The 72,089-nt window shown below is 38.0% G+C and overlaps 1 protein-coding gene and 1 long non-coding RNA gene across 2 annotated transcripts; one reads left to right on the forward strand and one right to left on the reverse strand.

The window, feature by feature from the left end:
- Positions 1-9,505: 9,505 nt before the first annotated feature.
- Positions 9,506-20,656, forward strand: LOC139147111 (dehydrogenase/reductase SDR family member 4-like). The gene is made up of 9 exons (XM_070718014.1): positions 9,506-9,822; positions 14,733-14,910; positions 15,694-15,771; positions 16,898-16,921; positions 17,029-17,099; positions 17,386-17,437; positions 17,954-18,088; positions 18,461-18,516; positions 19,947-20,656. The coding sequence occupies exons 1-9, from the start codon at positions 9,644-9,646 to the stop codon at positions 20,059-20,061; spliced, it is 888 nt and encodes a 295-aa protein (XP_070574115.1). The 5' UTR covers positions 9,506-9,643; the 3' UTR covers positions 20,062-20,656.
- A 5,970-nt stretch (positions 20,657-26,626) lies between these two features.
- Positions 26,627-31,632, reverse strand: LOC139147113 (uncharacterized). Its single transcript, XR_011555647.1, has 3 exons — positions 31,497-31,632; positions 27,066-27,115; positions 26,627-26,764 (listed from the first exon to the last, which is right to left on the reverse strand). It is a non-coding gene; the product is annotated as an uncharacterized lncRNA (long non-coding RNA).
- Positions 31,633-72,089: the final 40,457 nt, after the last annotated feature.

Below are 72,089 nucleotides of genomic sequence, written 5' to 3' on the forward strand. Positions count from 1 at the left end.
TACATGGAAACGATTCGGCTTTACTGCAGTAGTCAGGGTATATAAATGTACAGTTCAGTGTGTATATTCCATTGCACAGATGCAATATCTTGAACAGATAGGTGATATAACACAAAGAATAGTACAGCAGAACAGAGTATGAACATGCTAGACAAAAATGCTACTTATAAAAGCCACAACACATAACAAATTAATAACGAAAATACACAGCATTTAAAAGCCTTGTTGCGCTGATAATAAACTACTGGTTGCATTGGACTGCAAGCTTGAGGCGTTAAAACGTAAGACTGAAAGAAAGCAAATGAAACTGAAAATAAAACAAGGAAATTACATCATAAAACTGAGCAAGGTTTTGTTAGCACATATAAAATATACATCAACTGTCTTGCAGTGTATTTTGGAGTGTCATCCTGTTATTTTCTGTTTTTATCAGATACGTTGGACTTCAACAAAGAAGAGAAAGAGTTAAAAACATGACAAGTTCTTGCTACCTTTCCTAAACGGGTAAAGTTTTCTCAAAAGTAAATGCGTTGATCGAACTAATTCCACCTAGCTGGGAAATCGCACAGGTTTCCGGATATCGGTCCCCGAGGCGTCCCCGAGGCGAATCCTACCTTAATATACATTCTAACCATTTGATTTGTTTCATTTGTAACCCTTCATCATTGTCTCAGTATTATAAACGCCCCGTTTTCGTTACGCTAAAATGCCAATGGTGATGGCTCTTTAATCTGAATATGCATATTTTTAATATCCACCCGACTGGCCTACTGTTAATTTAAATCTTTAAACGCCCTAAGTATACACCATCTTCCGTTCTAGGTCTTTTCAGGCATAACACAAGGTGTCCTGTATACCTTGACCTGCCACGGTCGTAATTTACTTCAACGGACTGACAGATAATCAATGAAAAATCCTAATGTGGAAAAAAAACATTCCAGGTTAAATACCCTACGCTACTTACAAGTATATGATTAATTGGTGCTTTGGTCAACAAATGACAAACAGATTAAACTGTGGGATCAAATTCCACAGCAACCTCGCAATCTTGCTATGTTTTGCCGGTGGATACGTATGAGCCTCCATTATAGTCCCGACTCTATGCCAAAAAGTTTCTTCTAGATGAAATAGGCGGCATGCCATGAGGTCACCATTAGTTTTCTTGATAGCTCGCTCCCAGTGACACAAACCCCAACTGGTCTCATCACTGTATTTCGACCTTTCTTAACACGGCCTAGGAAATTGCCAAGAATGTCGAACATCAATATACTGTTACCATGGTAACTGCACACATAAAGAATGCCATCTCGATCGATGGTAACCCCTGTCGGATCAAAGCGTCCACCATCTTTGTTGTTGGTCAAACCAAAACTATACAGAAATTCACCACTTTCGGTAAACACCACGACGCGATTTTTTCCCCTGTCAGTCACAGCTACTTTACCAGTCTCACCATCAACGCACACGCACCAAGGGAAGTTCAGCTGGTCGCTTCCGAATGAATCGATGATGCTCCCGTCTGTATTGTAAATACGGACGCAGTGTGATCCATTGTCGACGACATACACCTTTCCATTAAATGGATTTAAGGCAATGCCGATGGGGTTCACGAATTTACCCTCCCCAAAACATCTAATGATTGTGCCACCTGCATCACATACAACAACTTGTTTGTTACCACAATCGGTTGTGAAAATATCACCGTCGTGAGCCACCACTGAAAACTTCGGGCGGAATCCTGTCTTGAAGCCGGAAATTTTGAACACTCGTCGTTGTTCGCCTCTCAGGTTGAAGGTTCTCAGGCAATCTTTACTGTTGTAGTCATTGACAAGAATATCGCCTCTTGTGGTCATGGCAACACCATACAAAACATACTTCAATTTTCCAAAGACGGAACTTCTTTCACCGAACAAATAAATATTCGGTGTATCAGAGGTTTTGGTAAAATTGTTGGACCTGTGTAACGGTACGGTTGACAACGTGGCGGTCTCCGGTTGAAGCGGTGTTTCGTGTTCAATGGCGGAGGGCAAATCTGGCGTTACGGGAAGGTGTGACGAGTCGGCCGCTGATGATACGATTGGCGATGTCAACTTTGACGCCGAGGATACTTCCCAGTTGGATGACGGCGACGTGTCTCGAGATTCTGTCGGCAAACGGAGACTTCGTTCCTCCCCTTTCGGTTTACGTGCCAGGCGTTCTCTCGGACTAGTAGTCGCCATTGGAGCTAGTGCTGTACACTGAGGTGTGTGGCGAAGATAAATTACTCTGAATAGGTCACAGGTAAAATCCCTGAGTGGATCTGCACTTACTTTGAGCAAAACCGTATACTTTCACGTTTACGCTCGCCGTAAGTTGCTTGAGAAACTTGATGACGAGGCTCTTCGAACTGTTTTCAAAAACAGGGTTTCATTAGTCATTGACATGTGCCCTGTACTTTTATTGATCAACGTCAGAAAACGTTTCGTGATCTTCAAATTTTGACCCCCTATCTATACACATAAATAACACGAATCGGGAATAGGGTCAACATCTTAGCATGCCGAATTTATTACACATTCTTGATGTTAAAGGGAGGCGGTCGTCGTAACTGTGTTCAATGAGGTCGTATGGGACCCATACGGACCAATGTAAACACTGTATCTTATATAGTTACGTAGCGATTTATGAAAGTGAAAACAGGTTTGTCGTTATGTAAATCATGAAATTTAAATGTTGCGATGTTGCAGCTAAATTGATGTGATATATTGCTTGTGAAACGAGAAAATCGTAAAGGCGCAGTTCCGACGACAACCCTACTCCCCTCATCCCTCGAATCGGTTGATTGGTCAAGTGAAGGCAAGTAAATTTCATGGAGTACCTTTCCGTTTGAATGCTGGAGGTGAACTGATTGGTTAAGGAGTCATAAAGAAAAACTAACGCGGGTAGTAATGACGGAGTAGAACCTCATGCCGTTAGACGTACATTTAGGAAATTCATTTCCGCAACAGCGTGAACTCAATAATTTCTTTTCTTTGAGAATACTGTGCCGTCGTGAGCTATGTCGTTTTCTGTGCGTGATCTTAGAATGATGACAAATCATGGTATCATTCATTTTCCATACAGACATTGTACTTTCGAAAATTAAGTTTGATATTTGTTATCCCTGTAGAGTAAACAGTGAGCTGTAACCAATTTTTTATGTATTGCATAATGTATTTGGCACTTTCACTGATGTGACCAGAAAGATGCAACGGATCGGGGTGTACAATCTGCAGTAAATTTACACCAACCAATAAACCAACATGCTCTTTCGAAAGAGAAATTTGAAACAGGGCCAATTTTACGGTTATGAGCCGAGTGCCTGGAGTATTTCGCTTCTACGTCCATCAGATATGCATGCCATTCGGAGTGCATGTCACATTTATGCACACAAGTTGTTCATTTTATAACCTTCATTTTCCATATTTTATCATACTGTAAGAAATGTAGAGGAAGTTATGAAAATGGAAATTGGTAGTGAGTTAGTGCCAACGGTATATCACTACTGACTCTTCGGTCGTCTTACGAGCAGGATACCAGAGAGCAACCAGAGTAGTGGCTTGTGGATAACAAATAAGAATCTTTATTTCTTGATGAAGATTCTTACAGAAGAGCCCGCTGGTGATAAAAGGCTGTTATGCCAAACCTGCTATCTGATTTTGTACTTTCTTAATTTAATTATATTGCATATGCTATCCGACCCGTTACAATAATTCACGGTAAACCTTAGTCATACAAACTCTAAAACTATTTAAAACAATTAGCGGGCAGTATTTTACGTATATTAAATTTAGCGGGTATTAAAAGACAGAATTCAATAATTTGCTCTTCCGGAGAAACTCTGGTAAATTAATTAACCACTAGCGAAAACAACAGATATTATTAGAAATGTCTACCCTCAAACTTCCAGCTTGTTCATGCCAATATCAGCTGACATGCTGACACCAGCTCGATGACTTTGTGGATGTTTAGCTGGTACTTGTTGTTAATCAATAATCACCTTTGTCTTGTTTGTCACTGTTTTCATTTAACATATAACTTAACCATTAACTTTTTATTGTTTGTCATGACGGTCCGAATTCTTAAAGTCGGCTTACGTATAATTCATGACCATTTACGTATTTTTTGTACTTTGTACCATTTTTAGCAAAAGTATTTTGAGGAGCAAATTACCTGCGTGACAGGTATATAAGAGCATATATCATTCGCATACAACTTCAAAAAAAGAGATTCAAAAACAACTCTCAAGTGATTTCATCATCTTGATATGATCTATCTTCAAATTGCCGCCTATCTGCCTTCAGCACCCGACCGCTAATATTCCAGCGAACCTCCTCATCCTAAACAACCTCGCACCAAACCTATACTTAGCTCACGGAATCCCCTTGCTCCAATACTGGTTCCACCACACCCCACAATCCCATTCCACTTCATCCTGAACTCTGTTGAAAATCCATCTATATGATAAAAATAAGATGTGATTGGCTCACGTATAACTGGTGGGACAGAGAAACTGTGACCCGCACAGTTTGTTTTGTTTGTATTTCATGTATAATAGTCTTCTCTATAAAAATACTTGCATCTAAATCTCATTCCCTAAGATATTGTTAATGTAATTAGCCAAGCAGCTGGTATGGATAACCTCTTTTGACAATCCTGCACATCATACCTTCTTCCTGTTTTATTTTGTTGTTTTTATTTTACGTGGGAATGTGTGGATTTTTTAAGAGTCGACAAAAACCGCCATAGAAATCATTCATTTAAATCTCCCGCGTTCGAAGGCTGCTGTGCCGGAATAACCGAGAACCATTTCGTTTTCTGGGTTGGAGTGAAGGATTTTTGGAGAAAAATTGACGACAGGAGAAGGGGAAAATAATTTGATCTTATAATGGCTTAAGAAAAACATTTTCTCAATAGACAGGAGTGGGAAAAATTGTCGCCAGTGTGCTGAAATAAGTAAACCGAGATACCTGAGTATCAAATATTCTCCGGGGGCGTACGTGCGACCCAAGGTGGCGCTAATTAAGTACGTTCAGACTGACGACTTTGCGTCGGCCCAGGTCCCGACCAGGGCCGGGGCCGACGTAAAAAACCAATGTGGACACGCTGAGTCGGCCCTGGGCCGACTCAGTTTGGTCCCGGTTAGAAGGGGGGGGGGGGGGGGGTTCAGGGCCGACTCAGGGCCGACGCAAAATTTGGTCCGACGCAAATCGCCAGTGTGGACACGTTACGTCGGCCCTGGTCCCAGTTGACCAGGCCTCCGCTATGGATCGAAGTTGAACTAGTCACACTATTCGCACAAAACAACCGACGTTGAAACTAAAGTTTACACCTATCGAAAGTTTTCAATCCAGTCTTTACATTTTAATATCATCCCATGTACGCTGAACTTCCCACCAACCTTTGTTCCGCAAACGAGACCATGTCATTCGATTCCACAGTGCACGTAATACTAGACTAGAGAGGCATGTCAAAAATGCCGCGCACTGGTTATTTCTCCACCGCGGTCTTATATATACCATATGCTCATCCAATAAATGTTGAAGATCTCTCCGATGATTAAAAGGGTGAGTGGTAGTCATATTTGCCCTTCTTGTGCGTAAAAACACAGGAAAATCATGAACAGTAGAAACAGCGTGCCATATTCAAATGCGCCATTTTGAACTTTGACAGGTCAGAGGTCACAAAGGAAGGTAAAGTTACGTCGGCCCTAATTCTGGTACGATAAGTGTGGACACGGACCAAATTTAATCCCAAAAGGACAATTATTTTGCGTCGGCCCAAATTTCATTGGGTTGCCAATGTGAACAAGATAAATATTTCCAATATTTGTACACAATTCTCATGTTTTGCCGGTATTTACGACAAATAAATTTGACTTGCTCTTAAGATAATTAAAATTTTAAAACACTTGACAAAGCAATATAATATATCAGACATATATATCAGAGATACCTGGATGTTGCATATTAGAAGTCTATTTTGCAAAGCCTAATAATCCAGCCACAAATTGCATCATTAAGTCACAGTTTTCGACATACCCTTTTCGCGCGCATAACTGAGATATATATCCCAGATATCTGAATGTTTGCAAATGGAAAGTCTGTTTTGCAAAGTGTGCCATTATGAAACTGCAGTCCATATGAAAAGCATGACAAATTCCTGATCCTTTTCTATTTTTTCTATGAGACTTCAGTATAAGAAAGCAACATGCACTAATATTTCACAATCCATTTTATACAGTGACGAATTTTCGAAAGAGAAAAATTACAAGACACTTTTCGTTCTTATTATGCAACCATTTTCCTTCATGTCACAGATTTTCAAGCAAAAGTTTTTTTGCATGAGTAAAATGCTAGTTAACAAAAGGCAGTTTTTGTCATTATTAGCTGTTCCTTTATGGTTTTAACGTTCAAAGAAAAGGTCCTCTCAGACAATGTGCACATCAGATTTGGTTACAACTTGTAACAATTGCTCTCTTTGGCTTTTCAGGAGATGTAATTGGATAACTGGCAAGAGTCGAATTACCAACTGAAGTTTTTGCAAAAGTGTTAGTTAAAATATTAACCAGTGCACTAGTGAAATGATTCAAATGTTATGAAAATTTCGTGACCAAAGGGAGCACCGAAAATGAAAGATGTTATGAAAATAAGACGCCCGACCCAGAATGATATTATAAAAATGGTGTGCCTTTTGAGCACACTGAAAATTAAAGATGTTAAAAAATGGGGACCCAGGGTGCACGCTAAAATTTTAAGTAAGGGATGGACCATTAGACCTTGGGAGGGGGGTGGTCACAATGAAATTGTGAAAAATTTTTTTTTACTATTGTAAATTTCTGAAATTTTTTTTCCAATTGAGATTAGCTGTGCAATTTTTTTTTTCAGAGTAAATTTTCAGATTTATATTTTTTTTAGTTCGTCGCTGTCTGAAGATAAAGAGGGCAAAGATGTGGTGCCAAGCACCACAGGCGGCCACGCAAGCGGTCACGGGGGGGGGGGGGGAAGTCAGGAGAGGGGTGTCCCCTGCTGCTGTTGGAGCTTTTGAAAAATAGAGATAAAATGGTGTTGTTTAGTGGCACCTGGGGAGTATTTTTGCTGGGGGTGGTCAGGAGGGGGTGTCCCCCTCCTGCCGTTGGAGCTTTTGAAAAATAGAGATTAAAATGGTGTTATTTGGTGGCACTTGGGGAGTATTTTTGCAGGGGGAGGTCAGGAGGGGGTGTCCCCCTCCTGCCGTTGGAGCTTTTGAAAAATAGAGATAAAAATGGTGTTATTTGGTGGCACTTTGGGAGCATTTTTTTCGGATTACACATCTTCCTCTGAAACATGGTCTTCTTGCTTCTCAGTAGCTTCCTATAGTTTTGAAAATTGATCTTTTTGGTTTCCTGGCTTCCCTTTCTACTGCGTGGTGAAATGCCTACATTCACCCCACCAAACATCATGCATATCTCATGATTTACAATTGATTTTGACAAGCTGAGAAGCTAAAATAAGCTAAATAATATAGTTAAATTTGCATATTTGTGTTTTTAGAGCAATTGTTGCCCTTTTTTGATCAAAACATCTATTTCTCTGTAGCAGCATGTCCAAATGATTGAATGTGTATAGATGTGTTGAAATTTCAATATTTGTCTTTTTAGGGCAATTTATGCCATTCATGGTCAAAAAATCTGTATTCTCTGAAAGGGCTTGTCCAATTTCTTTGAAATTTGCTACACAAAAACGATTAGTCATGCAGATTTATTCAGTATTTGCGATCGAGAAACTTTCAAAGTTCAACCCTTTTGTGTGTTTTTGTGTTGGGATTTGTTGGATAGATGGCATTCTACGTAGTGTATTGTTGAATGTTAAAACATGTGTTGCTGTTGTTTTTTGAGGCTGTTTTTTGAGAAAAAAGAATTGAAAATGCCTTTTTAAAAGCAAAATAATACATAATGACTTGATATGTTGTTTTATCATTATATGTTTCTACTTGTTCACCCATTCTTGTATTCATCATTGCAATAAAATGCTGTGAGAAAAATGAAACTGATGTGGCCTGCATCTGTTTACCTTGATCTTAAAAGGCAAATACAATTTTCTGTCTTGACAACCATACCATAGTTTCAATGTTTTACCTAGTGTACCGCTTGGTTTGTACGCAGGAAACAAGTAGAAAACAGGCTCTATAATTTCATAATTTTCAAGTGATCAGAATACAAAAGTCCTGAAAAGGTAAGATAATCACAACTTCCAGTATAAGGGATACAGTCACTCTAAATGTATAAATTAAAATTAAAAATGTGCCGGGAGGATGTACTAAAAAATACAGAAAGCTGCTTTCTGTCGGTAAAATCTAAAAGAAATTCAAAATTTTAAAGACTTTTGCAGATTTTTTTTTACGCCTTTGTCTTCTTATTTATTTATTTTTTTATTTTACAAACTAGTTTGAAGATTTTTTTTTTCCTAACTTTCTGCTCTGAAATTTTTTTTTTTTCTGTTTTTGACCACCCCCAAGATCTAATGGTCCGTCCCTAAGGAGCCGTTACTATTACGGCCTGAGGGGCCGGAGGAATTTCATCTGAAACTCCGAAATTTCGACTGTTTCGAGTACCCCCTCCCTCCACCAACCATAATGAATTGAGTAACCCCCCTTTCTAACACAAAAATTTTGCCTATTCCCCCTCACTTAGAAAAGTATACATGTATTTGTAAAATTAACAAAAATACAGCAACAGTAAAGATCTTTCAAATCCCGGTGTACCCTGCTAGGTTTAATCATCGGTTATCTCATGACGGTTCAAAAAAGGTGAACCCAACAAAATGAAATTCAAAGTCACAACAAAATATAAATATAAAGCTCACCGTAACCACTATCCAACCATATGGTATCGTTTAATTTGGATTGGTATCAGGACAGGGTTTTCACTAGAGTACAAGCACACGCGAGAGGCTGCGGGGGAAAGTGGCAGAGTGGTGTCCCCACTCTTACACGGGAAATTTTGAGAAATTGATGTGTGCAATGGTGCAGTCTGGTGCAATCTGAGAGATGTTTTTCAATATTTTACAAGGCAAAACTGTTAGAACACCATAAAGGCGGAGAGCACGAAAGGGGTGCCCCCTCTCGCACTGAAGAATTTTGAGAAATTAGGCCCCTAATGTGTTCAATGGTGCAATCTGAGAGGTGTTTCAAGTTATTTTGCACCAAAAATTGAGTAACCCCTCTTCTTTCTCGCCACATTTTGAGCAACCCACTTGTAGCTTTCAAATTTTGAGTGACGCCGGGGGCCGGGAGTGACCCACCCTCAGATTCCTCCAACCCCCGGCCGTAAATAATGACGGTTCCCTGAAGACTTAGTAACTGTCCATGCATTATTATTACATATCTGCTGCCAGTCTCTTTTATTTTCCTGCCATCCAACGGAAACCTCTCGGAATATTTTTCCCTATATCTTCTCAGCCCTCCTCCCAGGATATCAAATGGTCCACCCCTTAACCTTTGAACTTTGCCCCGGTCAAAAGAGATGCGATCACTAGAAGGTGTGTTCATACACATAAAGGCTGCGATCTTTATTGAAGGACAACTTTTGAACATAAACCTATTGATGTGACCGATCAGCTTGAGTACTACAACTTTGAAGTACAAGATGGTACATTTGCGTCGGACTGGACTTCTCCTTCTGAACTCGTTCTGCAGAAACAGGTCATTCTTCTCAAGTTTTGAACATGGTAACTCTACACAGACTACAGTAAGGATGGTTTCGACGTCGGTTGGAGCAACAAAGTTTGACGGGAAGGTTGCAGTGGTTACGGCATCAACGGACGGGTAAGGGTGATCTTTATTTTCCGTGAGGTGTTAAGATCGACGTGGATAGTCTAGAGATACGGTGACCAGCTGCGGATCCATAGCCCTTCCACTCAAACAGTCAGGAAGTGTGGCACGTCGGCTACGGATCCGCAGCAAGGTGACCGGCCCTTTAGTGTACAGTACGGGATCCTCGGCCCCGGCCGATGCCCAAGAAAAAGTCAAAAGTTATTCTTAGCAATGTAAACGCGGTATTAAAGAGGGAAGTTAACTGTTCATCTCGTGCACAAGAGCTCGTACAGTCAGTGAAGAGCAACACTATAAATCTGGCCCACATCCCTGATTGTCACGAGCTCCTGTGATGGGTCGTCTTGATCATCGTGGTCAGTTTGAACCCTGAACTACAGTACTTATCAGTTGGCTCATGGAGCTACCGATGGTAGCTCCATTGTTGGCTGCAATCATTTGGAACCTATGCCAATATTTTTTGGCAAACAATGACAGTTTTTGTAGCATGGATGAAACACATGATGTCGAGTGCCTGGTGTACACTACAGTGTTTTATTTGCCTTATTTTGTCGAAATTGATTTTTCCATAAATATACAAGCTAGGTAGGAAAGCATTGCAGTTTTGCAGTTTTTCTTTGACTTTCTCTATTTGTCTAAATACGGTAGGCCTAGTTGGTGATCTAAGGGACTGTTCAGTTTTTACGGCCGGGGGGGGGGGGATCATAATTTTGGAATCCACGAAGGGGGGGGGGGGTCACCACTTTTTCACTTGTAGGAAAGGGGGGGGGGTCACCACATTTTCAAAACCATAATACCTACAATAAAGTTCACTTTATGCCATGGCCATGATTGACCCTCTTTACCGGCTGGCCGCCTTCGGAAATGAAGTTAAAAATTGCCTGACAGTCGTCCTAATTAACAGACGTTTGCATGGATGTGGCTGAAAAGTTTGTGCACTGGCATCTCTGCTACACGAACAAAGTGCGCCGCATACCGGAGTTCAAATCCAAACCGTGCGGGTAAATTTGACATATGGGTTTTGGTTATTTTTTGGGGGGGGGGGGGGGGGGGGGGGGGGGGGGCGGTCATCAAAATTTTTTCATCTGACAAAGAGGGGGGTCATCTTTTTTCAGGAAAAAATGCAGGGGGGGGGGGTCTATATTTTTTTGAACACCGGTGACAATATTTTGCCGGCCCCCAGGCCGTAAAAACGGAACGGTCCCTAAGTTTTTGCTACGGTACACTTTACTCGTTGGAAACAAAATGGGCAGTATTTTTTTCCACCCCAAGCTTCCGAGTCCTTGCAGGATCAGAGAAATGAATAATTATTTGTTGAATTGCTATTTAAAGGCCAGTATAATGCTAACTGTCTATGAGTTTCAACTGTTTTTTATTTAAATGCTAACCGTAAACTCAGCCTGTACATGTGTAACTGCGTTGTTATTGTTGACAAGTGAATTCTGGTCCAGACTCGAATTCAAATGTCAACAATAAGGCCAAGAAAAATAAAAAGTTTTTCTCATCCTAGACACCAAAAATGATGCAGTGACGCGGCTTTTTTTTCTCTCAAATTTTTTTTTATCTTTCAATCAACAAGAACACGGAAAAACATGAAAACAGCATAAGAATGCACTCAGAGATAAATGCACAACAGTGTTGCTTTATTATTTTTGTACAGCAACAGTTCTGTGGTTTGACTTTTAGTGCAGGAATGCACAGTTATGACAGCTATGACAGTTATATACAGTTCTGAATGGAATGTTTGTGTCAATTATTTTGTTTACGCGGTTCTGTTTTATACAGCACTGTGTTGTGCACTATCGTCGCGTATTTTTGCATTTATTTTTTTAAAATTTTATTTCCTCATGAGCAGAAAAAAAGGTTGACATGGTGGGTCTGAATTGACGCTCGCAAGGATGAGAAACAAACTTTTTATTTTTCTTGGCCTAACAATGCATTTTACGCATATAGACATTGTGCAGCTGTACACTCAGTCAGTGTGACACTTTTCGGACGACCTCATTTTTCAGACATTTAATGACATGCTGTTCGTTGTACTCGCTTCGCTCCGTATTGATAGCATTTTACAAGTCATGCTACTGCATATTAAGTCAGGTGACGCTGCTGTCCCGTTTTGGATAGTGTTTTTTTTTGGTAGAAGCTATTTTGGGCGCTACAAACTTGGCGAAGTTAGCCACACCGTACGATGCAAGGTGTTGAAAGCAACACACAGAGGCAGCCCGTGTCTGATATCTAAGCACTATACACGTCGAAATATAGTTGCGTCGTCCATGAATTGAACGTAACTAATTATCACGAAATATTTCCATATAGTTTTGTTAACCCATTGAAATGAAAATCGGGGTTCAAAGTTTCAAAATATATCAGTAAAAATTAATAAAACAGTTTCTCAAAATCATATATTTTATCCACACAACAATATCAAATCAGTAAGTACTGCAGTTCTCAAGATATTTGAGTGGACGGACGCCTCACAAACGGACATACAAACACACATACATACAGACAACATACATACAGACTGACGGTGCACGCCGGACAGATACCCATCCCATAGCTTCTATAGACTATATTAGTCTATAGTAGCTATAAACGAGAGTTAATTACATTCTAATTAAAGTAAACAAGACTTGCTTAAATCAAGATTTACGTCATAAAAAAACAGCATATCTGTCAGGTTATAAGAATCTTAAGCTGGTTAACCTTTATCAGTATTTCATTTTAACTTTAAATCAACATTAACATTGTAAGTAAGTTCTGTTGAATAAGTTGAGACTGTAAGTACTCAGAGAAAGCACACTGAAGAGACAAATGTTTGAAACTTAAGAAGTTCAAGGTCATCAAAAGCATTATAAGGAATCATGTAACACTTTCATTGCACTGTTACACAGATTGCATAATTGCTATAAATAGCACATGAGGAATCTTACAGCCCAGCTTTACCATAAAAACCCTATCACTTTGACCACTCTTTTAATTGACCACTCTATTTTTTCCTCAAAAAGTAATTTTTTTATCCTTACCAAGTCAACCATAAATGGAAATTAGAACTTTCTCTATCTCTATTTATTTGACCACCCTATCATGACAAACTATTATGAGCAATTTCTTTAGATAACATACAGGGCACAATAAATGACGGTTCAGAATATGTCAAAGTTGGGATTCAGGAAAGTTGCCTTTACATGTTTTAATCCTCCAAGATGGTAAGCATTTCACTATGAACTGTCAAAAAAAGTTGAACTTTCTGATAATTCTACACTAAAATTATTTTGGCTTTGATGATTTCCTAGTTAACTCAATCATATTAATTTTTTTTTCTGGGTGAATTGATAGGGTTTATACAGTACAAGCATTACATACAATGTAAGTCAAATTTTGACCAAAAATGACAAATAAATTGCTTAAAAATACACATTTGCATATTTCATCACAATTTGAACAAATCTAAGTTGGGTTACCCCTAGGGACCTGTATACCAAATAACAAAGCTGTCTGGCCAGCGGTATGAAGAAGATTTTTTTACCAAAAACGCCTTTTTTTGGCATTAATTTGCCTATTTTCAACAATATTCAAAAATTAAAACTGTTATGTAGGTCATTTTCCTCTCCCCAACACTCATCATGACCTGAGTTCAGTAGTCTAGAACATTCTCAAGGTCACTGCCCTTATGACCTCACAACCTTGAATTTTAATAGTCATGTTCAGAATGTCTGGAAATTTAATAGTTGTGTAAGAGAGATAATTTTAGAACAGTAATTAGCATGTCAATAAAAGTTCTAGATTGTTCTTATATGCCTTATGTAAGCACATGGGTATAAAAGGGACGAGCACAGCTTCCAGTCAGACTTTTGGGATCGTGTCTCTTGTGTGTTACTAAACTCCAGCAGTAGTCATTCTCAAGACTTTTCAAGACCTCACTGCCAACGCTGCAATTATACTGTGGACTTTGTGCAGCTTCAAGCCTGCAGGCCAAAGGATGTTCATTCATCCGACTGACTGTTACAACTCTGAGACTGGAGCTTTGCCGTCCCAGCTGAGATAAGTAGTCTGTACACTTTTTAAAGCTTGTACTCTATCCCTGACTTAGCAATTAGTTTTATTTATAATATAATTTTGTTAAACGTTAACTGCTGAGTTTCCCTTTTGTGGTTTTTTCTGACCATAACAAAACAAATAGTTTCTCAAAATCTTTTTTCATCTACACAAGAAATATCAAATCAGTAAGTACTGCGGTTCTCAAGATATTTGATATGGACAGACGCTCACAAACAGAACATACATTACATACATACATACATACATACAGAATGACGCCGGACGCCGGACGGATGCCCATCCCAATAGTTCTTAGATATAGTTTTATAGTTTAGTGTTTTCCTTTTGATGCTACCGAAAATGAATTGTTCTCTATTGCCATCTTTAAATCTCATCAAGGAACCATACAACAGGTTGGGATTGACTGTTACCGTGTATCTTCGGATAACTGTTTTTCTAAAAAGTTAACATCAGCAAGGAGGGGGATTGCCAATGGTGTAATTTTCTTCAGTATCCCTCCCTGAAATCACTAGCTCTGCATGGCAGGGCTGTGTGTTGCTGGCGTTATACGGCCTGGTGGGAGGCTGTATAATGCCGGTAACACACAGCCCTGCCATGCAGAGCTAACTTAGTGCTTGCATGTATGTATGTGTAATTATATGAACAGCTGATCGATTTGGCTTCATTTTTTATTTTCAGGTGCTGTGTATCAATGAGGTCTATAATTATCTATGACATAAATTTCATGTTTGTTCACCATCACCACTGTATCAGTATCATACTGTATCAGTATCACACTGTATCAGTATCACACTGTATCAGTATCATACATCAGCCATGAAAGTTGTACACTTTGATTTCAGGATAGGGTTTGCCATTGCCAAAAAACTGGCTAGAGATGGAGCTCGTGTGATGATTAGTAGCCGCAAACAAGCAAATGTGGATAAAGCTCTTGAGAAACTGAAATCTGAAAATCTGGATGTTTCCGGAATGGTTTGCCATGTTGGAAAGGCTGAAGATAGGACCAAGTTATTCCGAACAGTAAGACTCATTATGAACCACAACTTACCTAAATCAAATGACATGATGTAACTGTTAAGAAATTCAGTTCATCTTCTTCAATAAAAAAATATGCTAAGTTCCATATTCTGCGTCCAAAAGTTGTTGAAAGATATAGCATCAACTTTGCAAACCCAATGTGTCATCTACAAGATGAAATGTTATCCTTGGCAAGTTAATTACAGAGGGCATCTTCCAGACTCTCAAATTTCAAAATGCAAATTTTACTTTAACACCCTGAAGACATACACAGCTTTGTTTGATCAACACATCAATAAATTTATCTTTTATGAGAAGTCTAATCCAGCAATTTTTTAACTCCCATGAAATAATTCCTAACAAATGATCATGTGATAAATAACAGGTATTTTCTTAAATACCATAACATTTTCATTTCAATAATCAGGGGCCACTGTGCAAACTATGGTACTAGAGAAAAAATTGCCTACCACTTACCCAGATTTGAAATTCAAAGTGGCCACTGTCCACTGTTACTCTATGGGGAAATGTTAATTTTTCACTTTTCTGAAAACTAAGATGGTGAAAATTTTTGTAACTCCATAAGCTTTAAAATTAGCTCCAATGAATGGTAGATTAGGAAAGATTTTTAAACATTTGAGATTCTGAATATCTGTCCTTGAGGTGCGTTCTGTAACCTTAAGAAGCCAGTAGGCATTCTGCTGATAATCATCATGATTCTAATACAAGGCTCAAACCAGGCACAATTAACTTCTAAAATGAATCTTTCTTTTCCTTTTATTTTAGACTGCTGAACACTATGGTGGAATAGATATGTTAGTATCAAATGCTGCTGTTAATCCTCAGTATGGATCAATCTTTGAGGTACATCCAGTCTCTATCAATGGTGTAATACAGATGTACTGTGACAACTCTTATCTATTCTACTTTGATATTCTCATCTACAAATTTTGCTACAATCGTGTTGTTTTACAAAAGCAATTAAAGCTTGACATCTGCAGAGGATCATGGAACTTAGAAATGGCCATTTCTCCTTTCTCAAATATCATTTTAACAAGCAATTTCTATTGTAATCATTTATTTTCTTTCTTCCCAAAGATGTGAGAGAATATAATTATATGTAAAATAATATATCTCCCAATATTCATATGTGTCAATGAACATCTAAATCACATTTCTGATAGCCTTTCACAGTCTCATTCATACCTACATGTACTTAAGATCTAAAATGGCATACTATTTCCAACAGCTAACTCTAAATCTTTCATACCATTTACCAACTGGACAGAAATATGGATTCAGTTACCAGTATGTGCATGCAGGCAGTCATGGCACAGTAACATTTGACCCTATACCATGACTGAATGTGCAGTGTAGTTTTTGTTCACTGAGTATGCTGCACCCAATCTATTATTCCAAACAATCATGGGGGGGGGGGGGGGGGGGGGGGGGGGGGGAGGGTGGGGCTAGGTAAAAGTTTGACTTTTGGTTGAAAAATTGTCTGCTGTGGTCTGACAAGGTGAACTCAATGAAATAGGGTATTGCACACAACTGTTACTACAGACTTCTCAAACATGTAAATACAGATATTATGATGTTTACATGTACTGTAACTATGTTGTTATGACAACTCTCTTTGTCAGTATAATATTACATGCATCTCAGCATGGTCAATATGATGACATACATGGATTGTTCCAACAAGACTTTGTCATAGAACTGGTATTCTACACTGTATCTTCAGTTGTGGTAGGGGTCAGAGGTCACCCCATATAGACTCACTTGAAACCTCTAGGTACTTGACAATAGTAATTGCAATTTAAGACATTGGTTATGAACATTGCCTGTGCTTTGGTCGGGTAGGTTCTCTGGCCTACAAAATGCACAAAGCAATCGTCAATCTGTGAACAAAATTTTAGGAGCTTCACAGAAATAAACACACATTTTCAATTCCCCTTACTTGATATTGATTTCTTTTCATTTTTTCCAGACAACAGAGCCAGTGTGGGACAAGGTGAGAAATTGTTTTTTTTGTAAAAAGACTGTAATTTTACCCATTTGCAGTAACAAAAATTAACCTTCCATATATACCATTACCAATGTCATTTCATTTCTTTGCAGCTTTTTGATATAAATGTTAAGTGTGGATTTTTCCTGGCCAAAGAGGCTGTATCATACATGGAAAAAAGAGGGTAAGTCTTTTCTTCACTCCCATCGGATCAAGTAGAGTTTACAGACTGCTTGTTTATTCAGTGTTTGTTTTATTTGTTAGCATTTGAAAAACGTGACATTTTCCTGGTGATGGTCAGTACACACAGCATTGAACATTTTATCCTTCATCTTTGCCAAATTTAATGCTTTTCCATTCTGAAATAATTACTCCTCTCTGTAGAAGATAAGAAATATGGATATATACTAACTCAGATTACGAGATGTGGTTTGTGGCTTTTTAAAATGTTGCTTTATTTTGTTCCCCAGGGGAGGTGCAATAGTGTTTGTTTCATCAATAGGAGGCTATAACCCATTTGAAGTAAGTTTGGACTCAGCACAGTGACACGTCATTGAGAGAGTGGCCACTCGACATGAAGATGCTTCTTTAAATAGTCTTTCCATTGCTATAATCAGAAAGTGATGCCAATTGATTACTGGATAACTCACCAATAATCCTCCAGTTTGTGTTTGCACTGTAAAAATATTGAAGAAAATTGATATATTCTGTCACTGGAAATCAGTGAATGTCACATTTACTAGCAGTGTTGAAATGTTTCAACACTCCATTGCAACCATGAATATTAGCAGCAAAAAGCTTAAATCAAGATATATGCTGTATGGGAAATGTTAAATTAAAAAGTGACATGAAAATTATGAAAAGAAAAAACAAACACATTTTGGGTTTTGGTACCAGGCTGTGTGCAAGGCAAGGGTGACAGTAAATTCATATTCATTAACAACCAAATAACTTGATTTATTATGTCAGGTAATTTTTGAATTTTACTCATCTTGATGTAATGAAAAATTTGTAATTTCAAATTGATTGGGATTCCAGCTAATAGCACCCTATAGTATAACAAAGACAGCAGTTATCGGAATGGTGAAGGCAATGGCTCCTGCTTGTTCCAAGATCAACATTCGAGTCAACGGTATTGCCCCTGGAGTTATTGAAACAAAATTTGCCGGAGCTGTAAGTATCATCAATGATATTTTTGTGACTTTAGTAAATCACTAACTTAGTCACCATAATTTCTCTTTCTTACAAAACCAAAGCTATTGGATAAAATTGTTTGTTTTTAAAATTCATGTACTTTTTAACTCACATGCTCATGCATTTTCTGTAAGCACACGAGTCAATATACATTTACACTGATGTAAATAACACGTGTGTGGATTGTCATTGAGGCATTTTTTTTTATATTTGTTTCATATTATCTCTTGCATCACCTCATGTTGTGATTAAGAACTTAACATTCGGTCAGGTTTATTTGAAGAAAATATGAAATGAAAAGTACATGCTCATAAACAATACCTATAATTGTTTCATATAATTCACCACCAGCTGGTCAACGACGATGCCGTGAGAAAGGAAATCGAATCTGACATACTGCTTGGACGGTAAGTTACCAAACAAAGTACTTGTGTGAGAATACAGATTTTTATGTATGTTACAAAGAAGACAGTCTTAACAAAGTTATTACAGCATTCAGTTTTGTGAGGTGTGCTTTAGAAATTGCGATAATTGTCAGTTCAACATTGGACAAGTTAATCATACCACTGTACTGCAAATAATAAATGTACTTTGACATGGCTTCTTAAATTATGGAAATCTTTGAAAACTTAAACATTGCATTGAAATATTTGTTTCGAAACTGAACTTGATAAAATTTTGCAGACATTGATGTGTAAATTACAACAAATGCATGACTTATGTGTTGAAATGTTTAACTTAAGCACTCAGGTCATCACATCCCAGTTTGAAGTCACTGTCAATTTAAAGACCTACTAGAAGATCAGGAAACATGCCAGACATTTAAATACTGAGCTGCAATAATTTTTGCCGTAATTGACAAAATGACGTGTGTTAACAAACGTAATTTTACCTATATTATTATATTACATTATATTTATATCTATTTGGTACACATGTAAGGATGGCACGTGGAATGGTTATGAGTACATTGGCCTCTTGAGATAGAATGCGCCAAGGGGACAGATATTCAGACTCTCAAACTTTTTCAATTCTTTTGTGATCTACTGCTTTTGGGTAGCTCGTTTTGAAGCCATTGGAGAAAGAAAACATTTCACTGTCTTAGTTCCTTTAAAATCGAAAATTTTATTTTTCCCCATATGGATGGCGGCCATTTTTAATTTCAACTATCACTCAATGTTAGGTAATTTGTTTCCCTGGTTCCAAACTTTGGACAGTGACCCCTGATTTTTATTCTTGATTTGGTAAGAGAGAGGTTGAAGGTTTCACTGAGGAAAGTTTGAGCAAAAGTCTAACTTGTTCACTTTTGAGGCGCATCCTACCTTAATGTACTGATATTTGTTAATCAGTTTGTATGTGGGTTGGATTAGTTATGTTGCTACAAATATGTATGTATGTCTGTATGTATCATGAATGGGACAACCTTAGGAATGTATTTTCCTTTTCATTGCATGCTGTTCAAATCCATTGAAAAGGGGTGCAGGTTTCTTTAATCTGTATATGTTTGTGAAATATTGGATTTTTCTTCATAGACTAGCTAAATAAATTTATTATGAGGAACAACTAAATGATTTTTGCATCTCTGATGGAACAACGTGAGAATTTACATATTCTTATGTTACTATGGCCACAACACTTCTCATCTCTAGAATACATAATCACTTTTTAGCCAACTGAATGTGACACCATTTCTTAAAGCTCTCAGCATATGGATACCTTGAAACAGTCTGAATTGAAGGAAGTAAATACATATAAACACTCACTGAAATTTCTTCTCTACCTAAAATTGCTATGATATTATGGTATTCATTCGTGTTTGAATTTTATATTCAAATAGTATTGGTCAACCTGATGAATGTGCAGGTGCTGTGTCCTTCCTGTGTTCAGATGATGCCTCCTATGTGACTGGAGAAACTCTTGTTATCGCTGGTGGAACACGATCCAGACTTTGAAATCAAGAATCAAAACAGGGTGTCACCGGGATATTAATCTTCCTTACCTTCTGGCTAAGGGGCTTTGGCCCTTACTGTATTCACAAAGAACCATGTTAGGACTGATGAGTTTTAGAATGTCATTTTGATTGTAGTATAATCCAGTAGAGTGTACTGGGATGATCTTCAATGGAAATATGTGTATGTTTGAAGCTGTTACACATTCAGATACAACACCATCTAGAAGTATTCATAGTGGTAATAGGGATGGGGTCAATACATTCAAACCTCAAGGAATTATCCAGATTTTCAGTATGCATGATAACATTCCATCTGAGAAAGGGCTAATTATCTGGAGCAGTGGTGACTTTTTGTAAAGTATGGATTACATATCTATCTGTCATATCTTTATCTTGAATATTTTGATTGAATAAATAATTCAGGTCAATTAATATTAGGGAATATTATGGGATTGTTTATGCATTTTGCTCACTGTCATTTCCTGTAAATGAAAACATTTTTATGTCTTGAAATAAACAGTAATCAAAGTACGTGGTAAAGTTTTCATCTGTACTCCTATTACTTCTGGAAATAAAGAAAAGTTCATGATGCAGATTTTGTAGGGCTGGTATTGAAAGTTTTATTAAAGCTAACATTTCTGACAGCAATTTAAGTTGTATCTCCCCTTTATTAGCTCTGCTGTCGCTAATGCAAAGCTTATCAAATAGGTGGTTGTCTGCCATCATCCATCATGTCTTTATAGCTATTAACTTTTGACATTCCAAGCTGCTTCTCCAAAACAGCTGGTTTGATTGCTTTGAAATTTGGCATTCAGATTGCTACAGGTGAAGTCAGGTTTGTCCAAAATCTGGAGACATTCGTATTTTTGTTGCAATTTACCTGTTCTTTGTCAAAACAGCATCTTGTTTGATTGGTTTGAAATTTGGTATAAAGGTTCCTTAACCCTAGTCAGGTTTGTTCAAGTCATTGTGAAATATGTGTGTGGTGCAATTTTTTCCATTGTTAACTCAAATTTGGCATATGTATTTATACCAAAAACAGCTTATATGGCAAGTCAGCAGTGTATGTCTGTCTGTATGTATGTATTAGAGATAAATGTATGATTGTCCACATCAAAAACTAAAATACTGCAGAACCGACCGTCTTAGTATTTGGTGTACAGGTGCACCCAGGGGTTGAGATGTGAATTTGTTCAAATGAAAATGTCAGTGTCAAAAATGTGCAAATGTGGTAAAAAGGAAAAAAATCCTGCAAATCACTAAAAATCTGTAACCATAGTCAGATTTGGTGGAAACGTGGTATGCTGGTTCCTTTAATGTTCAAATTGTTGTGAAGTTTGCCTGTTTGTATTTTTGGGGTAATTTTTCCTGTTTGTAGTAAAAAAATCACCTCTGAAACGGCCCATCCAGTTGCTTTTAAAGGGAAACCTAAGTCTAGCGACATTGACCGTTTATCCCTTCCAAAATCACCCTTGAATAAAATGCAGCTCAAATTTGCAACATAATTGCACGCGCTGACGACTACGGAGCGACGAAAAGAGAAGTTGAAGTAGACGACATTTATGGAAATGAGCTCGGAATCCCATGGGCGCGAAAGGGCTCATGGGAGAAGCGTGCGTGACGTCATCGGCGATACAGACGATTGCAGCTTGCAGCTGGAGGAGTACCGTGAACAGTTCAGCGCGTTCGTAAGACGACTCTGGAGAGTTCGGACAGCGATATTTCTGACATCGAGTATTACTTTTCCCCGACTGAAATCAAACCATACTAATTTGAACAAAGATATGTAATAATGGGAAAGCATACACATCGTTCATAATTCCGCGGAGGGAGTCACCGTGCTTGTACAGACCCCGAACTGGATTTGAGACACTGAGTGACTCTGCGATAATTCAGCGCTACGTTTCTAAAACAGAGTTTTCTTTATCAGTCGCTTAAAATTATTTTGTGGTTCGTGAATGATACGTAAGTCGAGCTTGGCCAGATCTTTAAGGTTGCGAAATATTCGGAAAATATTATTCGCAAATTGACAAATGTATAGTGTCGTCTTTTTTCGAAATTGGTGTCGAAGTCAGATCTACAAAGTGATGAAATCTCCGATATATTGGATATTTGCCCGCTATTTAAAACAAAAGTATCGTCTATATTGTTGTACAGAATGTATTTCATACAAGACCAGCCAAACTCTCGATGATTTCCGAATATGTCCTCTGTTCAAGTCCGATCGCCAAGTAAAAATGTATTACATGTAAAGAATGTAATTCGTGCAAGGCGCTCCCCAACTCACGGTGATATCCGATCGGCCCTCTCGACGAAGTTCCGATTGTAGTGTATGAAAGTTCGTGTGGAAATTTAATGAAAAAAATCCTTTACATGTAAAAAATGTATTTCGTGCATGAATAATTCTAATAATGTAAAACATACAGTATTCTTGACTATCGGCGCTATGAACTAAGAGTCGGACAGAGGTGGTCGGGTGGTCAGAACTGTTAGGCACGTGGTGAAATCTCCGATATACATCGGATATTTACCCACATTTTGACAAAGTATCGTCTAGTATCAGAGTTAATGTCCAAAGTCGCCGATATTTATCGGATAAATATCCGTGATTTCGCAGACCCAGCGTGCCGACACAGTGCACTTAAATCTAGTATCGTCTGGTATCGATATCGATATTAGCCAAGGAGTCCCGGCGCAATTGATATTTATTGGGTAAATATAATATCGGCGATTTCTCAGACCCGGCGTGCCGATCGAGACACATCATTCTCGACCGCGGGCTATCCGGGTACTTGCGGATTCTTACGTCCTTTTTGCGTCATAGCGCCGTTGGAAGTTCGAATTTTTCAACCACCAAAGAAATATTCAAAGTTTCAATATATATAAATGACATAATTTTTAGTTCTGCTTTTTTCCACACAATTTCTGTATCATTCGCTCTTCTGTATCGTCTGATCTCTCATTCACCTCGTTCGTATGTGTTTCACCTACTGACGTCACTCCGCGGTCGAGAATAGGCAAGAAGTCATTCCAGTATCTTGTAATATCAATATTACCAGGTATAGTCACGAAATTGCCTATATTTATCGGGTATATAAGGGCGATTTCGCAGATCCGGGCTGTCGAGATGAGAGACGCTTTGTGTAGTTTCGTCTTCGGATTTTAGAGTCCCGAAATCGCCAATATTAACATTTATCTGGTTAAAACCGGCGATAGTAGGCTGACTCAGCATGTCAAGATACGAACCGCATTGTGTAGTATCGTCTTGTATCGGTATCAGAGTCCCGAAATCCCTTATAAAACAATCATCCTGAAAGAAGTAGAACATAACTTTGTATCTTTTGAGATTTTAAAACTCGCCCGACTTTCTTTAGTCACTGTCTTCGAAAAAGCAGTTCTGTGGGACGACGATAAAAGCTGACTCCGTTTGTTCTTCCTTGAGTGATTTTTGCACTCAACTGAACAACAGTTAATCATTTTTTATGCTACTGAGCATTAAAGAGTCGTGACGTGCAGAACTGCACTCCTGCAGTCATAGACTCCAATGCTTTGGTAGGCTGCCGCACACGTTCGTGTATCACCGATGACGTCACGCGCGCTTCTCCCATGAGCCCTTTCGCGCCCATGGGATTCCGAGCTCATTTCCATAAATGTCGTCTACTTCAATGTCTCTTTTCGTCGCTCCGTAGTCGTCGGCGCGTGCAATTATGTTGCAAATTTGAGCTGCATTTTATTCAAGAGTGATTTTGGAAGGAATAAACGGTCAATGTCGCTGGACTTAGGTTTCCCTTTAAAGTTGGTATGCATGTTCCTCAGGGTGATCTCAGTCAGTTTTGTTCAAATTTTGGTGAAATTTTCATATTTGTACTTTTGGCAATTTTCCCCGTTTTTTGTCAGAATTTTCTTGCTTCAAAATCATTTGTCTTATAGTTTTGATATTTAGTATACAGTGCATAGAGATTATCAAAATGTGACCAGTACTTTTTGAGAAACACATTTTTTGACCAAAAATGGCAAAAATTGCCTTAAAAATGCAAATTTGCATATTTCTGCACAATTTGAACAAATCTGAAATAGATCATCCATTGGGACCTATATACCAAATATCAAAGCTATCTGACCCGTAATTTTGAAGAAGTAGATTTTTAAAGATTTTTTTACCAAAAACGACAAAAATTGCCTTAAAAATACAAATTTCACCACAATTTGAACAAATCTAACTGAAGTCACCCTAAGTAAACTGCATATCAAATTTCAAAGCAATCGGACAAGTTGTTTCAGAGAAGATTTTTTTACCAAAAACAGCAAAAAATGCCCAAAAAATACAAATATGCAAATTTCACCACGATTTGAACAAACTTAAGTAAGGTCCCCCAAGTGAACTGCATATAAAATTTCAAAGCAATCGGACTTGCGGTTTCAGAGGAGAAGGCAATTGTTGACGAACGACGGACGATGACGGAAAATCAACCTATTTGATAAGCTCCGCGTCGCTGACAGCGGAGCTAAAACAACCTCCTTGTCAGATTGCCAATGTTTATGTATGTTAAAAGGGGTGACCTATCTACAATTTGTTGAAATTACCATAAAACTTGTATACTCATATTTTTGGGACAATTTTTGCCAATTCTGGTAAAAATTAAAACATTCGTCTGGACAATTTAGCTATGGTTAATGAAATACTCAGGCAAAATGTATCACCAATGATGTATGCTGTCAGCAGGTATCTTGAAGCTGTAATAGAGCAGGCATCTTGAAAGATTATGACAAAACTGTAATAGAGCAAGCGTCTTCAAGGATTGTGTTAAAGCTGTAATAGAGCATGTGTCTTGAAATTGTCACAAAGCTGTGATAGAGCAGATATCCTGAAAGATTGCAACAAAGTTGTACTAGGATAGCTTCAAATCTTGATCACTCATTGTCTTATGTATGTCTAATTTTCCTGCCACCATTTCTTCATGAGAGCTATGTGTAGTGTTGTGCAAATTTCAAAATTTCTTGTGAAAGTTGTTTCTACCAAATTGTCTGAAATTTTTTAACTCTGCCAGTTAGACTAAAAATATAATCTGTGTTTTTGACACAGATGTGTTTTGTGAACTAAGCCACTGCTTCCTTCCAGTTTCTTGACACAATCAGTTGTCAACTTGTTTCCCTCCAAATTCCTCTCAGCCTATCGGTTCCTCTGCACACAGCCTCAGCAGTCCTTGTTCTTACCCACGTTCATTCATTCAGCTCTCATTGTTCGCCGTGTATAGACTGCCGTCAAGACCAAAATCAATAGATTTATATTATCGAAATGTACGTATAATATGCTAGGCTAGCAAAGGCCTGGTACAAAATTTTATTTAAATTTTTCAAGAAGTCAGTAAATTTTTGTTTGGAAGAATGATAATGGTAATGGAGGAATGGAAATACAATATCAGTCACTCTGTAGAGATGGTCCGTTTTAGCATGTACACTATGTATTCTGGGAGAAATGAACTGCTACCAGGCAAGTGATGTTATGAAACATATTTTATTAATTTAGGTTCGTAAACCTCTACTGATTGAAAGCTCAGTGATAAGTTCACAGAAATCTATTTTGCACCTTATAAAGAGTATTTTAAAACTTTTTGGAGGGGCAAGTAATAGTTACAACAACCACACCGGACAAACATAATTTCACTATTGAAGAGGAATGTATCATGGCTATTATGATTTTAGACCAAGATCTATCTTGCATGTTTATAAATTTCAACCAATATTTAATTTGGTCCACATAACAGGCATGCAGTAAAATGTTCACCAAAGGTTAGTTTCATCAGCATTACAATGTGTAATCTGTGTCTTTGACACTTGTGTGTTTTGTGGACTCGCCACTCTGCTCTTTCTGGCCTCCAGAAACTATCAGACAAATTTTAATAGAGACAATATTTTGGGTAAACTCACTTGTATTTCTGTCATGTCACCTCATGAAGAACAAAAATGAGACTTTTGAAGTTCTTAAATTTCTGTGTTTCAGGAAAAACTGTTCGGTTATGGGTGTGTGGGCTTTTAACCATAATATCAATACTAAATTTTATAGAAAAAGATGGAGTGATATGAGATGAACCTTGGACAGTGAATTTTGTTTATCATCCAATCTTGTTTCATGATCCATCATCCCAAAGTGTACTTAATGTTAGTTTTCTTGACTTCAAAATCTGATGCACTGAAAGGCACTTTGATAGCTGAAAATACAGGGAAAAATACAAGAAAAAACCAGGTAATTTTTAATGATATCTTTTTACAGGTAGTTACAATTGTATCAGCTATTTTAAAGAGAATTCAATACAGAGCTTGGTACGTTTTAATGTTGGTAATAAATACTTCTCATTGACAATGAATGCAATTTAGGAAATACAAAAACACTGATCATTCGCATTTTTATCTGTACCCAGATTATCTAAAAGTTGCAACTAAAAGTTTGATTTTAGTAAATAATATATTTGACAAATATCAACATTATCACTAATGATTTGTCTTTTTGAAATATGCTATCAATTAGCATATATTCTTCTCCCGGTTGTGAAAGCTTCATAAGAGTCCCACTTTCTGTTCAAATGATAGCTTAAATTCTACCACCTAGTCCCCCTCCAGTCACTAATGTCTCTCCTGTAATGTAGGAAGCTTCATCTGAGCATAGAAAGGACACTGCACCAGTACATTCATCCACTTCACCAAGCCTGAATGAAAAGAGAAATCACACACAGGTCAACTGCAGTATTCATTCATTTAGCTTCCATTTACCATATGGAGCTATGTGAATGACACCTTATGTCAGTAAACTATTGAAGGGTGTCATTCATATGATGACAAAGTCCTTGATTATCATGCCACTTTGGCTGAGAAAAGCAATTGTGGTGATTGATGCAGTGTATGATTTTTGTCGCGTTTCAGAACTTTAGAATATAGGTAATGAAAAGGCTTATTTCATTCATGCTATGATGTCTTTGCAGACTCTAACATTTCTTTATTCACACTTACCTTTTCATTGTTTTCAGTTTTAAGATCTCATCGTGGTAATCCTTTATCAACTGTAGGGGAATAAATTTTTACATTAATCCTCAAGTTGGCACATTAGAAGTCTCTGCTCTGCTCAATATTTTCATTTCTACTTTGGTGTTAGACCAAACTGTATTACCTACAGAAACTATTGTTACATGCAACATATATCAAACATCGCATACCCAATAGGATTCAATTGTTGAATGGACGGTCATCATTTGACAGACAATGACCTGGAACTATTGTGTATTTCACAATTTGAGATTTCAAAATGATCAAATTACATGTTTTAAAACATTTAAATTGATCATGCATTTGAAATCTCAAACTTGTATTTAGGAAATCTGTTTTTAGCTCGCATATATGAATATATACCATTTACATATATATAGCAAAGAGGACCTTTCGAGTTGTAGCTAAACAATGAGTCCAAGAGTGTAGCTTACAATGAATGAAATGACAAGGAGCCTGAAAGCAAGGCTTTGCCAGGTTAGTGTCTTGTGCAATAATTAGAGGGGTAATTAAATATCACATAGCAAGATGTCAACATCAGCATTAAGGGCTTCTGCATCACTGAAAAGGGGGCTGGGAATGTGAACTTTACAAACCAGATCTCTGTCATCACAGATCTTTACTTTTATGTTTGTATATATAATGCGTGTCCCCATCAGAAACTTGAGAACCGCAGCATCTATAGTCTTAGTTTTTGGTATACAGGTGTTTCAAGGGATGGAGATGTGAATTTGTTCAAATGAGCATTCCTTTTGGTGGCTTTAGTTACATTTGTTCAAATTGTAATGATATTTTCATATTTGCATTTCTTGGGCATTTCCCATTTTGGTCAAGAGTAATCTTCTCTGAAACCATATATCTGATTGCTTTGAAACTTGGTATCCACATTAAATTTAATTTTTTTATTTTGATGCATTTCCTACTTTTGGTCAAAAAGTCTTCTCCTCTGAACACTGCCAGTCCAGTTTCTTTGAAACTTGGTATGCTGCAAGTAAACTTGGCTGGTTTGTTCAAATTGTGGTGAAATTTGCATATTTGTATTTCTTGGGCTTTTTCCTTTTTATGCAGTCTTAAAATCTTCTCTAAAATTGTTCATCTACCTACTTTGAAATTTTACATAAAGATTCTTGAAGGTAATCTATATCAGATTTGTCCAAATGAGTGAAAAAGTGAACTATTGTATTTTTGGGACAATTTTCACTGTTTGGGTCCACAAATATGCCAAAAAATGTCATTCTTGATTTCCTTGTCAATTGCGAAAACTTGAGAACCTCTGCACATTTCACCTTTGTATTTGGTGTGTAAATGCATGCTTACCTGTAAGTGGGTATTAGTTTGAATGAAGTTATCAATTACCCCAAGTTATGATGCTAATAAGCAGCAAAAGTGTGAGCTTGTGAAAATCTCAATAACTGCAAGTCAGAATTTTACATGCTGGTGATGATTGTATAGAAACACAACAAAGACCCTCAAGCCAATATAAGTTGTTTTTTTAAATATATTGCTTGATGAATTACCAAATATTGTTTACATTTATTCCATGCAATAAAATATTACGAGATGACTCCTTTATTTTGTTATTGTAGATGATATGTCTAATTTTGTTGTTTACGTTAGGCATATAATGAAAACAATATGGCCCTCACAAAGGGACTGTGTGCCCTCCGAACAGGAAACCAAATGCTTTCTGATTACAGGCAAATAGTCACCTGCCCAAAGGCACATAGTCTCTTTTGGGTCTATAATGTACAGAATGAATTAAGTTAGTAAGTGCAAGACTATTACATGTAAACTTCTGCTCCATGCATTAATTGAAAGCTAGAGCAAACACTCAGAATTGATGAATGTGTACATTTACTGGTGATATAAGATATTGTCAACTATTTCCGTAGAATCTGTAAAACATTTTAATTTTCGGAATGACTGAAAGCCTTCTATAAGGGACTGGACACAAATTACAGGGGGGGGGGGCCGGTGTTTTTGGGGGTGGGTCGCCATTTTTCGCGCAAGCATTTTTGAAGGGTCATAAAATTTTGTGCAAGCCTATGGGGGAGGGTCACCTTTTTCATGCATCAAAGCTGAAATTGCATGTGCACGTTATGGAATACTGAAAAAAGAAAAAATACCTCCTGGCACTTTCATTTTCTGCCATTACCATTTTCGGCGCGCCCTTCGGGCGCAAATTTCAGGTATAATAAACAATGTGTTGATGATCCAAGCAGCCACATTGATTTAAGTTGTCATGATTTCTACTTATTCAACACTATTGTGCATAACTGTCCCCTATAATGACTCTTTCAATAACAATTTGGGAGATTACTTATTAGACATCATTCTCCCATTGACAATACATTAGGTATAGGTCGGTGTCAAATGTTCATGTCACTGTATGTACATTTTTTAATTTTTTGAGGACATTGACAGAATACAAACTGTTCAGAATAGTGCATAGTGTCATCAATAACAACTGGAAGCTTCAGGTCGAACAACTTTTGAATAACAATTTAGGATCAGACAACCTATGAGTTATTTGTAGTTTCCTCATAGCCTACAATGTATAGTGAATCAACATTTTGGTGAAATTCCAAAATCAAATTTCTTGCACAACCATTGACTTGAAACCACTCTAGTCTAATCATGAATATTAATACTAATAATTAGGTGTACATAAATGCACAGGTTTACCAAGTTTTGTATTGGAAAAAAATTATTCATAGTTTCATCATAGACTGCCATGTATAGTGAATGGACATTTCAGTGAAATTCAAAAATCAAATTTCTTGCACACCCATTGACTTGAAACTACTCTAGTCTAATCATGAACATTAATACCAATAATCAAGTGTACATAAATGCACAGATTTTCCTATTTTTGTATTGGAAAAAAATTATTCATAGTTTCATCATAGACTGCCATGTATAGTGAATCGACATTTAAGTGATATGCCAAAATCAAATTTCTTGCACAAGCATTGACTTGAAACCACTCTAGTCTAATCATGAACATTAGTACCAATAATTGAGTGTACATAAATGCACAGATTTACTTATTTTTGTATTGGAAAAAAATTATTCATAGGGTTTCACCATAGACTGCCATGTATAGTGAATCAACATTTCGGTGAAATTCCAAAATCAAATTTCTTGCACAACCATTGACTTGAAACCACTCTAGTCTAATCATGAATATTAATACTAATGATTAGGTGTACATAAATGCACAGATTTACCTATTTTTGTATTGGAAAAAAATTATTCATAGGGTTTCACCATAGACTGCCATGTATAGTGAATCAACATTTCGGTGAAATTCCAAAATCAAATTTCTTGCACACACATTGACTTGAAACTACTCTAGTCTAATCAAGAACATAAATATCAATAATCAAGCATACATAAATACACAGATTTGCCAAGTTTTGTATTTAAAAAAAATTATTCATAGTTTCTTCATAGACTACAATGTATAATGGATCCACATTTCATGCGAAATTCCAAAAACAAAGTTATTGTACACAGATGCACGTGTTACCACCCTCTTCTAATCAAGCACAATTATGTCAATTATTCAGGGTCCATATATGCACAAATAGTGCAAATTTTTAATTCTGAAAATTTTTTCACAGTTTTGTCATAGACTCCCATGTATAGTTTTGTCATAGACTCCCATGTATAGTGGATCAACATTTTGAGAGAAATTCCAAAATCAAATATCTTGTTCACATGTGCACTTGTAAACAACCCATGCTAATCAAGTATATCTCTATCAGTTATTAAACATCTGTATATGAACAGATATAGCTAGTTTTATACTGGAAAATACACGTTCGTAGTTTTCTTATAGTCGACTACATGTATAGTGAATCAACATTATCGATAAAATCTAAAAATTACATTTTTTGTACAGGCATGCACTTTTTACCTGCCACTTCAAGCAAAGTACATTTACATGAATTATCACACACATATGATTTGATATTTTTTGGACAACGCGTTATATCGGCCACATTTTGCCTTCCTTTCGGGAGGGCGACTTAAAAAGTATAGCAAGTCAGAAGGGGGTCTTTAACACATTGCGGGTTTTTTGGGGGGTATTGAGTAACAGGGGAGGGTCACTTATTTTCATGCACGGATAAGGGGGAGGGTCACTAATTTTTGTGCATGAACTTTTGAAGGGTCACTATTTTTACGCAGCGGTTTTTCGAAAAACACCGGCCACCCCCCCCCACCCCCCCTGTAATTTATGTCCAGTCCCTAAGCAAACAATCATGGACTCTTATGACTTCATCAGCAACATGCGACGAGCAACTTTGACATAATTCGAGTAATTTTCAATTTTTTCTTCCTCAATGAATTGAAGTTCAGGATGATTCTGGAAATGTACGAAGAATTACTTACACGATCTGCAAAAGCTGTTTTTAAAAGTCCTGGAGCAACGCAGTTTACCCTGATATTTTTTGACGCACACTGAGGAGCAAGGGCCTTCGTGAGGGCTATTAAACCTGTTTTTGATACACCGTAAGTTGCTATTTTCTGTAAATTCAAAAAAACATGTTAATTCTATGTTATAGCAGAGAAAATACGACAACAAAGACAACACAATTTGGAAAGCATTGCAAGCAAAAGCGAAGTTCCAGAGACCAGAGCAGGGGAAAAAAAAAGAATGTGTGACGAAGATTGGTGCAGAATGAAAGACCTAGTGCTTGGGATTTTAATATGCAAGCCACTCTGATGTCATATCCGCCATTGTCATTCACGCACGCAATCTGGGTTTTCATTCTGTTCACATGCATTTTCATTTGATTAAAAGCAATTAACGCTTCATCTGTTAAGAATTTTTACCACTGACTAAAACAATTTGGCATCATTTTACAAGTGGTATAGCCACAAACTGATGACGTCAAAATCGCCGTACACAAAACACAGACGCCCCGTAATTGCGGCACTGACTAACTAATAAGGTTAAAATAACATAAATTTGCACTTTCTTCAAATCACTGTCACAATTTCCGACTGCTTAGTTTTTGTATCGGGTGAAGTACAGTGGGAGCCAGGAATTGGGGTTCCGACAATTTGGTTCAGCTAACCCCAGTTTCTTGCTCCCACTGTGCTTCACCTGACACAAAGTCAAGCAAATGAAGACCATCACATAATTTTTAGGGTTAGGGTTAGTTAGTTCATGTGATCGCGGCAATAATTCCTTCTCATTCCGGGTACAATATGTCCCCTCTACGTTTTATTCATAAAATTTGTTGTCATGTACAAACTGGCCCCAACGGCAATGGCCATATTGACCCCTTTTCAATATAGCCGTTGCCAAAGACGGCACACAGTTACATAACAGAATTGAGAGTTCATTCAAATGCAAATAATAATCAATGTGACGGTCAAAAAATCTTTGTATGTTTTCATTTGCATTACTTCTTCTACAGACTGAAAATCACACCTGTACATTAGTTCAAACTCTGGTATTGATTGGTTTAATTTTAGTCCACAAATTTTTTTCCTTTATCTTTGCGATCATGCCTCCCAATAGATTTTTAGTCAGGCTGTATTATGGAAATTTATGAATACACGGATGTAAAAAAAACAACTCTATATATAATGAATTCAAGTTCCGGAAGTCCAAATACAGCTTGAGTCGACACAGTGACAGACATTTGGTGATTGGAGTCATTGGTCGCGATATTTGTGCTTGCTTTTTAATTTCTGTTGACCGGCGTACGTAATGCCAATGCTTTATCGAATTGTTCCTCCAGGTTACAGTATTATTCTGATGAGTGACAGGGGCCTTATTCTTGCTGGTTGTCCAAGTCTCCTCAGTTCTCTCATTTCACCGCTAATCATTGTCTTCATTTTGTGGATCCTAAAACCTTCGCCCACACCAACACCTTTGAAGGCATGTGGATGCATGCCATGCGAACTTGGATTGGCTTCACATCTTCCGACTTATTTCCAACTTATCTTTATGAGTTCATGTGGCGGAGGCGTTTCGGCGATAAAGCTATGGCGTGGTTTTACTTGTTCAACATATTTCAATTCTCTGTCCTTCAAGTTTACAGTCAGTCCTCTTCATCGATTCATTGCAACTCTGCACATAACACAATATTATGCAAAATGTTTTGAGACGGTCTAAAAACTAATATCACGCCTAAGTTTACAACTCAGGAGGACACTGCCGCTGATGTGTGACACTTTGAATGCACAGCCCGGACAAAGTTCGTGCTTGTGACAGTGTATGGACCTTAAATTATTATATTTGCAGCGAATTTCGTTTGCTTCTGTACTTAATTCACTTCGTCGATGGGTGGAATTTTTGTTATTTTCGTGGCGTATCCAACGAATTGTTGTTCACGTTTTCATCTACAATGGCAATGAAATATTGCATTTCATACATTTTGAGTGATGAACCACTTTTATATAAAAGTGTATCCTGTCGAAAACGAAACACACACCTTTCGTATTGTAAAAAAGGCAGCAAATGACAAATTCAATAATAAATGTCAAAAAGAAAGTTTTCAAACATATAAAAACATCCTAAACAAGTAACCCTAACCCTAACCCTAACCTAACATTTTATACTTTAACTGTGCAAATAAACAAATAATATGAAAAATATTCAAACAATAACAAATCTGCACATACAGCAAACACGACAATGTAGAGATAAAATAAAGACAGGCAATAAAGCAATCAATGCAGAGGCATAAATTCAATAAAAGAAGTAAAATGCGTAAAAGACTTTCAAATCATTACAAGTGAACATTATAAATTAATCAGTTCCTGCTTAGCATTATCATCCTAACGTTTATATTAAACATTGCATCCCTTTCTCGCAACTTGCTCTCGTGGAGTACAGGTTATAGGTAGTGCTTCACATGCTGGAGGTGCTGGGTTTGACCCCCGGCAGCGGTATAGTTGTTGTGTAAAAAAAAGTAACTAAAAATAACACTTCTCTCCCTTGTCATTAATCAACCATTGCTTCCACCTAGGTATCAGGCTGGCTGAAGAAGTGGATAGAGTAATAGGATACTACAAAATGAGGGAAAGGAGTGAAGATAGAAAAAAATTGGGACCCTTCTTTTCAATCATTTCCCCCTAAGTTTCCAAGCCCCCATTCCTAACTCTTACCCCCAAAATAATTTATCGCCCCTTTTAGAACGTAACCTTTGACCTCGTTTCCATTTGTCAGACACGTAAGCATGCATGTATATATTGCGGGGGGGAGGGGCATGAAAAAAAGCAGGAAATACGAGGGCCACAGATTTTCTCCATAATTTAAAAGGAAGGGCCATGGAAAAAATCACAAGGAAAAAAAAAATCCTTCAGGCCCCCTGGAAATAAAGTCTGAACATTCCCTTATTCTTTAAAGTTGAATAAAACTTTCTTTCTGCTTGTGTTAGTCAATCAATCGAAATGTTTTTGTTTCCCATTTGATTAAATCATAGACAGTCTCAATTCTCCCGTCCATGATTCGATATTTACTGACTCATTCTATCTCTTTTTTGTCAATCAATAAAAGTAATTTGATCTTCAATATTTCATCCCAATTGACAGATGTAATATCCTAGCCTATACTGTCATTAATTCCAGACCAACGTACAAAGACTTTGTCCATTCATTCAAAATGTTTGATGACCTTAGACTTAATTTCACTTATCAAAGCAACTACAACCTTCTCAGCTCTTGTATTTATTTTCTATTCGTATTATATTACAATGCCCTGCCCGTCACATTTTGATTGGTCGAGCTTATAACCACGTGACTGACCACAAATACACAGTAATTGTTTGTTTACATGCCCGTGAATATGAATAATAAGATTAAAAACTCAACGTATCGTAACTTTACTCCTCAAACGTAAATCATAATCGATCACAAAATCAAATGGAGCACTTGTAGGTCAAGTTGAGATACTTTTTTCTGAAAACATCTCTGGATTTGCCAATTTTTTACAGCACGCGTGACAGTGCGTCGCGTATTGCTCAGTTTCTGTCGTTCGCTCCCTGAAATTTTCGGAAATTTTGACGGTTTTCATGGGTTCGCTGATAATATAATGGAAAAAAACAGACTCCGCTCTGACCATTAACGTTTATTTGTTAGCATGGGCGAGCATATGTGGCCCCCAAAATGAGACAACGTTTTATATGAGCACACTACACGACCGGTCGTACGACTCAATTTCTGTCGCGAATGTTCTGTATTAGGCGCCGTCATGACAGATTTAAACGCGCATGCGTGATGAGGTAATTACCACAACGGTACGACCCATCTTTTTTACCATTGACCAACCGGGTGTTCTTTCCGACACCAGAAGTTGGGCGAATTTTAACTAATTTTTTCATTCAGGAACCTTCCACGACCAGTCGTCATGTTGTGGCCTTCAGTAGCGTTGGTTTTCCCTTTAATTTTTGCTCCACGACCGGTCGCAGGTCGTGGCTTGATTATTTTTGTTTTTCTTCCCCACGACCGGTCGCAGGTCGTGGCTTTATGCAAAGTCGATTATTATAATATTGCCGTTCTTTTCCACGACCGGTCGCAGGTCGTGGATTTTTGCAAAGTTGATTAATTTTGCCGTTCTTTTCCACGACCGGTCGCAGGTCGTTGCGTGATTATTTTTGTCCTTCTTCCCCACGACCGGTCGCAGGTCGTGGCTTGCAGTAGAGTTTTTTCTGTGATTTTTCTCCATGACCTGTGCTTGTCGTGACTCTTAGTTTTTGACCTTTTTGCTCCACGACCGGTCGCAGGTCGTGGCTCTTAGCAGAGTTGTGTTTTTCCCGCATCTTTCTAGCGGCTAGTAGTTTTTGACATTTTTCCCGGCATTTCTTCTCCACGACTGTATATAGCCCTGCGTACGATGCTGTGTGTTCCGCTACAGCTAACCGCCCCGCGGGGCGGTTAGCTGTAGCGGAACACACAGCATCGTACGCAGGGCTAGACTGTATACTGGTCGTAATGGATATGAAGTTAGATTATATAGTTCAATCTTCTTGTATTTCTACACGGCTTCAGCCATGCACACGTCGCTAGTGTTGTGGGTGTCCCCTTAGCAATAGCGGATGTAGCGCATGCGTGAAGCCGGCAATGTTTTATGGGTCAAGGTCAGCCTACGTACGCAGTCGTTATAATCGGTCTGGTCAGAGAAAATCATTACGATTTGAAGTCGTACAATTAACAAGAAATGACCGTAGCATAATTGTTTTACATTTGATTTAACAAGAGAACAACTTTCAAAAAAACACTACACAACTTTGCGATGTGCAGATGGCCTAAAAGCATGGGTGTCCATGTACAGCCTGAGTGATATCTGGAGGTTCGAACATCGCCGACAAATTCACACTTCAATATATTACTTTTCGGAGTTCATTGCTGAATGTTACGAATGAAATATTCTTTTAAACACAGTCTTACTTACCAACATCAGATTTCTTTCTAACATTTTTGTCCAGCCTTTTCATTAATTTTTTTGCCCGACCTGATCTTTCATTACTTTTTCGACTCGGACAATTTGCGTAATTATTGCATATTGTGTCGTGCATCAAGTCATATGACCGTACCGACATCGATAAAATACGATTCTCTCATACCCCTTTCCTTCTCAGATGGAAACCTAAGCATTCAGACATTTTGCCTATCCTAATCTGATGTCTTAGATGTAGGGACTCATCAGTTTCTTTGGTCAGGGACCCTATGTTTGATTTTGGTGAAGGGGTCACTGTGTTTTTGAAAAGTTAACTGGGTAGAGGAGGGAGTGTCTGTGTGTTTTTGAGACTGGCTCATTATCACGAAAAATGCATCATACCAACCAAGAATTCGATCATTTAGTAGCATTTTAGGGCCCTTCGGGCGCATAACTTTACTGTAACCAGAGATAAATATCAAAGACGGATATTTGCAAATTCACTCTCTTTTGCAAGCGTACTGATTTTGAAATCTGCAGTTTATATACAAAGGATAATCCTCGACAGAGTTTTCTCTATGAGTCTTAGCAAGCAACACGCAGGAATATTATATTTCACAATTCACTGATACAAATGGAAATATGAGTATGACAAGATATTTTCGTTGTCATTGATGTACCCCAAAGGGAAACTGTTCTCTTCCCTGTGTCAATAAAATGCATTTTATCATGAGTAAAATGACAATAAACCAAAGGCAGTTTTTGCCATAGCCGTTTTTTATGGTTTCAAAGGTTGTGTCTATACATACTCATTTACAGTAAGTAGGTATGTGTCCATCCACATCAAAAAATGCAGCGCCTTCGTGGTATTTGATGTGCAGGTGTACCCAAGCAGGTGGAGATGTAAACTTGTTCAAATGTGCATTTTGTGTCAAAAATAGGCAAATGATGTAAAAAAGGCTGAATCCTGCAAATTGCTAAAACTCTGTAACCACAAGCAAGACTGATAAACCACAAGCAAGACTGAGTTGAAACTTGGCATGCAGGTTTCGTTTGATAACCTGATTAGGTGCGTTCAGGTTCTGGTGAAATTTGCATGATTGTATTTTTGAGGTAATTTTGTTTTCGTTTTGGTCAAAAAAATTGCCCTTCGAAAGCTCTGGTCAGATTGCTTTGAAACTTGGCATGCATGTCCCTAAGAGTAACCTGAGTCAGGTTTGTTCAAATTGGGGGGGGGGGGGGTGTATCATTCTTAAAATTTTATAACGTTCCCCATTTTTGGTTGAAAATAGTTTCATCTCTGAAATTGCTTGTCTAATTTTGTTAGACTGGTATGCATGTTCCAAGGGGTGACCTCAGTCAGCTTTGTTAAAATGATGGTGAAGTTTTTTTATTTGTATTCTTTAGGATTTTTTTCCTATTATTGATAAATATTATTCTATGTCTGACACGGATGGCATTCAGCTTGACTGTCAGTTTTAAATTAAATTTTATTAAGGGTCATTGCAAAGGGAAATTGTCAACAGTAATTGCAGTAAGCATACCCATTGTCAAATCGTCATGTTGGTGAATTGCACTTTTGCATGTAAACATTTAAAACAATTCATTAAAATTATTAATTTGGTCTATTTCAAACTGCTATAACTTTACAAGAAATTATGTGATTCTGAATGATTTTAATATTTTTGCAAATTCCACCAGTTTAATGATCTAGAAGTGAACATCATCAGACATTTTGATGATATCAAAATATCAAATGAAAATATATCTGTGCTAAAATGTTATCATAGTCATTAAAACAATACACACTCTAAAGCAGTGAGTAATTTAAATGAATATATATCATTGTGTCTAGTTTTACAAGAGTTGTGTTTGGCCAAACCCTCTGGTCTCAAGAAAAATACTCATACTCAAAATGCTATTCAGCATGCTTGATCACAACTATGACATACAAGTAACACTGGGGCCATTGTATCTACACTGCCAGTTTGCTACTTCTGCACCATTTGTTTTATTCTTGTGGCAAAAACATTTTGGTCATAGAAGACTGCATAAATTTGCCACATGAGAGGCTTGTAGCTTATGACAAGCTCTCATACTGTGAACACTAATGAATGCCGCAGAAATGTTCTGTACCTGTTGTAATATACACTTCACTTTGCAACCAGATTTTTAGAATTCAATTGATGCCTTATTTTATTTCTGGTGGTAAAAGTTTACCATCCGAAATGAAAAAGTATTTCTATCCTGGAAATGTCATGCAGGTTATTCAATAAAAACTGAACAAACATTTCTTCAATGTAAAAACTATCAGGAACATCGTAAAAAACATCTTGATTTGTGAAAATAAGAACCCCTGAATGCCGAGAAAGCTGTAATTGCCACGCTTGAGATCATAAACTGGCTAAAAGTTGCTCAAAGTGGCTACAAGATTTTTATTTGGTTAATCAGTTGGCTAATCATTTTGGTGACTTAGGGGGAGCCCTGAGTACGGCAGTCTATCTGTTAGTCAGATTGTCTAGAAAATATATCTCAAGTATCTTAAATAAACCTCATATACGTTGGTTGCTTTGTAGCTCATATCTGGAATTGTAACCTAGGTAGCTGACTCCAGTGACTCGCTATTTTCAACAAAAAACGTAGCATGCAAGTAGCCAAAGGTTGAGTCTTCAAGAAGTTATTGCTGCAGACCTTGTAAACAACCAACTTTTTCATTTGCAAGTATGAAGGGTGACATAAATATATACACACACACACAAACAATTTTTATCTGTATAGATAGCAAACTTGGCTGCTTAATATAGCATGGTCAGGCTACTAATTACGAAATCTTACATCAGATTCAGTTGATGTAAGTAACGTATGCTGTGAAAACCAGATATGAACTGAAAATGCTCACGTTTCATTATATGTTGCTTCAGTATATATTGCGTTTGTCTGTGAATTTAAATTTTTGCCATGTTTATGAACCTGAAGGGATTTTGTAAGAGTAGACTCTGCTGAAAACCAATTTTCACATGTTACCTTCGTCTTCATTTATATGTAATTATAGACAATACAGGGACCAAATATTCTCTACATTAATTCCATGCAATACAATGCAAAGAACAGAACACCCTTACTTTGGTATGGTTGATTTGATTGTATTGCTGTTTTTGATGTACCAAGCCGCACGGTGGTGTATATGTGTGTGTCTGTTGCAACAGATAATGCCGAACATTACATACTTCGATGGACAGTGCATCAAAAAGTGTTCAAAACACTTGACATTATCGAATATTACAAGCTATAGGCCTACAAGAGCTAGTGTGTTCTACCACATGTAATCAAATACATGTATGAGCAAAGTGTCATTGACACTGTTTTTCTTTCCGGGAGCCAAGTTATAATTTGTTTTCATACACCTTCTTTCAAATTATTTTTTCGTGTTCTGTAATATCAACGCTCCCAAAATTTAAAAGGCTTAAAATAATGTTGTACTACCAAGCGTTAAGACTGTTGAAATAGCTTGAATATATATGTATAGGCCAAAATGAATTTTAAACCAAAATTTCATGAATTGGCAATAACATGTCTGCTTTATTTATTTGCATGCTATATTGACTGACAGAAGTCTGGGGATTTCTGTCTTTCATATACTGAATAAAAATCATGTCAACTAAACAGAATGTTTATAATATAACTTTAAAAGTACACACTCACCATTTTGACTAGGTTGGGACCACCCTGTTTTCAAGGGCTGTTAGGGGGGGGGGGGGTTTTTATTTTCTTCAATGGGGATCAGCCATTTTTTGATGTCCTATTAATAATCCACTAACCCCAGGCCGAAGAAACTAACCAGTCCCTATGGTAGTCCACGCCTTGAAATTCAAAGAATTTGGCACTTGCCAAACTTTTTTCAAGAAGACTTTAAACTGTTCCCTCTTCAAAGCAAGAATAATATCAGGGACCACCGTGCAAAATTTGATACAAGAGAAACAAATACCTAATATTTCGGGACACGTGAAAATCAAAATGACCTCTGTATGTGTGTGAACTCTGTGAGAAAAAATAGCATTTTCAATTTTAATGAAGCTAGTGTAAACGTTATTTACTCCATGAGCTTCTAAATGAATCCCCACAAGTGGAAGACCAAAATATACACACCTTTAAGGGTCGAAATATCTGCCATGGGGCATAATTAATATGAGGATATGATAGGACTTCCAAATGTCAGAAAGTTGTGTAATTTTTGTGTCTTTTTCGTTCCCTAAGTAAAAAAAACATGAAGGTAGACGATCACATTAACGAGGATTCCCTTTCTCGTTAATGTTCTTCTCCAATGGATTTCATCGCATATGATACTGTTTCCCCAATTCCGAGGTATGTCTACACTCTCCCATGATCATCATTAGATCTATGCTAAGAAATATTATAGGCGATGGCATCCATTAGAACTATGACAAGAAATAAATGTTATATAATTGTGACGAACTTAATTTGCGTTTTCATGTCAGACCTATAGAGTTAGATGAGAGCTGATTAATGCTCACATGTATATAAATGAGAAAGCACCGCAGGATTTTACTATTATTACTTTTTTTGATTTTCTCATTTTTTTCTGTAAGGCTTTTCTTTCCTTAAAGGGAGTTGTGCATACATCATTAAAGTTAAGGGACCGTTCAGTTTTTACGGCCGGGGGGCCGGCAAAATCCAGGGGGGTCATCGTAATTTTGGAATCCGCAACGGGGGGTCATCGCTTTTTCACTGGTAGGAAAGGGGGGTTCACCACATTTTCAAAAACATAATACCTACAATAAAAGTTCACTTTATGCCATGGCCATGATCGATCTTTTTACCGGCGGGCCGCCTTCGGCGGCCCACTACTATAAATTGACTCTATGTAATACCCCATGACAATCTTAACGGCGGGACGCCTTCAACAGCCCTGTCCAGTAAAGTTTACTTTATGCAATGGCCATGATCGACCCTCTTTACCGGCGGGCCACCTTTGGTGGCCCACTAGAATAATGTTGACTTTACGTAATGGCCCATGACCCTCTTAACCGGAGGGCTGCCTTTGGCGAACCACTCCAATAAAGTTTACTTTATACAATATCCATGGACATAAGTTGTCTATGGAAATGAAGTTAAAAATTGCCTTACAGTCGTCCTAATTAACAGACGTTTGCATGGATGTGGCTGAGAAGTTTGTGCACTGGCATCTCTGCTACACGAATACCGGTAAAGTGTGCCGCGTACTGGAGTTCAAATCCAAACCATGCGGGTAAATTTGACATATGGGTTTTGGTTATTTTCAGCCGGGGAGGGGGGGGGGGTGGGAGTAGTAAAGAAAAGGTGTATAACTGGGATACTTACCTGAAAAAGCTACAAGGGAGGGAGGAAAATCTCCCTCCTCCAGAACATTTCGCTACACGTTCCAATAGGTGTCAGTAACCGTGGAGCAACCCCGGCTTTGTCATTGATATAGCTAACAGATGGTTATCTAAAATTAATCCAGTGAGACATGAAAGCTGCTGGTAGGTCACCCTACATGAATTGAGGGTGACCTCACGTACGTGGACAGTCGGCACTGACGTCACTCATTGACAGATTACTCATTGTACCGGAAACTGACGTCAGTTTTTCCTGGTATTTCAACATCTGTATAGAAAGAAATAGCCACATTTCAATAATGGCTGGAGACTCTTCAACACAGACTGGCACTTTCAAGCTCTAGAGAGATGGATTGGAGACCAGAAGCCCTGAATGAGTGCGTGATATAGTTATTGGAACAACACTGGCGTGATCAACAGAAGTTAGTGGACCTTGTACGGTAAGTGGTTGGCCTCTACAGTGTACATGTAATTTATGTGCAGCTACATACCCTACCGGAACCGTAGGGATGTTGCACAATACCCCTATCGGAGACTTTCCAGTAGGGACTTTCGCAATACCCTTCCAGTTGCTTAGCAACTTGTCATGTGATTTCAGAGGTCTGAGTCTCTACAGTTTTCAGAAAATCGTTCGATAGGTTCTGTGGAATTTTTTCTTAACGACTCTAGTTAACTTGTTCACCCGATAGATAAAATTTTAGTAATTTCCTCTGAACTTAAAATATGACGAAAGACCATTACTTCAAATAAAATGAGACGTTTCATATGAATAACACTGATATCTAAAGTGTTCACTCTTTTATCTCTACGTACAAATGTAGTTCCTAAGTCGTTCTCTACTCTATTCCCACCAACAAAACATTCAATACTCATTTCATTGCGATCTTTATCAATACTTATAATAATATCACAAGTTGTTCTGTTATCTGTTTTCATAGCATAATATCCAACCAAATCGTCAAACTCGTCTCCAGTAGCTAACTTTACACATCTAATGAGAACTGTACCATGTTGAAGTATTTTCATATTATCAGTCATCTGTTGATTTACAGTCTGTAAAGTGAGAACAGCTGCCTCATCACCGACACTTTTAAGACCCAGTTTCTTTAAAGTTGTGTCCCAAAATAATCTAACTGGAACTCCGCTAGCATTGTATGAACAATAATTCTCCCCATTATTTATCCACCTTCTTAGTGTATTATCTGCCTTCATTATTGTTGAAAGAGGTTTGATCTTGAGGTGAATCGGTATACCGAGTAGTTTAATGTATGGATTCGTAGGAGTAAGCCAACTACGAAAATCTAACAACTTGTATTTGTTAACATTGCTATCAAAATAAATCACATTCGGAGTCCCAGGAAGTTCAGCCACACCTCCTGCAATTTCACTATCCAATATATCTAAGATGTTACGCGGTACGTTATAAGGCATGAATTTCTGACTATCTCCATCCCACGTCAGTGCAAAAGGAGTAGGATCATTCGAAGCCTTTGTGGCGTCAATTACGGTTTCATCAATGTCTGTAAGTTCAGAAAATTCTACAGCATGCTCGTGGGGCGCCGCGGCTAAAACGAAATATTTCTCGCGGTCCTTGTAACGAAGGACGTAATCCTTATTATGATTAGCAGCCATCTTAGTATTATTGTTAACTTTAACATCACTCAGATCTTCAAGCTCAAGATTTTGCATACGAATTGTACCTAGACCGAAGCCACTTGGATCAGACATAATTATGCTATATACAGTGAAAATTAAAATAATACCTTGTAATATACACAACCATGGCTTCAGCTATAGGAATGACAGTTCTCGGTGCTGTATTAAATGCAACGGCATTCACAGGAGGAAATATTATCGGACAAAAGCTTTCCGGTAATGGTGAGGCTCTTATTGAAGAAAAGGTCCGACATGATAAAGCATTAGAAAAATTTGAACATGATCGCAACGTCTGGTCAGAAAAAAGATTACTACAGGCTGACTGGGAAAGAGAAAATCAGGCAAAGGATGCACATGCTGCGGCAGAATTAAGAGATACAGATGCAGAAATCCTAGAAGAAGCAGAAGCGGTGCAAAGCCGTTCCGAAGGGCCAGTTCAATTCTCAGATTATTATCAACCCAGTCCTGAGCAAAAGAAATATGAAATGATTTATATTGCTGGAGGATTGGTCGTGGGATGGTTTATCTTCCGATAGGGTTACACCGGTAGGGGCCCGCTTCGGAACTACAATAATTCAATACAAAAGCTAGTTGGCCAGTTATTGAAATCGATCATGTTTCCATCCTGATCAGTTATCCAGATACGAATTGAATTCATCCAATCTCCCCCTTTTCTCAATGGCATAGAAATTGCTCCGTTTTTAAAATCGTAAGTAACCTTTTCACTTATTTCTTTTGTATCCCGAACGGGAAGTATTTGTAAACAGTCCGATAATTTTCCCTGTATGTATTCACCAGAGCCAAATGAAACATAATTTCCAGTAACATCAACGACATCTGAATGAACTATATATTTAGTGACTGTTAAGAAATCTGCTCGACCTGGACTCATAGTACTTTTTATCACAGGGTTGTCCTCAGGTTTATCTGAAAAACCGACTACGTTGGCGAAGCTACCTGTGGCATTGAAATAGACTTTAACATCTTCAGCCAAAGTTAGATAAACATGGCCTGTTGGCAGATGTTTTTCAAAATTAATTTTCTCTTTCAACCCGATTGCTTTGTTTAACGTATCAATATTGTAGTTACCCGGACGTATTGATTTTGTCGTCTTATTTTTTGGGTCGCCCCCTTCCTGATATTTTAGTACATTATTCGCCCTCGTCACGTTATGCCATGAATTATGGAGTCCGCACTCTAGCAGTCTTATCTTCGTAAACTGTGATATGTCAATGCAAGGGTAAAAATTAACAGTAACCGGTTCACCTGTTTTGCTTACAATCCAAATGATCATCGTTGTACGTTGTATGTATATATTACTAAGTATAAGTGTTCGATGAATAATATTATTATTCCGAAGGTTCTCATTACTAAGTATAATTTTTTTGATGAATAATATTCCGAAGGTGCTCATTACAAAGTATAAGGTTCTGCAGGAATAATATTTTTCTGTTCAAGGAGATCTTTGGTCGCAACTGCGGCAGCAGTCGCACCGCCTAATTTTGCCAAGCGAGTTAAATTTGGTCGACTTGGATCGCCAACCTCTATTTTCAGAAATTTGCTGGAGATCATTAGATATCCCATCGCAAGTCCTGCGATTACAATACCATCGTACATTGTGTTTACAACTGTTTTAGTATCCATGATTGCTGACTAGTATATAAAATAGAAAAATAAAAATAATTATGGAGTAGTTGGAGATTAGCTATGGATATTTTTAACAGGTTTAACATTAGTCATAATAAATAAAATTATGTATTACTCCATCTCATACAATGTAGAGGAGCTGGAAACCTCCCCTCCCCTCCCCCTCCCCTCCCCTCGGAACTGTTCTGGAGGGAGCTGCTACGGGCTCTGTTTTTTTCGCTTTCTGAAGCGGTTCATCTTTCCGGACGGAACAATAATGCCGAGCACGCCCCCAATATAGCCCTAATGCAGTCAATGAAACTCCCACAATTCCTAAAACAAGATAACATTTATTATACCATTTATTATCACACTGTTCTTTCATTGTAGGCGATAGGTCTATACAGTTTGCTTCAGTCGCTACCGCATCAATCCCCTCCCCCTTCATTGCTTGACGTTTCTTCTCCCTGTTTTGTCTGTTCCATTCCACTAATTTCTTCCCTGCAGCAACTCTCCCTGGATGCTTCGGCGGTAACACCACTTTCTCTATGTTGCGCTGTGTCGGAGGTGCCGGTGTTGGTGGTAGGATCGTCCCTGACGGAGTCGTTTCCGTTTGCTGAGTCGGAACCGTTTGCGAAGTTGAATCCATTTATTTCAGGTACTATATTAAACCCGATTTTTTTAAAATTTAAATGTTTACCCGTAATTAAACCGGTGGAAATTAGAGCAATCAGGGGCCCCCATGTGTACCCTATCCGTCCTGATAATCGTTTTATTTCACTGTTTAGAATAAAATCCTTTTTAAGATCAGTGGCATAGTTATCTCGATCATCGATTGGAACTACCTGACTTATTGCGCGGGCTCCTAGATCTATGAAACTTTGAGTGATGGTATCACTTATAAGAGAACTGTATTTCGCTTCGTACATTTTGAAGGCTCGTGTTATGAATTCATCGTTCCACCTTTCCACTTCTCTAACTGTAAACTCCTTACCAAAAAATAACTTACTTTGACCACTTGCGATGACACAGAGTATTTTTTCACGTTTCGTCTCTATTATGGATCGAGCGTCCGACGCTGCGGTTGGTCCTTCGGAATGCGCTGTCGTATTTGCCGCTGCCGATGACTTTATTAAATTCTCCATTGTTTGCAGTATGTTATCTATTCTTAGTAAAAAATAAAAAATTCGTTTAAACCTGAATCCGAAATAAAGTATTAACATAGTCTGGAATGTTAGTACGATTCCGAAGTATGGAAAATTCTCCTCCATTAAAATCTATCTGTATATAGAAACACGAATCATGAGTACAGACTTATTCCAGTTGCTTTTCAATTGAATAAGACGAGCATACCAACAGTACAGCATGCTGATATTCCTTCCAAACCGAATGGAGGAATAAAACCTATTCTCATGGACTTAGAAATATATGTAACGCCGACAGAAAAATTTACTTTTCATCCTCGGATGTGTTCAAAGATAACGTAATCACTCATCGATCAGCGAAAGAAAGTAATGTCTGGCTGGGCGGGCCAAACATGAAATATTGGGACCAGCAACTGAATTTCGCTGTATGGTGTAGCACTACTGGTTGTGGTATATCATTCGCCCATCTCTTTGGTTCCGAAGGGGGATTTCCGCCCAAATACGATCATTCTGCCGTTTCCATGTATACTTTACAATACGTCGTATCCTTCACGAAATGGGCGTTGCACTTCCAGACGATACCCCCACCTTCAAAGCGGGCGACAATCCGTACAATCTCGTCCAATATGAACTTCTCTGTACAGAATTTGGAAATATAAGTCCAACGAAGTCCGACTTTCGTTATCGAAAAGGCCAAAATAAGGGTCTTGGTTATGGTTATGAATATTATACTAATCGTGGGCCTGTTCGACAGCCAAAAGCGATATACAACGGTCATGACTTTTTCCTCTCCGCCGACGGAGGCGTTTTCTATACACATACAATTTTTGGAAAGAAAAAACATGTACTGTCCGACAAAGACCGACCACACTACTATTTCTTCCGAAATGATGGATCGGAGGGACAATATAATAGTTTCATTCCTCTGAAGGGAGACTCGGGACTAACAAAGGCCGGCCTAGCCCGCCTAAACGAAAGCCTTGAAGCCTACGTATATTGCATACTCGGCGCACAAGCAAATATTCGCAGTACCATAGTAGGTGATACTGGCAGTGCAGAGCAAGTACGAAAAGAATTCGGCGTTCTCCTCGAAGATGAAATTCGTAATACTGACAAAGTAATCAGTTATAGGCGATATCAAGACACAATAATGAATACTGGTGTCAAACTTGATATGGCAGTCTCACCAAATTTACTTCTCTTACCGTCTGAGATGGTCATTCTTTCGGGCCCGTCAATCTCAGGTTATAATAATGAATTGCAATACGCAACTGAATCTATGGTGTTCGGGGTGAATGGTGATATAAACACGGAAGTTCGAGAAAGTGCTGTACATGAGATGGAAGGAGGGGCGGATCCCGTGAAGTGGCAGGACGAGCCCGGAGAGTCACCTCACAATGACACGACTCGGGATCCCCCTCCCCTCCCCTCCCCGGAACGGGCAGCATCTGCAACACTCGGCGCAGACCCTATTCACGAATTCGGCAAAATTGGTTTGTTATCTTTAGCAATATTCATTACATTTATGTACAGTATATAGATCCAGAGGAAATGTCAATATACGCTACCCCGCCATTCAACATGATTATAAATGGACCGACAGATTCTGGCAAAACAGAATTTATGTTGGATCTCCTCACTGGTCCGTACTTAAGGAAATTCGAATATGTGATATTCATTTGCCCAACATTCATGATTAATAAAACGTATAATAGAAGATTCATTTTCACCGATGACAACGTATTCGTGTTTCCGGTCGGACTCGATGCTGTGAATGATACACTAACCTACGTACGGGACGAGTGGGCCGGCACGAACACTTTAATAGTACTCGACGACTGCGCCTCGTCCAAAGATATGAAGAAGCGCAGTAACGTTTTAGTCCAACTTGGTTTCAGCGCAAGACATTACGGATTATCTGTCTGGGTTCTGACTCAACAATATACTAGTATTAGTAAACCATTCAGGGAAAACATACAGATGTTAGTACTATTTTACACACCGAACAAGATAGACAACAAAACTATTATAAAAGAATATGGAATGGAGGTGTCAGAACGGGAAGCCGTGGGCCTAATCAAGCAATTGAAATCAGGCCATTCAGTAAACTAGTATTTCGTTTACGGAATCCGTACGACATAAAATTTTTCGTATAATATAGCAATTATGGAAGCTGAAGGAACTCTTAGAGAATTATATTACAACCCGAAAACTGGTTTTGGAGGTGTACAAAAATTATATGACGCAGCACGGGCCAGCGGACTGAAAGTGACCAAGAAAGAGGTGCAGGACTGGTTAAAAACTCAACTTACTTATAACCTACATAAACCGGTACCTCGTACTCGCGGTGGGAGGCGCGTTTTCGTATCATCGATAGACTCACAGTGGCAAGCAGACCTTGTGGAATTCCCTGCAGCATTCCTAAAAGAGAACCGTAACATTCGATACATGCTAACAGTAATCGATGTGCTCAGTAAATATGCCTGGGCTAGGCCAATACAGTCAAAAACGGCCGATGACACTCTGAAGGCGCTACAAGACGTGATTAAGAAATCCGGGAGGAAGCCGACAAACTTCAGACAGATGAGGGACGGGAATTTACTAATCAGAAAATGCAGGAATGGTTGGAGGAGTCAGGAATTCACTGGTTCCACACCTACAGTGACAAAAAAGCTAGCGTCGTTGAACGTTTTAATCGGACTCTCAAGACGATGATGTGGAAATACTTTACATATAAACAGACACGAGAATGGCTTTCTATTCTACCAGAACTTCTCGAGAATTACAACAACACCGTTCATGGAAGTATCAAAATGAAACCCAGGGACGTAACAGAGGACAACGATTGGCAGGCATTTTATACACTATTCGGTCCTGAGTTGGCAGCCGGGGGAGTTAACCCTGAATTCAAGCCGGGAGAAAGGGTCCGAATTACAAAATACAAGACCACTTTTAAGAAAGGATATTTACCAAATTGGACAGAGGAGATTTTCGTAGTTTCAAAAGTGGTGTATGCAGCTGGACTAGGAACACCACCAGTTTACAAAATAAAAGATCTGAATGGAGAGGAAATACTCGGCACTTTCTATTCTGATGAACTTCAGAGCGCTGCTGGTGCCGACGAGCTGTACAGAGTAGAACGAATTTTGAAGACGAAAAAAATTAGAGGAAAGAAATATTATCTGATAAAATGGAAAGGTTATCCAGAAGTTTCAATAGTTGGGAGCCAGAGGAAAATGTTATTAGTACTACGTAAGTCTTCGTAAGTCCTGTGCTGGTACTTGTCAAGTACTACGTAAGTTCCTGTGCTGGTACTTGTCAAGTACTACGTAAGTTCATGTGTTGGTACTTACGAAGTACTAACGTAAGTATTTACGAAAGTTATTCAGTAAGTACCATGGAAAAAGTCTTAATTTCTTGAAAGCCGAAAGTGTCAGCTTACCACCTGGCCAAGTATTTATCATGTACTGTCGTAAGTAATGTTCACTTATTGCATCTTTTTCGGCAGTATGTGGATGAGGTGGTACCTCGGTTCCTGAACATATTAAGTTTGCAAGATCTTCAAAGCGACTGCTCATGTTGCCATGGTCCGTTCTTTCCAGTCCTCCTTGTTCAGCTTTATCGATAAGTTCTGGTTGAAGTATAATGTACACAACTGACATGAGCCATAGACAAGTAACTTCAAAGTCCCCCCTTTTCATAATGTCAAGTGCCCGTAAGTCAAACGGAGCATTATAAGCGTGCACAGATTCACAAGCGTTAAGAAGTTTGTGTAGGTTCTTTAGTGAGACTCGAGGTTGTTCTAGTTGTTCTTGACCAGGTGGGAAGTACGCTTTTTCAAGTTCCTCCTCCTTGAAACCGTCTATTAAAAATCCTTGGCTGCCGCCGCTCCATGCAATTCCAAAGTCAAAAGCTTGTGGATATTCTACTGGCCCGACTGTCTCGGTATCAATTGTTGGATTAAGTATATTCTTGAGAACGAGGGGGGTAAGAGATTGAGAATTACCAAACATGGAAGCCTGTAGTCGTGGCAAATTCTAAGAAAGTCTGTTTGAACTTGTTGTGAATCTCTTCTAGTTCTTCTAAGGCGCCTATTTCGTACGACCTGGCTCGAGTCAACACATTCCGCCTGCAATAATCCCAAGGCATATCTTTGAATATGATAATGAAACTGTGTAAATGGTCAAATGCTCTAGAAACAATCTTTTTTTCTTCCGCTGCCACGCCTCGGATTCGAGAAAAAGTTAGATGTTGAATTATGGAAGAGTCACAAATAATGTAGCGTTCCGAAGGGGTACACCCCTCCACTCCTCCCTCACCCAAGCCTGATATTGTAAACTTAAGAGTATGTTCTATAAACTGATTCTGAAAATCGGCAATCGAAACGTGGCGCCCATTATAAAAGTCGGCAATGTTGCTGGAAAAACTAGTGTCAAATTCTGGTACGTGAGACGCAGCCAAATTTACTGCATCGTAACTCTTACCACTTCCAATTGGTCCATTTATGAATATGTATGACATTTTGGGGATACTATATCATAGAAAATTTTTTTTAAATTTTTTTTTATTAAGATATATACGATAAGACAATGACAATCCTTTCTATTTCAACTGCAATAAAAATACTTGAAACCGGAGAAGAGAATATTCAAATCAGTGACGGCAAACTCATATTTGGTGAATCTTTGGTAGATCCTTTCATATACGTAGACAGTGAGCTAGAAGTAGTTTTCCCCATCGGACCTAAGTACGGTTCTAAAGATCCTGCTACATGCGATGAAATGTGTGTCCGTTGGCAACCGAGTCTTCAAAAGTTTACTGATTTAATAATATTCCGTACCCTAGGTGAAAGTTTCGATGCAAGCACTGCTAAAAGTTATGCTGCAAGCCTGGCCGCTCACTCCAAGAATACTATCGGAACCGTCACCGAAGGGAATCTACGGAACGACTGCAGATTTTACAATCCATCTAAAGTGTATCAGAAGCGAGGGAGCGGGCACAGCCAGTGCGTATTTTAAATTTCGGTTTAAAAGAGGAGGCTTCGATTTCGCTACATGTATTGATATGGTTCAAGAAATGACTGTGCTTTTAAAACAGTGAGCCCATTGCCAGTCCGAGAAAATCCTGCTATTGTACCTCGTAATATCCAGAAAGGTAGTAAGATAGAATTCTTAGCATTTAAACCGCGCTTAAGTAAGCGTGCCCTTTCTTTCACTGTTGAGAGGTTATTTTGTGCTGCGCCTAATAAACCAGAAATTCAAGATGTGGAAGAACTAGTCGACTTAGAAAGATTAGGTGAGATATATAAACAAATAAATGCTGACAAAAATATTATAGTGGATTTTGATGACCTATCATAGAATAATTATTTTTCATTTTAAAAATTTTTAGGATAGTATATATCATAAAGATTATTATGGCCAGTCGATTACATACAGCATTCAAGGGAGCAGTTTTACAAAAAGAATTTCCTGAAGTCAAGCGAGTCGAGGATATCGGGGAGCTGGTGGATATTGAAGGTATGGCCAAAGAAGGGAAAGATGTACTCTGTTTATACTGAAATGGAAGTCAAATTATCGGATCCGAAAACTGGTAATACACAAAATCGTACATTGCCTGTTAAATTAAAAGATACATACACAAAAGATGTAGGTGGGTCGGATGTGAAACAACAATTAATAGATCGCTACGACCTTATGCTTGAAACAATTGAAAATGTTGAGGTTCTGGCCTCGTTCTCGAGGAGATACTTAATTTTGAAGTAATTCTAGTAGAAGTTTTACTCGGTGCGCGGGGCTGGCACAGTCCAACTTCCCGGATGGTTAAAAAATAAGCATTGTGTGAGCGATCTTATTCTACCCAGAGGCGCCGAGAATTGTTTCCAGTATGCCGTCGTAGCAAGTATAAAGTTGAGCGATCCCTCGTTTCGCAAAAGAAATGTGGCCAGGTAAGGAGAAAATGGAATACGTACGCCCCATTTATGGCTGACTACTGTTGGGAAGGTATTCCCTTTCCTACGCCCGCCGATCTGACTGTATTCAGGCGCTTCGAGCAGCAAAATCCGGGAGTCAACTTCAAGTGTTTCAGATCTATGAGTCCGATCCCGCCCCGTCCGACATAACTGTGTTATATAGTGGAGCCGAGGCGGAGCTGACGGACGGAGGCGGAGCGGATCAAATAGCAAATATATTACTTATAGTTGGTGAAGAGGGCGGGGGTCACTTCGTGCCAATAACTTCGTTAAATCGCCTTCTTAATTCTAATACTAATCGAAAGAATGAGCGCAGACAGAAGTGTATTTGCCTGGTTTGTAAAAGAGGTTTTAAGTCAACAGAAGAATTAGAAAAACATCAGGTATACTGTGGAACAGACACTGCTCAGCCAGTTTTTCCTAAGGAAGTATGTCAATTTGAAGGACATCGGAAGAAGGTTCCTTCTCCCTACGTCGTCTATGCAGATACTGAGGCAATTATTGAGAAGGGGACCGGTCGACATATTCCAATTTGTCTTTCGTATGTTATGGTGGAACGGGGGTGGGCCCCTTCGGAACGGCGGCCCACCGTTTATGGTAAAAGAACATTCACGGGGCTCTCCTGTGTTACAGAATTTCTAAAGGATATGAAAGAACGGCCGAGTATTATTCGAAATCGTATTATTGGAAAATAAAACCGATGAAAGATAGATCTAATTACGGCAATCCAGTCTGTATTGCATGTGGAGAGCCGGCAGGATACCGAGTAGTGAAGGAGGAGGCGACTTTTTATTGCGAAGGATGCCGGCCGTCGAGAACCATTCCTATCTACTTTCACAACCTCAAGGGATACGATGGTTCTTTTATTTTGAAAGAATTACATGAAATAGATGATGGTCCCGGACAGAGCCAAATATATAGCTAAGACGAGCAATGGTGGAATTATGGGTCTCTCGAAAACATTTATTTTTAGTGCCTCAATTGTTGTTGATGGGAAGAAGGGAGATAAAGAAACGTTTCTTTTCTATAAAGTTTATGGACAGTGCTCAGCTGATGATGGGGTCATTGGCGAAGTTGGCAAAAACTGTGCCGGAGGATGGGTGGACGGTACCACTTTCGTACCCGGACATTCAAAGGGCGAAAGGTTTCTTCCCCTACGAATATTTAGACTCGGTTGACAGACTGGGAGAGGGTGAGCTCCCGGAGAGGGGGAATTTTATAGCGAATTGACGGAAGAGGGGATTTCGGAGTCTGATTACGAACATGCATTAAGAGTATGGGACGAAGTTGGATGTAAGACGATTCGTGATTATATGGAATTCTATTGTGAGACGGACGTTCTACTTCTTGCAAATATATTCGAAAATTTCCGTGACACATGTTTAGAAGCATATAAGTTAGATCCGGCCCATTACATGTCGGCGCCCGGCTTGACATGGGATGCTATGTTACTTTACACAGGTAATAAATTTGGGCTCATTCAAGATGCTGAGCAGATGAATTTCGTACAGAGGGGATTCGAGGCGGTATCAGCCAGTGTAATATTCATTACTTACAGACAAATCATCCTGCTTACGTCGCCGCCGAGGGGGAAGCTGGCGGGAATTACGATCCAGAGAAGCCGTTAACCGAAATAAAATATCTCGATGCTAACAATCTCTACGGCTGGGCAATGAGTCAGGCAATGCCTACGGGCGGACTTCATTGGATGACGATGGAAGAGTGGGAGGAATGGGAAGAAGGGGGCCGAGGCGGAGCCGGCGGAGCGTGTTCCGGAGGGTGGGGACCCGGCGCCACCTTTCCACCAAGTTTTCTAGAAGTAGACTTAGAATATCCCATCGAATTACATGAAGAACACAGCGATTTGCCATTAGCGCCACATCACTTCGATTTTCCGAGGCAGGGCGGTCGACTGATTACAAGTGTGTTGGACAGAGAGAGATACGTCTTACACTACAAGTTGCTGGAATTCTATCTTCGGATGGGAATGAGATTGAAAAAGATTTATCGGGTGCTTGCTTTCGATGAGGCTCCATGTCTCGCGAAATATATTGACTTTAACACTAAAATGAGAACAAAGGGAAAGACAGATTTCGAAAAGAATTTCTATAAGCTGATGAATAATGCAATGTTCGGTAAGACAATAGAGATGTTCGAAAGTACAGAGACTTTAAATTTGTTTCGGACTGGAACGGCACGGATAGTGGACGTAAAAAGATTCAGAAGTATAATCCAAAGATGAAACATATAACTTTCATAACTTCCGAAGAGGATGGCGATTCCTGCGACAGTGCCCTACTGGAACTGAAAACGGATGAGCATAGATATGTAAAACCAGTTTTCATCGGCGCGGCGGTGCTTGAACTTTCTAAGCTGCTTATGTATGAGACGCATTACAATTACTTTCGGACCCAGTTCCCTGGAATACGATTAGCCTACATGGATACTGACAGTTTTGTTTACAGTGTACCGATCCCGGATCCGGACGTAACTTTCAATGATATAGTCCGAGAAGATGTTGAAAAGAATGGTGAGAAGTCTATATATGATACTAGTGGGATGAGTGGGCCCAACTTTCCGAAGATTAATAAAAAAGTGATAGGTAAATTTAAAGATGAGTTGAATGGTGTACCTATTCTTGATTTTGTCGGCATACGCTCGAAAGTGTATGCTTTTCGAACTCCCGTTTCCGAGACGAAAAAAAATAAAGGGGTGAAAGATGTTTGTGTTAGAAAACATTTGAACTTTGAAGACTATAATGATCTGTTTAAAACTGGGAAGGAGCCGGAGCCGGCACAATTTGTACAGTTTGTACGGAAAAAGGCTGGAGAAATCCGTAGTGAAAAGCGTAGTAAAATCATGATGGCGCCAAATGATATCAAACGTGTGCAGTTATACGATCTGGACACGGGCGAATGGCTGGCAGAAACACGCCCGATAGGAATGACGGGTCATGGTTAAAATTGAAAAGACTTTAATCTACTATTTTCAACAGTGACCTGGGCATCGCTAATAACATAAACGTGGGCAAACATATTACTATCGCGAGCGTCATCGCCATCCTTAATTGAAGTGTCTTTCTTCAAGATTTCAAGCTGTATTCCGTCATTTGTGTTCATTACTCTAAGACCATTTCCATGAAACTCAATATCTTTAAAACTACGCAGATCGATAAACAGACAGAATCCACTCACCAAATAATGGGCTTCATCTATATCAATTTCACACCAATCTTTATCTTCAGCAAAATACCGTCGCGTCTCTCGCCAAAATTGTCTTGGTATCATCTTCTGAGCGTACACTTTATTTGCAATGCCTTCGATTGATACAGACACAGATTCAATGCGTGGATTAAGGTAAAGTTCAGTGTTCGCAAACCTAGGAAACGTTTGATCAGTGAATAGTATCGCGATACCTCTAATGCTACGTCGTGGTACATTCACATTTTCATTGATAACCGTGTCCGATTCTTTGAATGGTATTATTCTAGAATAATGTATATGCTCGTAGAGAAAACTTTTCCCATTGTTGTAATAACCAGCAGTTTGTCTCGCGAGGTCGGGGTCAGTTATTGTTTCGTATTCCATTTGAATGTTTTTTAATTTATAATTGGGGTTATTAGTACCATGGGTATTGACAATTACTTGGGAGACTGGTGCCAACGTAATTTCCCATTCGATATGACTCCCTAACTCTTTTGGATATGCAACCCCATGGCCTGTTATGAGAGGATGAGTCAAACGAATAGCATATTTTGTTTTATACGCGTCAAAAAGTAAATTATCATCCATGGGGTTGTAATTTGCATCGGCCGCGCCACTTCTCAATTTTCTTAGATTTTCGTTCTGAATTCCGTACAGTATCATATTTGCTCTCTCCTTTTTATGTTTGAAGAGATCGCGATAACATTCAATGAGGTTATATTTACTCAAATCGAAAAGTGGCTGACCCTCGAATTTTAGAACCATACGCTCCACCAAATTTTTTGCAACATTTTGAACTACACGGGTATTTCCACCTCCCATTACTTCGAGATCAAAAACCAGGTCGAAAGTATCTGGAACTAGTACTACTCCGCTTTCTAACTTCGGACATCGTATGATAAGTGTCTGGCCTGGATCTGCCACAGTTGGATTATGAGCAACCACATGATGAGTTCTTTCTGACTTCGTTCCCTTCGGTATTCGGTTGGTGAAATTCGGTAATAATGTTCTATCGTACCCCATTTTCGTGTAATGTATATAGTAGAAGAAAAAAAAGAAATTACAGTTGAAAAGAAAATTAATCACATCTTAAGTTTCACTTCGTGTATATAATGACTTAGAAGAAAAAATCACATCTTTACATAAATATTTCCGTCTGACTGAAATATAAATCGATTACCTGTGTCGCGAATCAATCGAAGAACCCAATATTCTTGGAGATGTTGAGCCTCCATTTCATCGTCAATCTCCTGAAAGACGTTTATGAATTCTAGTCGCTTAAAGAAGTTAGTCTTTTGACATTCCTTCACGAAAGCTAAAATGTTATGATACAGATTATCATCTTTGAGTCGGACACCTGGATTTGCTCGAAGGATATGGCGATTTACCCGCCGAAGTTTGCACCATTCCAATTCGACAGAGAAACCAAACAGGTCTTTATTTTTAGAAAGAAACTTTGCAATATTCTTTTCACCAAACATGCGCGGCCATATATTAGTACATAATTTTATTTATAATGACTAATGTTAAACCTGTTAAAAATATCCATAGCTGTTCTCCAACAAATCCGACAACCGATCCTGCTGTTTTTAATAGAAAACTGACGAGGGAAGCCGATTAAACCTGGTATTGCAGCAGCACTTTTTGGGCCAAGGTTTTTAACCATTCGCCAAATTGCTTTACAATTTCTTTCGCTTTTGTATATACTTTGGGCGGACCTGAACCTCCTGCGTTTGCTCCAGTTCCTGCTCCCCCTCCTCCTCCTCTAGTCACAGCCAGGGCAATTGTTGATATTGTCATTCCAAGGGCAGTCAGTATTGCAGCGATTGTATACCATTTCGTTTAAATAATTCTGTCAGCTTCAGCCTGAGTGACAATTCTGGATCGGAAATTACATCACGAAGAGACCTAGTCGTGCAGACTTTCACGTGCCTCACTGATCTTACCATTTTCGTATTCAATTCGATTCAACAATTTTAGCTTCTCTTGTTATGAGTTCAGCTAGTAGTTTCTTGCTTTTTCTTTTCCTTGGGTGTGATCTTCAGGAATTTCCTTTAACTGTTTTTCAACTTCTCTTTTCTCTAGCCTTATTTTAACTTTTTCATTGTTAAGCTCGACCAAGACGCATATTCGCAATCTTTAATTCATCATTAATAGCTCTATATTCTGGGTTTAGATTGTTCCATTGTTCGATTTTATTTTCAAAAGCTTGTATTTTATCTGCATTACCAGAAGCATCTTGCCGTAACTCTGTCAGTTTATCTTTGTATATACCCATGTCTTCTGGCGTCATCTTCTCAGCCGGTATTTTATCTTTTCTCACATCTTCAGAATGCAATTCACGTCTCACATATTCGGGCTCTGCGCTAGAGCGACCTCCTAATACTTCTCTAATAAATTCATGTCCTCCTTTTACACTCATTAATGTGGTTAGCTTATAAAATCCACCTCCTCTATCTTTAGACAGCTTGAGGTTTTTATAATACAGCTTTCCATCCCTAATTTCAGAATCCGTAGACAATACATTTAGTGTATCCGGATCAGTAATCTTATTCTCCTTTAAGAATTGCCTAATCATACTTAATTTTTTATCTACTCTAAGTTCAGTCAAACGATCAACCTTTGGGCTAGCAAGGAAAGGATCAGCTTCTGCAAGGGCATTATCATCGTCTATAAAGAATGTTTCAGCAGTAGCATCATCATCGTCATTTAAATTTGTATCATCGAAATCCTGGAGTGGTATATTTTCTTCTCCTCCTTCTGCCATATTGTCTTTCTATATTACTACAATTATTTTTATAATCCCTTACATATACAGTAAAAAAAAATGCACATCTCAGTTGTCGAAAGCGTTGAACAGTTAGCTGACTATATCGAAAGAACAAGTGCTGCATATCGTCGAAGTTATAAATTGATGGGACGAATTGATATGGCTCTTAATATTACTAAGGGAATTCTTGTAAGCTCTGCTGTAATAGCAGCAATTCCTACAGTTCCGGTACTCATAGCTTTGACGCCTGTACCAGGTGTTATTATTGATGTAATACAAGGGAAAACGGGAGTATCAAAAAGAAGAGAGAAGTATAAACATTATTATGTGCAATATAAGCAGTTGTTTACTCAAATACAAGAAAAAGGTGCAACAACAGAAAACGAGTCAGAACTTATTCAGAACATATTCAAACAGGCACTAGAAATACAAAAACAAGAAGGATTTAGTCCACCTCTGGAAAGATACTTAAGACATTATGGATTGAATGGATATGAAAGTTAGGTTAAGAAAAAATTCCACAGAACCTATCGAACGATTTTCTGAAAACTGTAGAGACTCAGACCTCTGAAATCACATGACAAGTTGCTAAGCAACTGGAAGGGTATTGCGAAAGTCCCTACTGGAAACGTCTCGATAGGGGTATTAAGGCAACATCCCTACGGTTCCGATAGGGTATGTAGCTGCACATAAATTACATGTACACTGTAGAGGCCAACCACTTACCGTACAAGGTCCAGTAACTTCTGTTGATCACGCCAGTGTTAAAAATTGTTCCCACGCACTCCTAATTCACTCATTCAGGGCTTCTGGTCTCCAATCCATCTCTAGAGCTTGAAAGTGCCAGTCTGTGTTGAAGAGTCTCCGTCCTGAAATGTGGCTATTTCTTTCTATACAGATGTTGAAATACCAGGAAAAAACTGACGTCAGTTTCCGGTAGCTATTACAATGAGTAATCTGTCAATGAGTGACGTCAGTGCCGGCTGTCCACGTACGTGAGGTCACCTCAATTCATGTAGGGTGACCTACCAGCAGCTTTCATGTCTCACTGGATTATTTTTAGATAACCATCTGTTAGCTATATCAATGACAAAGCCGGGGTTGCTCCACGGTTACTGACACCTATTGGAACGTGTAGCGAAATGTTCTGGAGGAGGGAGATTTTCCTCCCTCCCTTGTAGCTTTTTCAGGTAAGTATCCCAGTTGTACACCTTTTCTTTACTACTTGTGGGTCATCAAATTTTTCATCTGACAAAGGGGGGGGGGGGTCATCTTTTTTTCACGAAAAATGCAGGGGGGGGGTCTATATTTTTTGCCGCCCCCCCCAGGCCGTAAAAACTGAACGGTCCCTAAGAGGTTATATCTTTGAGCCTCGACTCTATTTTTCTTTCCCAAAGACCTCTCGCTGGCTACTCGCCAATGAAAGACGGTGAACCATAATAAAACTAATAAATATCTGATTTCTGAAAATAATAATATTATTATAATTATTATAATTATTATTATTATTATTATTATTATTATTATTATTATTATTATTAAGATTTCTTAACAAACTAACTACACGTACGTCACAGGCCCTGTACAGAACACAAAAGAATATGAAAAATTTACAAAATACTCAAGTGACAGGGACAAGAACACACCACAAGAGTAGTCCTGCAGTGAAGAAAATGTACCGCAAACCAAAAAAAATCACTGATAATACAAGTCAAAAAGTGAGGCTTTGAAACCGCGTTTAAATGGCACGCACAAAATGCAAGCCACGCGTACAAATCCAGTTCTTGCCACAGCCAAACAAAATCTTAGAGCAGATTTTGGTTCTTTAGATATGACACCAACATACGGATAGGACATCAGGTTCGACAATCACTAAGGGTTGTGAATTCACGAGAGTCGCGAGCTGAAACAAATCTCCAAGTCGTATGGTCGCGTAGCACACATGGCATTGCATATCCTAATAAATTTGGGTAAGACAAAACTTCTATGTACACCGAGTGGCATACAAAAAATACAAAATTCCTTCGACATTTTGAGATATTTTCCCCTTGCTCTTCTTACAAAAATTATCATGAAATTAACGCGAGGTACCAGGATTAATAGCCCTGAATCTAGTGTCCACTAGCGGAACTTGGGAGGGCTTGTGTAGGTAAACTATAGGGAGCCTTCAGTAATTATATTGGGGTGACCCGGAGAATTCCGCGCAAACCTGTACCGTAAAATGTGACCCTCACCCTTTTCCGACATTCTAAAACTTGACCCTCCCCAACAACTGCGGTATTCTCCCGAGGAATAACTTTATCAGTACCAGCCAATTTACATTATGGTGTTTTTGGAGTGACAGTCGCAATTTATCACTCAAGGATTTTTGAAGAGATGTGGTATTTTTCATACATTTAAGGGAGGGTGACCATATTTTGTGCAACTATAAGCAGGCAAGGTGTGGCTGATATATTATTTATCCCGAAATATCAAACCATAATACATGGAGTCTATCAGCAAATGATTGACAATTCCATCCCCCCCCCCACACACACACAAAACATGCCATATCTGTATATCATGTATGTTTGATAATGTATTTTAATGTACTTTGCTTGAATTTGGAAGTAAAATGTGCATTTGTGAACAAGAAATTGATTTGGAATTTCATCTAAAACGTGGTTCACTATACATAACTGTCTATGATGAAACTAAGTTTATTTGTGTACACTTGATTATTGATATTTAAGCTTATGTTCTTGTACGTTCTTGATTAGACTAGAGTGGTTACAAGTCCATGGTTGTGCAAGAAATTTTATTTTGGAATTTCACCGAAACGTTGATTCACTATGCATGGCGGTCTATGAGAGAACTATGCACAATTTTTTACTATATAAAACTAACAAAATCTTTGCATTTATGTACATTTGATAATTGATATACACTTTTTCACCTATTGCATTATGCAATTTGCATATGTTTTTGTCGCTTGTCTTTATCAATTATAACTGTTCAAAGTGTTTATTATAATGTAGGATACCACTGCATCTTCTTTGCTTGTGAAACTTATAGATAATATGTACGTATTTAACCCTTTGAGCGCCAAAGTCAATTTTTGTCACCTTTATAAAATATACCCAAATCTATTTTTTCCAATTTTTGCAAAAATTTTGATAAGACAGTGTTGCCAATGAAATGTGATGTACATTTGATAAAAATTATCAAATCATTACAGAAAAATTTACAAAGACTAGTAAAATGTTGCACTAAAATTTTGGCAGGAAAAATTATTGCACTCAAGGGTTAAAAGAATGGGTGTATTTTATTGGTTGTTTCCTATTCAGGAAATATCAAATGGACAATCAATGGTTTGGCCATAAAATCAGCTCCTGTCAAAAGTGACCCTCCCCCGTATAGGTTTCTAAAAAGTGACCATCACCCTTGAACAGTTTTCTAAAAAGTGACCCCAAGTTCCCCCGGCCCAGACCCTGTAATTTATACTGAAGGCTCTAGTCCGTGGGCTGGAGGGGCCCACCGTGCACCCCCCCCCCACATCCCTACTTCTTGGGTATTTTTTTTCTTTAGGACCTGCTGAACAAGAAAAAAGATGTTAACATTGGATATTTTGGGATGCACTACCTATCTGGGCTGGTTTTTGATTTGCATGTACCGCAAAAAATGGCGAAAAATGGGTAGGGGTAGGGGGTACTATATCCTCCCCTACATTGAGTAAACTAGCATGAAATAGCACAAACCATACATTTTTGGAAAGCTGAGATTCTGCTCTTTATGAGAAACACCAATTTTAGCAAAATTAATTTGTGTACATAGAATAGGACGACTTTAAAATGAATTTTTTTGACAATTTTGAAATTTTTTACCCAAAATACCATGTAACAATTGTGATTTACTTGTTATTAAGCAAAATTTTGACAGCTTTTTGTGTTTGAATTATTTATTCCCACATATTAAACAAGAAAAAAAGTGTTAACATTAGATATTTAACTATACACTACTTCTCTTGAGTCAATTTTGAATTGCGTGTATCTGTATGGGTGTGCAAAAGCTAGGGGTAGGGGTAACAACATTCTTTCCTTGATGAAGTAAACTGGCTTGAAATGCCATATACCTTATAGTTTTAGAAAGCTTGAGATACTGTACTGGTCTTCTAAAATGCATAAAGTTTTAGTGAAAAAAATATGACGTCATAGAATTGGATAACTTTAAATCGATTTTTTCTGGTAATTCAGTATTTTTAACCGGAAGAAAATACGATAACTATTGTTTCCTCCTTATGAAGCAAATCAAACACATTTATGGATGTTATTTACTAATTGCAATGTGCTGAAGAAGAAAATAAATGTCAAAATTGGGTATTTACCATGCATTATTGTCTCTAATCACTAAAATAGCAAGTTTTGCTACATTGGTATATCGTGAATGGGCATTTTATTGTTATGCAATGAACTAATGCACAGCCTTAAAAAGAAGACTCGAAAACGTGCACACATAGTCACATTGCTATTTTCTCCTTCAAGTAAATAGATTATTGACGACTGTCTATTGTTATCATTTAATTTTTAAATATTTTTCTGTAAAATAATTTTGTTAAGGCGTATTTGGAAAATTGTCTATGCCTCCTTGTCTTACTTTATATACAGCAAGCATTACTAACAATCTGTTAGGCCGAGGCTAGAGGGGGCGTCTACGTGCACCTCCCCCCTCACCCCACAGGATAACAAACCTGTAATTTTCAGAAGCCTTGGGATCCCTAGAATAAGAAATGGGATTTTAACAGACAAAATATAGGGACTCAATAGCTGTTACGGTCATGTTTTGAAGGGTACCACAAAATCACAATTTTGTGACCCACGTCGATTTTTGTCAAACCTGTCTTCTTGTACGTGATCTGCTGAGCTTACTGTTTAACATGACCTAAGTTATGGGGTATCATTGGAAAGGTGATTTATTCTTCTTGAAATGGTATATAGCAATATGCAAATCTTCTATAGTTTTCATGAAATAGGGCCATAATTTACCCCATACCCAAAGTTTTATGTCATAAATTACTGTCAAAACTAATCTAAATTCCACCAATTATTTACCTATACATAATACAAAAGGCAATACTGTGTTTTTAACTTTGTGCTATTTGCTACAGGTACATGTTAGAAAATTGGAATAAACTTTTAACAGAAAAAATATTGGGATCCTGTAGCTGTAACAGTCATATTTTGAAGGGTACCGAAAAATCACAGTATTACTGACTCGCATTCGTTTTGTTAAACCTGTCTTCTTGTAAGTCTTCTGCTGAGCTTATTTTGAACATAACGAGGCCAATGGGGTACCATTAGAAAGTTAATTTACTCTTCTTTAAATGATATGTTGCAATATGCAATATCTTCTATAGTTTTCATGAAATAAGATCAAAACTTACCCCATACTCCAACGTTTTATGTCGCGAATTACCATCAAAACTAATCTCAAATTCTACCAATTATTTTCCTAGACACATACAAAAGGCAATTCTTTGTATAAAATATATTTTATTTGGTACAGGGACATGTCAAAAATATGAGTTAGACTTTTAAGAGACAAAATATTGGTATTGAATGACTGTTACTGGCATGTTTTGAAGGGTACCGTGAAGTCAGAGTATTACCGACTCGCATATGTTTTTGTTAAATGTGTCGTCTTGTAAGTTTTCTGCTGAGCTTACTTTTTACCATAGCCTAGATTATGGGCTGCCATTGGAAAGACAATTTATTTGGCTTTAAAATGACATATTGTAATATGCAATATCTTCTATAGTTTTTATGAAATAGGACCAAACCTTACCCCATACCCCAAAGTTTATGTCACAAATTACTGTCAAAACTAATCTTAAATTCTACCAATTATTTACCTAGACATTATACAAAGGGCAATGCTTTGTATCAAATTTGTTTTATTTGATACAGGTAAATGTTAGTAACTTGAAATAAACTTTTAACAGAAAAATATCCAGATGCTCTAGCTGTAACAGTCATATTTTGAATGGTACTGCAAAATCACAGTACTGCCAACTCGCATACATTTTTGTTAAACCTGTCTTCTTGTAAGTCTTCTACTGAGCTTACTTTTTAACATAATGTAGCAAGTTGGGCATCATTAGAAAGGTAATTTACTCTTCTTTAAAATAATATATTGCAATATGCAATATCTTTTATAGTTTTTATGAAATAGGACCACAACTTACCCCATACCCCAAAGTTTTATATTCCAAATTACCGTCAAAACTAATCTCAAATTCTGACAACTATTGACCGGGACATAATATAAAGGGCAATGATTTGTATTAAATTTAGTATATTTGCTTTAGGTTCATGTTAGAAACTTGAAACGAACTTTTAACAGAAAAAATATTGTGATGCTGTAGCTGTAACAGTCATATTTTGAAGGGTACCACAAACTCACAGTATTGCCAACTCGCATACGTTTGGTTAAACCTGTCTTATTATAAGTCATCTGCTGAGCTATTTTTTAACATAACCGGCTATTGAGGTATCGTTAGAAAGGTAATTTTTTCTTCTTTGATATAACATATTGTAATATATAATATCTTCTTAAGTATTCAGGAATAAGACCAAAACTTACCCAACACCCCTAAGTTTATATTGCAAATTACTATCACTACTAATCTCAAATTCTACCAAACTTTTACCTAGACATACTACAAAAGGCAATGATTTGTATGAAATCTGTTTTATTTGCTACAGAGACATGTTACAAATATTAGATAGACTTTTAACAGACAAAATATTGGGAATGAATGGTTGTTGCTGTCATGTTTTGAAGGGTACTGTAAAGTCTCAGTCTTGCCCACTCGTATGTGTTTTTGTTAAATGTGTCATCTTGTAAGTCATCTGCTGAGCTTACTTTTTACTCTAACCTATCTATAGGCTATCATTGGAAAGAAAATTTATTTTGCCTTAAAGTGACATATTGTAATATGAAATATCTTTAATAGTTTTCATGAAATAGGACCAGACTTACCCCATATCCCAAATTCGCAAACTGCAAAGTTTTCGAACAGATGTAGTTTGCAAATAAAACTAAGGGCTGGGGTAAGTTTTTTGCCATTTCATTACAACTTCAGATGATAATGCACTTTATCATATGCTAAAATAAAGAGTGATAAAAGCTTTGTAATGATACCCTATAATCTGCGTTACGGATAAAATAAAGGTTGGCAGATAAATTTCATGGAAACTTGTTTAATAAAATTTCACAGGTTTCAGCAACATATATCCTGCTATCCTTCAAACTATGATGCTAACAGCTATTAAATCACAATAATTATCCTGTTAATGGTATCTTTCATAGTTGGAAATGTCTCTGTAACAAATAAAATAGGTTTCATACAAAGTTTGTCTTTTTTATAGAATTTATCGAAATTAAATGCTAGTTTTGACAGTAATATACAACATAAAACTTTGGGGTATGGGGTAAGGTTTGGTCCTATTTCATAAAAACTATAGAAGATATTGCATATTACAATATGTCATTTTAAAGCCCAATAAATTGTCTTTCCAATGTCAGCCCATAGTCTAGGCTATGGTAAAAAGTAAGCTCAGCAGAAAACTTACAAGACGACACATTTAACAAAAACATATGCGAGTCGGTAATACTCTGACTTCACGGTACCCTTCAAAACATGCCAGTAACAGTCATTCAATACCAATATTTTGTCTCTTTAAAGTCTAACTCATATTTTTGACATGTCTGTGTACCAAATGAAATATATTTTATACCAAGAATTGCCTTTTGTAATGTGTCTAGGAAATAATTGGTAGAATTTGAGATTAGTTTTGATGGTAATTTGCGACATAAAACGTTGGAGTATGGGGTAAGTTTTGATCTTATTTCATGAAAACTATAGAAGATATTGCATATTGCAACATATCATTTTAAAGAAGAGTAAATTAACTTTCTAATGGTACCCCATTGGCCTCGTTATGTTCAAAATAAGCTCAGCAGAAGACTTACAAGAAGACAGGTTTAACAAAAACGAATGCGAGTCAGTAATACTGTGATTTTTCGGTACCCTTCAAAATATGACTGTTACAGCTACAGGATCCCAATATTTTTTCTGTTAAAAGTTTATTCCAAGTTTCTAACATGTACCTGTAGCAAATAACACAAAGTTAATACACAGTATTGCCTTTTGTATTATGTATAGGTAAATAATTGGTGGAATTTAGATTAGTTTTGACAGTAATTTGTGACATAAAACTTTGGGGTATGGGGTAAATTATGGCCCTATTTCATAAAAACTATAGACAATTTTGCATATTGCTATATACCATTTTCAAGAAGAATAAATCACCTTTCGAATGATACCCCATAACCTAGGTCATGTTAAACAGTAAGCTCAGCAGATCACGTACAAGAAGACAGGTTTGACAAAAATCGACGTGGGTCACAAAATTGTGATTTTGTGGTACCCTTCAAAACATGACCGTAACAGCTATTAGTCGTCCCTATATTTGTCTGTTAAAATCCCATTTCTTATTCTAGGGATCCCAAGGCTTCTGAAAATTACAGGTTTGTTATCCTGTGGGGTGAGGGGGGAGGTGCACGTAGACGCCCCATCTAGCCTCGGCCTAACAGATTGTTAGTAATGCTTGCTGTATATAAAGTAAGACAAGGAGGCATAGACAATTTTCCAAATACGCCTTAACAAAATTATTTTACAGAAAAATATTTAAAAATTAAATGATAACAATAGACAGTCGTCAATAATCTATTTACTTGAAGGAGAAAATAGCAATGTGACTATGTGTGCACGTTTTCGAGTCTTCTTTTTAAGGCTGTGCATTAGTTCATTGCATAACATAAAATGCCCATTCACGATATACCAATGTAGCAAAACTTGCTATTTTAGTGATTAGAGACAATAATGCATGGTAAATACCCAATTTTGACATTTATTTTCTTCTTCAGCACATTGCAATTAGTAAATAACATCCATAAATGTGTTTGATTTGCTTCATAAGGAGGAAACAATAGTTATCGTATTTTCTTCCGGTTAAAAATACTGAATTACCAGAAAAAATCGATTTAAAGTTATCCAATTCTATGACGTCATATTTTTTTTACTAAAACTTTATGCATTTTAGAAAGACCAGTATCTAAGCTTTCTAAAACTATAAGGTATATGGCATTTCAAGCCAGTTTACTTCATCAAGGAAAGAATGTTGTACCCCTACCCCTAGCTTTTGCACACTCCATACAGATACACGCAATTCAAAATTGACTCAAGAGAAGTAGTTTATAGTTAAATATCTAATGTTAACACTTTTTTTCTTGTTTAATATGTGGGAATAAATAATTCAAACACAAAAAGCTGTCAAAATTTTGCTTAATAACAAGTAAATCACAATTGTTACATGGTATTTTGGGTAAAAAATTTCAAAATTGTCAAAAAAATTCATTTTAAAGTCGTCCTATTCTATGTACACAAATTAATTTTGCTAAAGTTGGTGTTTCTCATAAAGAGCAGAATCTCAGCTTTCCAAAAATGTATAGTTTGTGCTATTTCATGCTAGTTTACTCAATGTAGGGGAGGATATAGTACCCCTTACCCCTACCCATTTTCGCCATTTTTTGCGGTACATGCAAATCAAAAACCAGCCCAGATAGGTAGTGCATCCCAAAATATCCAATGTTAACATCTTTTTTCTTGTTCAGCAGGTCCTAAAGAACAAAAAAATACCCAAGAAGTAGGGATGTTGGGGGGGGGGGTGCACGGTGGGCCCCTCCAGCCCACGGACTACTCCCTAAACTTATTAAAACCTTACAATGTTTTTACACTCAGACGATCGAGTGATGCCTCCCCGAGATAAGAGCTGACATCCATTCGACAAACACTCTATCACACCCGAGACCTTACCGAGACTTGCTGCGAAAACGAGCCCTGCCACCACAGGTCCAGTAGGCATAATTTGTGATGATTTTTTCCTATTATTATCATAAAAAATAGTTATGATATTAATAAATTATTAATATGAATGTTACAGAATATTTAAACTTTTTTACACACAATGTCGTCTACTTTGTGTAAATGCTGTCTGGAAACTCCATTGTTGTGATAATTATGATTATTAATAAATTATGATTATGATTAATAAAGTCATATTTTACACATTGTAATGTGCTTATGTGAACAACCCTCTGGAAACCCTTACATAGTTTCACAATCTATGCCGAAATATACAAGTGACACCATTGCCCAGGTTCAGTCTGCGGCGAGAGTTACCATTGCCCAGGTTCAGTCTACGGCGAGAGTTACTACACAGTGTATATAATGAGAAGGTAGCCAGCTCCACTCGACAGTAAACTGACATACCCATGAATTACCTCCGTTTTCTTCACTTCTGCATGTTGATTCTCAAAATTTCTCCCGGTGTTGGCAAGTCTATCAATCAGCCATCAAATCTACCCAGTTTTGGCCACTTAGACGGAAAATCTGTGAAGTTTGAGGCTGCGAGAAGGTATATATCGCCAATGAAATGATGCAGCCTTACCGGAATCGACAGCATCCGGGATCTTTAGGGCCGTTTGCGAAATTTGAATGTAGCCGCCAAGCGGGGCCGAGGGCGGAGCCATGATTTAACGTTATTAGATATGCTGACATAATTGATCGTACGGCCTATGAACGCTCGTGACCTTTGATTAGACCTCTCATCAGTTGACCCGAATGTACATGTGTCTGATCAACATCAGAACGTGGAATGAGTTTCATTTCTCTAGTTGGACGATGTATTTTTCGAACTTTATAGCAGTTGTAAGGTTGCTCCAAAGTAGCTTACTGGGTATACGATCAATGGAGGTGGTAGCTTCAGCGAAACGGGGACAGCATCAACTGAACAAACGTCAAATACCGCAGTAGGCAGCTCAATATAGATTGCTGCGATCGTGTTTGCCAGCATTATATACACCTTATCCATATTATTTGATGACACCGTCATCACGTATGTGCATTACAAACGTCCAGATGAAATTCCGACGACAGTGAGCACACCGTCATCACTGTGACCGACTTCTCTGCCCCTCCTCCGCCAAACACATCAGCGACTAATCCGTAGCAATTAAAATGTTTCCACTAGCTGTGATATTTGACCGTGGCGGTGACCTTTGATTTGAACGCGTTCGCCGCTGCGATATCACAGCTAGGTTTCCACGGTATCCACCTATTCCCGAAGAACCTCCGCCATGTGCACATCGTACCCACAAATACCTTGAATAGCAAGGAACACGACTAACACTTCCAGGCTTACAAACGTGCTGACATTTTCTTGCCCGTTCTCGTTTCAAAATGTTAGTGTTTTTTCCATAGACCCAGCTGCATCCGTGTGTAGCGTCAATTGTTTTTCCCGAAGACAGAAAGTCATCGCTTCAGTTTCTGAGTGTGATAAAACTGCAGAGCTTCGGTTAGGATTTCCAAATCTGCGTAAGGCTGTTCGCAAATTGTTTTTCTATTTGCGTAAAATGTACAAAAAATGCGTACAACATGACTACATGTAAGTACCTATATATAACAGCTGTCTACGCGATATCGAAAACCGGTTCAAAAGTCAATGAATAAAGTGTTCAATAAACAACATCAGTGACAATGTTTTTCTTTGATATTAGTTTCACAATTTGTTCTATTTTCTGTCGACGATTTTCATTTCTTACTAATTATTTAGACTACAACTTCCCACTATTGCCTTCGCTGCTTGACCTATCATCGCTGCTCTGAAGTCAAATTCACTTAGTCTCGGGCCTTCCATGGTTATCACCATCAGATCATTTAGATCAGGCATAGTCACTTAGACAGCTACGTTTCGATTTTGTAATCCTGTTTTGGGTACTGAACCCACGCGCTCACACGGGACAGATGAGACTGGAATCACGGCTGCAATTATGGCCAATTTTGCAATATTCTGGAATAAGTTTGCAGACCGGCATAAAACTATTGTTATAGTCTGCGTAGCATTAACTTAAACTTGATATTCGACTAGGAGATCTTCATGGTTTACAAGTATGCATTGGGCGCAGCGGGAAAAAAACATTTTTTTGCCGCAATAACGACGAACTCTATTGAACTTGTTACATTTTTATTGGTACAGACTTGAAGGAAAACGTGATTGACAGGATGTAGGACAAAATATTGCTAAATTATAAACATTTTTATCAGCAAACAATTTATTTTAAGTCCTGGATAAACTTCACATTGAAGGGATGCGTATCGGATTTCGCAGACGTCATTTTACTTTGCGTACTTCAAAGTAATAACATGCTTGAAATACGCAGGATTTTGCGTTAACGGAAGCTCTGTAATAAAACTATTGATAATATTATTAAAATTTCACTTTTCTCAGTATTTTTTGCAAGACATGGATAATTTGTCTAACATATTCATAAAAAAGTAACAGGTCCTCGTAACGCCAGTACGCGTACGCCTTTTTATAAAAAGATATCGATTTCAAGGTACATTGTCTGTGCTTTGTCTGTAAAACACGTCCGTGACTGCGTTTTTAATATTTTGTTGGGCAGCAAAATAGACGACAGTCAACGCTGCCTGTATTTTCATTGTAAAGCTCTGAAAATCACAAGTTCAATTGGAAGGTGACTGCGTGTTTGTACGTACGTACGCTGTTTTAGGTCTCCTCGCCAAGTCGCTGAACTTGACATATTTTCACAATGTCAACCGGGTATCTATCATAAACAAACGCATCTGCAACCCGTCATCTGTTTGTAATCACACATACATAGCTTGGACCGTTGACTTGAGGCACCTCCATCCTTAGACAGACCATGAAGTAATCGTACAGTGTAAGTCTGTAAGTGTAACTTTCATGTGTAAAAAAGGTCACAAGCGTTCATTGGCCGTACGTTCAATTATGTCAGCATATCTAATAACGTTAAATCATGGCTCCGCCCTCGGCCCCGCTTGGCGGCTACATTCAAATTTCGCAAACGGCCCTAAAAGATCCCGGATGCTGTCGATTCCGCTGAGGCCGCATCATTTCATTGGCGATATATACCTTCTCGCAGCCTCAAACTTCACAAATTTTCCGTCTAAGTGGCCAAAACTGGGTAGATTTGATGGCTGATTTATAGACTTGCCAACACCGGGAGAAATTTTGAGAATCAACATGCAGAAGTGAAGAAAACGGAGGTAATTCATGGGTATGTCAGTTTACTGTCGAGTGGAGCTGGCTACCTTCTCATTATATACACTGTGTAGTAACTCTCGCCGTAGACTGAACCTGGGCAACGGTAACTCTCGCCGTAGACTGAACCTGGGCAATGGTGTCACTTGTATATTTTGGCATAGATTGTGAAACTATATAAGGGTTTCCAGAGGGTTGTTCATATAAGCACATTACAATGTGTAAAATATGACTTTATTAATCATAATCATAATTTATTAGGCCCCTAATAATCATAATTATCACAACAATGGAGTTTCCAGACAGCATTTACACAAAGTAGACGACATTGTGTGTAAAAAATTTTTAATATTCTGTAACATTCATATTAATAATTTATTAATATTCATAATTATTTTTTATGACAATAATAGGAAAAAATCATCACAAATTATGCCTACTGACCTGTGCTGCCACTCCTTGACATTGTTCTTTGGAGTGACCAAGCTACCCGAGTGGCAAAGGATACGGATTCGCAGCAAACCCGAGACATGAAATAAAGTCTTCAATATAGCCGCATCATTACTGTTCCTGCAAAAACTCTATCCGATGCAGTGAGCAACGCAACGTGACTTTCAAAACCCGAACATATCAGCTTAATCGCTAGCGATCAACGAAGCAT

This window comes from Ptychodera flava, chromosome 13, assembly GCF_041260155.1.
Source record: "Ptychodera flava strain L36383 chromosome 13, AS_Pfla_20210202, whole genome shotgun sequence".
In the NCBI taxonomy this organism is placed as follows: domain Eukaryota; kingdom Metazoa; phylum Hemichordata; class Enteropneusta; family Ptychoderidae; genus Ptychodera; species Ptychodera flava.

Bases quoted from the DNA above. Each gene is read 5' to 3' on its own strand.
- LOC139147111 (XM_070718014.1), top strand. From the start codon at position 9,644: ATGGTACATTTGCGTCGGACTGGACTTCTCCTTCTGAACTCGTTCTGC. The intron at 16,922-17,028 runs GTGAGAAATTGT...ATTTCTTTGCAG, and splicing joins CAGAGCCAGTGTGGGACAAG to CTTTTTGATATAAATGTTAA. The intron at 17,100-17,385 runs GTAAGTCTTTTC...TTTGTTCCCCAG, and splicing joins TCATACATGGAAAAAAGAGG to GGGAGGTGCAATAGTGTTTG.